At 35.6% G+C, this 72089-nt stretch overlaps 5 protein-coding genes across 6 annotated transcripts; 2 read left to right on the top strand and 3 right to left on the bottom strand.

The window, feature by feature from the left end:
• Window positions 1–17799: 17799 nt before the first annotated feature.
• LOC145812788 (uncharacterized) lies at window positions 17800–21785 on the bottom strand. The gene is made up of 2 exons (XM_082908010.1): window positions 21140–21785; window positions 17800–17939 (listed from the first exon to the last, which is right to left on the bottom strand). The coding sequence occupies exons 1-2, from the start codon at window positions 21783–21785 to the stop codon at window positions 17800–17802; spliced, it is 786 nt and encodes a 261-aa protein (XP_082764136.1).
• A 24403-nt stretch (window positions 21786–46188) lies between these two features.
• LOC114317477 (D-3-phosphoglycerate dehydrogenase 1, chloroplastic) lies at window positions 46189–50388 on the top strand. The gene is made up of 5 exons (XM_082914060.1): window positions 46189–46832; window positions 48131–48507; window positions 48583–48693; window positions 48785–48880; window positions 49530–50388. The coding sequence occupies exons 1-5, from the start codon at window positions 46289–46291 to the stop codon at window positions 50199–50201; spliced, it is 1800 nt and encodes a 599-aa protein (XP_082770186.1). The 5' UTR covers window positions 46189–46288; the 3' UTR covers window positions 50202–50388.
• Window positions 50389–51121: 733 nt separating this feature from the next.
• NHD1 (sodium:hydrogen antiporter 1) lies at window positions 51122–62779 on the bottom strand. 2 transcript variants are annotated; one of them, XM_028215154.2, is made up of 10 exons: window positions 62546–62779; window positions 61069–61245; window positions 60829–60957; window positions 60427–60603; window positions 59067–59173; window positions 53161–53281; window positions 52996–53057; window positions 52555–52857; window positions 51545–51839; window positions 51122–51456 (listed from the first exon to the last, which is right to left on the bottom strand). In XM_028215154.2, exons 1-10 carry the CDS (start codon window positions 62777–62779, stop codon window positions 51337–51339), a joined length of 1725 nt encoding a protein of 574 aa, XP_028070955.2. In that variant the 3' UTR covers window positions 51122–51336. The 2 variants fall into 2 exon arrangements, with proteins under 2 accessions (XP_028070955.2, XP_082770187.1); XM_082914061.1 differs by having other exon boundaries at window positions 60553–60603.
• Window positions 62780–63000: 221 nt separating this feature from the next.
• LOC114273383 (stress enhanced protein 1, chloroplastic) lies at window positions 63001–65593 on the top strand. The gene is made up of 4 exons (XM_028215156.2): window positions 63001–63126; window positions 63204–63302; window positions 64526–64701; window positions 65297–65593. Exons 1-4 carry the CDS (start codon window positions 63081–63083, stop codon window positions 65399–65401), a joined length of 426 nt encoding a protein of 141 aa, XP_028070957.1. The 5' UTR covers window positions 63001–63080; the 3' UTR covers window positions 65402–65593.
• A 578-nt stretch (window positions 65594–66171) lies between these two features.
• On the bottom strand, window positions 66172–69364 carry LOC114273381 (ribosome biogenesis protein). The gene is made up of 5 exons (XM_028215155.2): window positions 69196–69364; window positions 69022–69080; window positions 68201–68250; window positions 66856–66998; window positions 66172–66746 (listed from the first exon to the last, which is right to left on the bottom strand). The coding sequence occupies exons 1-5, from the start codon at window positions 69213–69215 to the stop codon at window positions 66539–66541; spliced, it is 480 nt and encodes a 159-aa protein (XP_028070956.1). The 5' UTR covers window positions 69216–69364; the 3' UTR covers window positions 66172–66538.
• Window positions 69365–72089: the final 2725 nt, after the last annotated feature.

The following is a 72089-nucleotide window of genomic DNA, read 5'->3' as shown; positions in this document are numbered from 1 at the left end:
TCTTGTTTTATACTTGAATAAGAAATTTCTTTTCTTACTTGTGATTTTCGAAAATAATTCTATTTCAAAACAAAATAATTTTTCTGTTTCCAAAAAAACAATTTTCATTTTGAAATTATTTTTAGACTTTTATTAGTCATTATTTTATTTTAAATACACACAATTTGCTAGTTTAATAAATAGTTTTTTTACAATTTTATAGTAATTTTTGGATCTATATTGTATGTTTGATCGCAAGACAAAATAGGGAGAAGGGAAGGGAGAGGATGGCCAAGTCTACTTTAAGGTTTCCTTTGGCATTGGCTTTTGGATTAAAAAAATAGAAAAAGATAAAATAAGCTAAATAAATTAATAAGACAAAATGTCACATCCAATCCAAACCATAATCATTTTACTTTTTCTCTCACAAAAATCAAAAAATCATAAAAAGCCAAGCCAAACGACCTTTTTAATCCCAAGCTAAAAGTTCCAATTCAAAAAAGTTAACTAAAAAAACTATAGCCAAACAATAACTAAAGTTAGGCTTCGTTTGGGAACAGACTATTTTAGTAATTTTTTAATTTTTTATGAAAAGATGTGTAGAAAAGTAGAGAGAGTGATGTAACAACTTATAGTGACATCTTGACTTTTTGACTAAAACTGAAAATTGCCAATATTTGATGTGCAAGAATAAAGAGATAAGGTAAAGAAAATAATTGGATCTTGCATGCTTTTTAGTTTGATATTCGATAGTAATGAGATAAAATAAAATAAAAAATACAATTACTGTGATATGAAAATTTTAAAGTACTATGATAGTGTTAAAAGCGATAATAAAAAAACAAAAAATTTAAAAATCCTACAACTTGGGCATATGATTTATTTATGCAAGAATATATTGGAGTTGGAGGGAACACTCATATTTTTAGCCCACGCTTGCTTGATGTAGATAGGAGTTTTGGTAACTAATGTTTTTAGGGGGATTGGGTGATAGACTTCTCAGTGTCTAACTTAGTCCTTGAAAAGAATAAAAATTATATAGATCCTTTCAAGATCCCTTAGTATTTTAAAAATTATTTCTTTTATTATATACCCTCACACATATATATATACAAAAGACACAAAAGCAGGAAGAAGGAAACAACACTAAAATAACACAGTTTAAATAATAATAAAACAGTTTTAAATAAACATAAATAATAAACTTACAATTGTTTACTGGAATAAAACAAACAGTTCTTCAAATACATAACTTGAAAACGAACTTGAAAATAAAATTATAGAGATAGCTATTTTTCTTGAAGAATGAGTTCTCTCAATTTTTTCTAACTCTGCCTTATTCTTGACTGAAGAGGCCCTTTTATAATCAAAAGAGACTACTGTTAGCCTTGTGAGTGAATACTGTTAGCCTTGTGAGTGAATAATCTTAACTTGAAAGGAGCATCAGGAGCACATGGGAGCTGTATGCTGCTTTCGGTGAGTGACTAAAGTTGATGGCTGCCTTTTACTGTGCTGAATTTGTCGGTAGGATAAATGTGGAATAGTAATGTTGACTTTTTGATGAATAGTGAACAGTAAAGTTGATTGAGGGAAACAATATAGGTATATATATCCGCAACTTTTCTCAAAAACGAGTATTGATTGAAGCTGATAATTATAGCTATATAGAATCCAATGTTGATAAGTTGAACAAGTGACTAGGCATATGGATCCTGAGCATCTTGAAATTCGGGTCCATATGGATTTTGAGTAGTTAAACATTCAGAAGAGTTTGAACTGTCTGAACTTTCTTCTGAATCACTATTATCCAAATTTGACTTGGCTTGGGCCATAAGGAGACGAGCCATTTGGAGAAGCTCATCCTTGGATGACTTGGATTTAGGCTTAACCTTGGACTTGGATTTTTCCTTTGATTTGGGCTGATCAGTGATGGGCTTTGCTGACTTGGACTTATTCTTTGACTTGGATGACTTGGGCTTGGAAGAATTGGATGTTAGGCTTCTAAGATTGACTGGAGGAAGTTGACTTCCTTGTGTTAATGGAGCAGTTGGGATCTGCTGAGCTTTAACCATAGCAGGAGTTGGAGCATGTATGTTGATTGGGAATTCAGTTTGAACGATTTCAATGATGCGTGGAATTTTGAAATTATCCCACCATTTAACCATGTGTTAACGGTAAATAACATCATCAGAAATACCATATTGCCATTTGAATATCCAAGGGATTTTGTATTTGGATAAAAAAATAAGCAATGGAGGGAATTTCCGTTGCTAAGGAGTGAATGAGAAAACAGTGGAGAAGTAATTGACTTGTTCCATAATTACAGATGGGAAGATTTCTGAAATGGTGCCATACTGAGTCCACCATCGCAGAAACCAGGTAGGTAACTCAGATTTGAACTTTTGATCAAATTGAAGAAACCAAGAGTGACTGTTTGACCCATTTTGATACAAGAGGACTTTGAACCAAGCATCAATGTAATCATAGTAACTGTATTGAATTGAATGACTAGGCAAATCTCGTAGTTGATAAGGAGAACCTCAATCAACCAGAGAAACAAAGTTGTGAATATAGAGTGAATGGTACACAATTTTACTTATGTAAGTGCGATCATAAATGGGTTTAATCACAATTGATTGATAGTTGAACATGATGTCTTTATAGAAAGTAATTGTTTTTTCTGGATAGAGAGGAATAAAATGCCATCCAGGAGGGAAATAAGATTTAACCAGATCATGAACAGTATGACTCTTTGGGTGACTAGTTTCTTTGAAAAAGAGATTAGTAGTGGTGGATTTAACATAATCAGATCGGGCTGATTTAATAGGATTAGGAGGGTATGGAGTAACTGCTTGACTTGATGAAGCAAAATGATCAGTAGCCAAAGTAGATGTATAACTAGGTTTAGGAATGTTACCAAGAATTTAGTAACGGTTAACCAATTCAGCAGGATGGTATTTGGTGACTAACTCCAATGGAGGCGGAACAAAAGGTTGACTAGATGAGACCAAGGCTTTGGAAGGAGGCCGTGGACGAGACATCTGTGAAATAGAGGAGATAAATTAGCATCCACTGAGGATATCTAATTGATCAGTATGTTCATGTAAACAGTTAATATAGTGAGCAAGTTGTTATTTCTGAGCTTTAATCCGATGAAATTGTATGTACTGCGCTCTTTTAGTAGGTAAATGGGCTGATTTGAGAATGGCAAGGCGACGAGCAGTATGTTTGACTAAGGTTTTATAGTGTCTAATCTGGTGTTTATGGTAAAGAATAGAGGGAATTGTCATGATGTATCTCACTATCCACCCTGTAAAAATTCTCGGGTAAGAAAATCAGGAATAGAATTTTGACAACCAAGTATATGTTCAATTTCAAAATAAAAAGTACTTAAAATAGATTGCCAACGAGCAAAAATTTACTTACTAGCAAGACTTTGAACATCTTTTTCTAAAACATATTTAGCAGATTCGCAATCAACACGAAGTAAAAAATTTTGATTTAAAATATCATCTTGAAATTTACTAATACATAAAACAGTAGATAAAATTTATTGTTTAATAGTACTACAATTCTTTTGTGTTTTATTCCAGACACCAGAATGATAATGAACAATTTGTTCAGATGACTGAGAAGTAATTTTCTGGAGATAGATGCCACCATAACCAATATCAGAGACATCAGTTTGAATAATTTTGAATGAATTTTCAGTAGGAATACCAAGACAAGGAAGAGACTTGACATATTATTTGACTTGTTTAACAATAGCAGTATGAGTAGAAGACCAAGGAGGAGGATTGTCTTTTAACCGATCAAACAGAGGTTGACAAGTTTTCCTAAGGTCTTTGTAAAATTCAGCAATATAATTCAGTGATCCTAAAAAACGTTGTAACTGGGTTTTATCTAAGATTTCATCAGGAAATTTAGACGCAAATTCAATGGAACGACTAATAGGTAAAATAATATTCTGGTGAATATCATAACCTAAAAATCTGACTTTGGTTTGAAATAATTTAATCTTAGGAGCAGAAATGACTAGACCATGACTTTTAATGGTATAAAAGAATGCAATAAGGTGTTTCCAGTATTCACTAATTGATTTTGAAAAAATAAGAATATCATCTATATAAATGATGGAAAAATGACTAAATGGATTGAAAATATCATTCATTATATTTTGAAATTCACTAGGTGCATTTTTTAATCCAAAAGGCATAACATTCCATTCATAATGACCAAAAGGTGTAGTGAATGCAGTTTTATATCTATCTTTAGGATGAATTTGTATTTGCCAAAAATTATTTTTTAAATCAAATTTACTAAAAATAACAGCTTGACTAAGTCTTTTGATTAAGTCTTTTTTATTAGGAATAGGATAGCGAGCCCATTCTAAAACTTTATTTAATAGTTTATAATTGATGACTAAGCGAGGGACACCTCGTTCTAATTCAGCATTTTTATTAATATAAAAACAGGACAAGACCATGGTGATTTACTAGGACTAATAATTCAATTTTTTAATAGTTCATTGATTTCTTTTTTACACATTTCAACTAATTCATGATTCATTTGAATAGGTCGAGATTTAGTAGGAATTTATCTTTCATTGAAATTGTTAATGTATGGTAAAGTGACTATATATTTTTTCCTATGCCAAAAGGCAGTTGGTAAAGTAGAACAAACAACTTTTTCTAATTTTAATTTAAATTCTTCAATCTGAGATATAACAACAAGATTAGTTAATTGTTGTTCAATGCGTTTATAATTGACTTCTTCTTTGAGAAAACGTAACTCACGAGTTAATCGATTAATAGATTGAGAAATAGAACAGTCTTTTAATTGATTTAATTCCAATTCTTCAGGTGGTGATAAGAATTTAAAAGTAACTGTTTGACCAAAAGCTTGAGTTGTTATTCCTTCACTAGATGTAGTAAATGGATATAATAAGAATATAAATGGTGTGCCTAAAATAGCTTTATCAGTCATATTTCTAACTAAAACAAATGAGGTTTTGAAACAGACATTATGTTGACATATATGGACTTTAGGTAATTTATATTTAATACGCATTTTACTACCATTAGCAGAAGTTAATTTTCACTTGTTTTTTCATAATATTTTGTAGGAAGTAAACCTTCTTGAATACAATTAAGATCAGCACCAGTATCAATGAGAGCAATAATATTTAATTCAAAATCATCAATAACGAGTTTAACTTTTGAATACCATTTTTGAATATGAATTTTATTGATCAGATTTAATCTTTTATCTTCATGATTATGAGATTGATGTGATCGATTATCAAATAAAAGATTATCAGGATTAGTATGTTCAGATTCATTAGGCAATTCAGCATTGTTTTCTTGGAAATTCTCTAGACTTTTATTAAGTTTTAATGTAAGAATTTCATCTTCTAAAGCTGTATCTTTATTTTGTAAATCTTTAATAGTTTGTTTAATTTGATTGATTTCATGTTGTAAATCTTGAACAGTAATTTCTTTTTGTTTATTTTTAAATCTTTCTAAAGTTTTAGATAAACTAATAATGGGTTTATCATACTTTGGTTTATGATCACTGTTAGTAAGTAAAGATTTTAATTTGTCAGTATACTTTTGTTTTAACTGGGGATCATCTAATCGACCAATTAATTCAATAAGGGCAGTTTCTTCTTGATATTGTTTAGTAAAAACAGTGATTTGTTTAACAGGTTTGCAACAAATATCATTATATCCTAGTTCAATGTTATTCGTATAATCATCACTAGGTGAATGGTAATCAGATGAGGTATGAGGATTATCAGAAGAAGAATTATTATCAGATTGGTTTAATTAGAAGATTTCAAATAATTGGTGTTTGGATTCATCATTAATTTGAAGTTGATTAACTTTATCTTTTAATTTTTGTTTTTCTTTACATTTGTTAGAATAATGGCCTTTTTTACCACAGTTATAACAAGTAATATCTTTATTAGATTTAGATTTTGGATGAGATTTTTTATAATATTTCTTTTTGGGTTTCGTATAAAATTTATCATTTGATTTTGAAGGTGAATAATTCTTTTTATACTTATGAGAATATTTGTAAGATGATTTATGTTTATTGTACTTGTGTTTTTTACGATGAGAAGGTGCTACAGGAGGTAAACCGTATTGTTCACAGAAATTACCTAATTCATATTTAGCTTTATGTTTAGCTTTAGCAGCTTTTTGACTAAGTTTAAGATCAATACACATTCTTAATCCTTCTTTTTGAATAGTACAAATGATATCACCATAAGTTAAATTATCATATTCAATAACACCAGTAGGTTGACTAAGGACATCTCTAATTTTGTGAGTAAAGAGACTAGGTAAGCCATTAATAAATTTTTCTTTCCAACAGGATTTAGTACAATCTTCTCTTAACATAACTCTAGAAGTAAATACATCTTTATACCATCTAAAAGCGCTTAATGTTGGACAAGTAAGGTTACTAAGTTGATCATGTATGCGAGAATATATATTAGTAGGGATACCTATGAAATGTCTGACGATGGTATAGATTAATGTATTAATACCATCGGGTTTATAATCGCCAATAGTTTCATCAAATATAAGTAAATCATTTTCATCTTTTTGATTAGCATGTAAAATTGATTCGTGTTGATCTTCATTAAGATATTTTTTCCACCAAGATTTGAGCATACCAATAAAGCTAGAAGTAATTACGGAAAAAATTTCAGGTTGAGTATAATCAGGGTAGTTACTATGATAACTATTTGCAACCATAGATAAATGATTTAATTATATATATATATATATATATTGTGTGTGTGTGTGTATCAACTTGTAATCACTCTCTTTCATCTCAATCTTTCTTCTCTCTGTCTCGCACTTATCACTATTCTCTTCATCGATGCCATCGCTGCTCTCTATCAGCACCACCACCACTCACCATGGAACTCTTTCTTTACTGTCTTCCTCACCACCATCGTTTGTAATATCCACAACTTCAGATCTGAGATCATTTACTATTGTCATCACCGAAAAATGATGATTTACGACCGGTTCGTAAACCTCAAATCTGAGATCCTTCACTTCACTCTCTCTCTCTCTCTCTCTCTCTCTCTCTTATTCTTCTTCTTCTCTTGATCCTCCGTTTTCGAACTTTGTCTCTCTATCTCTCATTTTTTTTTCTCATGATGCTTTGTTCTTTCAATAGTAAAATTTTACTCTGGTTTATGACACAAAACTCTTCTGTAAAACCATCATTGTAGCTTGTTTCAGAGTAAAATTTTATTTTGAATTATAATACACTTTACTTTGATTCAGAGTAAAATTTTACTCTGTAATTAAAAAATTCAAAATAAAATTTTATTGTCATTAAGCAGATCAGTATGTTGTTAACCAGAGTAAAATTTTACTATTATGAAAATAGAGTACATATTAAATGAATGAACCAGAGTCAAATTTTACTTTTAGATCTATAAACAAACAAACAAAAAATTCTTAATTTTTCATTACAATATCTCGATTTCTCATTTTTTTGTCAAATCTAAGTTTTTGTTTTTATTTTTATTTTTGATCTGAAGTTATTAATCTCAAATATGAGTTCGTAAATATCAAATCTAAGATGGTGGTCGTTTAATGGTAAAAATGGGGGTTGTCAGCCGATGATAAGGATGAGCGACGTTGATAGTCGATGAAGATGGTGGAGATGATAAACAACCATCGAGTTGGTGAAAAGAGAGAGAGAGAGAGAGAGAGAGAGAGAGAGAGAGCTGTAAAAGAAATGAAAGAAAGAAAGGGTATAATGATCAAATAAAATATTCAAATAACAAATTTTGTCCTTTATACAAAATTTTATAATTATAAGGGGCTTTGAAAATACTAAATTTTTTTTTCTGTCCTTTTAATAAGAAAAGGAAGCTAAGAGGGGCTTATGGACAAATTTCCCATGTTTTTAGGACACATAAAAATAGAGTAAATTATAAGTGTAAATTTCATTTTTATTCCTATATTTTTTTCTCGATTTTTAATTCAGACTTTGAATAATTTTACTTCAAATGTTTTTGAAATTGTATCATTTTTACCCCTACCGTCATATTTGTAACGGAAAAAGTTTAAAAAAAATTATATTTTGGCCTCAAATTAAAAAAAAAAAAAGATTCAAACACACCATCTCTTACCCAAATTCACCATCTCTCATCTTTTTCCAATTTTCTCTCTCCTCCGCCCTTACAAGCGCTGCCACCACCACCAATCACCACTTCAATCACTCAATTCTCCAAATTCACTCACTTAATATATATACATGCATACATACACACATACGCCTCATGTATATAATATAACAAAAATAAATCTTCTTATTCTTCTTTTTCTTCTTCTATACTAAAGATGGAAAACAATTCCAAATCCATCACTTGTGAGATATTGTCCCCCCTATGTGATTTTTGGAATAAGAAAACAATTGTCTTGTATTGCAAAGCCAATTCGGCTAAGCTCTGTTTGTTCTGTGACCAACGCGTACACTTGGCCAATTCTCTCTTACTCAAATACCTTCATTCCCAGATCTATGACAATTGCAGATCTGCCACCGTGTTGAATTTTCAAGATTTGATGGTGATAAACGAGGACGGCTCTAGCTCTATTTGCGTTCTGAGTTTTGAAATCCCGAATTTGAAGAGTTGGAAAAGTTGTGGCAAATATAACAATGTGATGTATAAGTAGTTAATGGAATTGGCTAAGAGGGAAATGGAGAAGGTAGACGAAGATGTGGATGAACAACAGCGACCTAGGACACCTAATCAATGTGTATGTGGTGGTCAAAAGCAACAGGGAAATCTGGAGCTTGATGGTATAAAATTTGATAATTGGAGGGGATGATGAGGATATATTCTTGCATCACTATACAATGTTTTTCTCTCTGTTTATGTTGCCAATAACAACAACTACAACTGTAGATCCAAGAGAGAATGCTTGCATTGTGGAAGTTAACAAGATATGGAATTGTAACCTCCCATATTAGGCCCTAGTTTTGACCTAAAACTTTTTGTTTGTTTGTTTGTTTGTTATATTATAGAGATAAACAATATACCATGCAATATATGTATGTATATATATTGAGTGAGTTAATTTGGATTTGAGAGAAGTTGGGTTGGAGAACTAGGGATGGCAATGGGGGCTAATGGGTGGATAGTAATTCCCCATCCCCATTCCCCTATAATTATTTTTTCCCATTCCTCATTCCCCATTCCTCATGGGTACTACCCTCCCCATCTCCTAATGGGTTTGGATTTTCCCCAACCCAACTTGACCATTTTTTTTAAAGATTCACAACCAAAGCTAAATATACATTCTATCTTATTTTATTTTATTTGACTCACAACAAAATCAAATACACATTAACATTGTCACATTATTCTTGTCAAATTTTATATATATTTAGAATTTTTTAAATTTATTTAGAAAAATTCTATTCCTACAAAAAAATTCCATTTTCTTTTTTAATCTTTTTTTTAAATTTTTTAAAGTTTATGTATCTCCTTTGCCTCTCTATTAATTGATCTTCGATAATCTGAAGGTGAGTTGTTACTCTCGTTTCCATCTTCTTCTTCTTCTTCTTCTTCTTTTTTTAAATTTTTATTTGCATTTATAGAATGAATTTTCTTGTTTCAACACCTCCTGCAATTATTTTATTGAATTTCTTTCTGATTTGATGGTAACCTTAAATTGAATTTCCTAGTTTTCATCTTAACTAGTGATCATCACCTTAATTGAAATTTTGTACATTTTTTTCTTCAATGTCCATATTTTGGTTATAATTAATTGTGCGTTTTTGATCGATAGTCACAATCTTGTCGTCGCTAGATTGTCGCCATCGCAAATCGTCATTGCTGTAGTGAGAGGATGAGAGAGAGTGAGAATTAGAACTCTAATTGTAAATAAAAAAGTGAAAACTAGGGATGTCAATGGATAACCTACCATGTTGGTATCTATGGAGACCCAACCCAAATACATCGATTTTCTCCTTTTTTCTTGTCCGTCAGGTAAGGTAAGTGGTGTTCTTTAAATCTCCACTGGGGATGAGTACCCACTAATTTCCCCATCTTTTTTTAGGTACATCGAAAAATAATTTCTCCATATGTTTTCACTATTCTATTCACAATTAGAGTTCTAATTCTCACACTCTCTCATCCTCTCACTACAGCAATGGTGATTTGCGATGGCGACAATCTAGCGGCGACAAGATTGTGACTATCGATCAAAAATGCGCAATTAATCATAACCAAAACATGGAAATTGAAGACAAAAATGTATAAAATTTCAACTAAGGTGATCACTAGTTAAGATGAAAATTAGGAAATTCAATTTAAGGTTACCTTCAAATAAGAGAAAAATCCAATAAAATAATTGCAGGAGATATTGAAACAAGAAAATTCATTCTATAAATGCAAATAAAAATTTAAAAACAAAAGAAGAAGAAGATGGAAACGAGAGCAACAACTTACCTTCAGATTATCGAATATCAATTAATAGAGAGAAGAATAAGATACATAAAAAAATTTTAAAAAAAAATTAAAATTAAAAAAGAAGATGAATTTTTTTTGTAGGAATATAATTTTTCTAAATAAATTTTAAAATTTGTAAATATACATAAAATTTGACAAGAATAATGTGACAATGTTAATTAATGTGTATTTGATTTTGTTGTTGAGCCAAATAAAATAAAATAAGATTGAATGTATATTTAGCTTTGGTTGTGAATCTTAAAAAAAAAAAAAAAAAAGGGTAATGTTAGGTTGGGGAAAATCCAAGCCCATTAGGAGATGGGGAGGGTAGTACCTATGGGGTATGGGGAATAGAGAAAAATAATTATAGGGGAATGGGGACAGGAATTAATATCCACCCCCATCAACCCTCATTGCCATCCCTAGTGAAAACATATGAAGAAATTATTTTTCATTGTACCTTAAAAAATAAAAAATAAATAAGAAATATGGGGAAATTAGTGGGTACCCATCCCCACCTCATCCCCAATGAAGATTTAAAGAATATCACTTATCCTACTCGACAGACAAGAAAAAAAAGGGAAAAACCCATGTACTTGGGTTGGGTCTCCATGGATACCCACATGGTAGGTTATCCATTGTCATTGCTATGGGGAATTGAGTGATTGTGGTTAGGGGTGTGCGCGGTGCGGTTCGGATGGTTTGAGAGTAAAATTACAAATCGAATGGTGGGTTAGCAGATTAGCGGATTGACAAATTACGGTTTGAACGATTTTTGGCGGATTGAAGATTATTCTAACTAATTATCATACATTTGCATAATATATAACACTAATTTGTATAATATTTTTTAGATATATAACACAAAGTAATTTTACATAATATGTTTCATAGATATAACCACTAATTTGTAATAAATTTATTATCTTAAATATCCCTTACACTCATTTTTACGTTGATTTTTCATTAGAAGTTAAAAAATATACACGTATTAACTATAGCGGAGTGGAGTGGAGCGGTTCGGTTGGCGGATTATAAATTTTAAAGTTTAAACCGCGATTAGCGGTTAGAGCGGTGCGGATTGATGCGGATCGGTGCGGTTTTAGCGGATTAGACGGTATTTTGCACAACCCTAATTGTGGTGGTGGTGGCAGCGCTTGTATGGGCGAAGGAAAGGGAAAAATTTGAAGAAGATGAGAGACAGTAAGTTTGGGAAGGAGCTGGTGAGTTTGCATTTTTCTTTTAAAATTTGAGCCCAAAATATAACTTTTTTAACTTTTTCCGTTACAAATGTGACGGCGGGGTAAAAATGATACGATTTCAAAACCTTTGGGAATAAAATTGAAATTATTCGAAGTCTGGCAGTGCCATTGAAAATCGAGGAAAAATATAGGGGTAAAAATGAAATCTTCTCAAATTACAAACACATCTCCTTAGATTTGTTTGAAATAAGAATTTTTTCTGTGATTTTGAAAATTATATCATACTCTTTTGAGTTTCTAATCACATAACAAATGATTCATTTCATTAATACATTATCAAGTCAATTAATAATTTTTAATGATATTAGAAATATATTTCAATTAACAATTTAGGTAATTTTATTGTTACATAGGAGAATAGTTAGAAATTTTATTTATTTTTGCTAATTCTATTAAATAAAAATTTATAACAAAGAAATATTTATAATTTTCAAAACTATAAGAAGCAATTCGTATTTTTAAGTAAATTTTAAAGAGTATATATATATATATATAATTTATCCTCATAACAACATAGACAAAATAGAGAAAGATCACAAAATATTTTCATAAATTTTTGTTTACTATTTTATACTTTTTTTAATGCACATTTTATTTCCATCTCAACATTAACAGTTGCTTTTGAGGGAATTTTTGTTTTTTTGTTTTAATAGGTAGAATATCTGGGAAATATTATGGTGCTGTTGTTTTTTTTGGCTTTCGAGAGTTAATAGTGTAAATTTAAGCGTGCCAGCAAAGATCAATTAGTCCTTACAGAATTTATAATTGCCAACCAATTATCAAGCGATTGTGTTGAAGTTTTTTTAGTCTCAATGAAGAGGACTTTTGCTAGTGACTTGTTTAGAAGAAAATTATGAATAGTAACAAGTAAATATAATTCAAAAATCGAATTTCATTAAGCAAATGAAAACTTACAATGAAGTTACAATGACCTAGCCTCGACGAGGTTTACAACAACAAACTACTAAAAAACTAATCCTAGGGATTGGAGTGCAGTACAGGAATTGAAGTGCTGGAAATGTAAAGAATTGAAAATGTAAAACTGGAAAGAAAATGAAGTAAATAAACTGGTTTCTGGATCTAAGACTGGGTCTTTTGTTTTGGGGCCTTCCTTGCTATTTATACTTCCTAGTGGTAACTGTCGAAATGGGCTTCCAACTGTTGAAGCGTCCTCCCATGATTAATGAACATGCTCTCTCACAGTCAGTCCCACTACGCCACTCTTGTAGTTAGGCTACCCTCCTGATTTTGAATTTAAATTTACGAGTAACCGTTTGGGCACATCATCTTGTGTCTCTTGACTGTTCTAGTGCTACGCAGATCCATTATTACCAATACGAACTGCCACGTGTCCGACCTTGATTGGCAACTCATATTAACTCCCCAAATTGCCCTCCTTGTGTCACGTGTTAAGTTGTGATTGGCTTATACAAAATATGTAGCCAACATTACCACCCGCACTAATATACCTAATACTTGGTGATATTAGTGGACCAATGCACTTTGCCCACCTCTTAGGACGTGTATGGACTTGGTTGAAGTATAACCATTTTCTTAGAAACGAAGCACTGACCTTCATTCAATCTTTCCCTATGCTTTAAATATTCCCTCCATATTCTGCGAATACGAAGAGACTGGTACATCTTTAATAGCCAAACCAACCTTTTCTTACATTAATCGAGCATACGAGGAGGCATTTGACAATGATGACCGCCCTTAAAAGAATCTTCATGCATTTATTGGCCACATTTATCTGCCCCCATTCATACAAGTTATGGAAGTTTTTGCAACTTATCAACCTTTGGACCAAGAATCTACTAATTACAATTCTCTGGATTAAGAACTTGCAAAAATGGATATTGGAAGTTCCTCATCTGCCCCAAAACTTTCTACATGGGATGAAGCTGCTTCATCATCTTCTAAAAGTACTGGCTGGGACGCTTGGCCCACACCCACTAAACCTCAAACAAGAGAACGAATACACCATCGATTTCCTAAGTTTGATGATCGCACTGCAATTCACCCCTCCATGCGCAATTCTGTAGTATATCCATATATTCCCTTCGACTGTCTTCACAACCTTGAAGACAACCTGCTTTCGGCATGGTATACTTCTACCTTACCATCCAGAATGGTGCGAAGGACTTCACACCCTACTGAAGCCTTGGGAATTAGTCCTGCACTTTTAGCCAAAAAAGCAAAACTTTGCTCTTCTAATTGGCTAGAATATGTGAAGAAGCCTGAATTCTCACATTCATTTGGAGGGAACCCCACTGCTTGTCTCTTACCCTCTAATCCTAACTGGATTGAGGAACTGAAACTCATATTTTTCGAGAGCCTACATTTTGCTCCTTACTAGGCTTCGGTTCCTCCTACTCGTTACCAACAGTACAGAGCTCAGACTCTGCTTGCCGCTTTCTCCCATTTATCCTTCAAAGTCCTTCAAGATGACATCCCTCACAAGAACTTATTATGGTCTTATGATATTGTTTCTTGAAGCCACATCATCAATCCTGTGGCCCAAGCTGAACTTCATACTTTCTTGGATCAACTTCCCTTTTTACTTAACTGGCACACAAATGCTTCTATTACCAGTGAGTTATTGGGGAATACTTCTGCTGCTCGCATTCAAGTTCAGTATGAAGCAAAGAATCTTCTTAAAGAATGTGAAGACTTTAAAAACCAAGATCCAGAGTATTAGGAAAATGCCACTATGGATGATGCACCTGAAAAGGAAGAAATAAACGAGGTGGAGAAGACACTTAAACAAATATAATTTGAAATGAAGGCCCAGCAACTCTTTTTCCAACTAAGGGCTCATCAATTAGATAAACTAAATTTAGATAGGATAGAAGATAGGTTAGAAAAGAATATGTATTTATTGAATTTTGCTAGACAAAGTTCCATAATCTTGTGACTTTGTCTATTCCTTATTTTTACGAAATTAAGAATGTAGCCAAGTAGGTTTCCCAATGTAAACATTACTTCTCAATAAAACTGGGTTTCTCAAATTTCAATTGTTATGGTCTGGTGTTATGTTCCAATTGCATGGTTAACATAATCTATGTGAAAAACAGCTTTGAACTCACCAATCTTACTTCGAAACCAAGTTTAAATGCTTCGAAGTATGGAATTTTTTTTAGAAATTACACTGCTTACTCTTAAAAAGCTTTCCTAGATAGAAAATTCAAGGTGAAATTTCATGTAAAGGTAAGTCTTTTGGGTTTCTTCATTTTTTGACCAAGAACTGGTTTTGTAGTGCTTACTTATTTCAGAACCCAAAACTTAAAACAGGATAAGCATTCCAAAGATTCATTTGAAGGATATTACCTTATAAAGATGTCCTAGGAGTATGCTTATAATACCTTCAAAGAGAACAAGCTGTAACTAATGTCTTTCTAAGGCATAAACTCCAAAGATCTTGGAAGGAAACTGGCTTCGAAGCCAACTATAGGTTTTCGAAGCCAAGCTGAGCGTTTAAAATATACTTCCCTCCCAAAACTTACTCTTAAAAGAGACTTTCTATGATGTGGTTTTGAGACCCCTTGTGTTTTGACACTAGAGTTTTAATTCCTCATGAGTCAAAACCTTCAAATTATTTATTTTGGGTATACTTGACCCATTAGGTCAACTTGGTAATTTTTTGGATGGAAAGGTTTAAAACCCTTTTCCTTCATGCTTTATTTATTCACTTGCCCAAAATTTCCCTTCTCATCCCTATTGCTCTTGTCTACAACTTTTCACTCTTTATCCACCTTCTTCTTTTAACTCCTCGATAATGGCTTCTTCTCCTCTAAAAGTACTAGTTGTTGAGCGCGTGAGCCCCATCTGTGGCTTTAAGGAGACTCATTAATGGGAAATGTGACAAATACAGAGCCAGTGAACGGTGTGCTGTCGATAGACACATCCTCATTCACCGTCACCATGCTCAAGGAGAATACGTGCTTGGACCCATTTGTAGGGAAGCCCTTGCTCAGCTCCCTGCTTTATACCCGTGTCTAGAGGATCATTGCCTCCTTTATGAGGGTGGCCTTGACTGGGGGAGCTGGAGGTTGAACCGACTCCACTGTTACTGGCCCACCCTGAGGCCTGAATGAGAGGAATGGTACGATCGAGTTGTTCTTGCTAGGATATTAGACCTTCAAGAACTCTGTCTCCTTAACGCCCTTCGATTAGCCATGTTTTCTATTTTTGAAGACCCTCTCCTCATACTCGTTGCACTCTATTTTTGGAATCCATCTTTCAATTTTTTCCAATTTCGATGTGGTATGATGGCTCCTACTGTTCTTGATCCATCTCTTAGGGTTATTTCCCATTGGTACTCTTTTTGGCCCTGATTACCCTGACCTTAATGTGCCTTTTTCCATTCCCCCTCTTAACTCCTCCTTTAGTGATTTCGCAAATTTTGAAAATCAAAGGGAGGGCCCTGTAACAGACCGAGAATTCTTCTATTTTCTTTTATACTGGCTTTGCAAATTCTTATTTTGCACTTCTTTTCAGAGGATTATGCCTGAGTTTGCTTCTCTTGCCAAGGCTCTTGCTTTGGGAAAGAAGATAGCTCTAGCTTCATATGTTTTAGGCCACATATATAAAGCCTGCTCCCAGTTTTGTGCAAAACCTTTGGATGCCAACTAAAGGAGGTTATTCTGGATATTGTAACTTTGGCTCTTTACCTACTTTACCGATTTACACTCCAGATGTCTGAGGTTTTTGGTACCAAACCCTACTACTTATGGAGAAAAATACGCTAGAGTTTCACTCTACCCTTCTAACTTTTCTTACTACTTCACATTTTTCCACCAACTTCCAGCTTCCTCTCCTTCTCACACCTTTTTCTGTCCCTTCGAAGCCAATGTTGACCTAGCATGGTTAAAGACCTTCTCAGCTAACAGAAACAACTCCCAACCTCAACACAATGACATGTGGGCTTCTATCTTAACTCCAAGGGAGCTTTTTATTGGCACTTTACACCCTCGAGCTTACAAATGCATAGCAGAAACCTATTGCCCTACTCAATTTGCTATGCAATTTGGGCATACCCAGGGGATCCCTATCCCTCTATGTAGCATACTTCGAAGTATTCCCCGCTGCTGCTTCCATTTCTCCTGCTATCCCAACTCCTACTCTTGCTGTGTCAGTCCCTCTTCCTAGAGTCACCAAGGCTGCTTCGAAGAAAGGTACTCATTTCTTCTTTTCCTTCTCCTTTCATTTTATAATATTCTGTTTATTTGCTTATGGCCTTTATTTGATGCAGGAACCTCTCAGAAAAACTTTCCTCAGAGAGCATAAGCCTTAACCATTCTCAGGAGCAAGTAACAACAATAAAAGAAGAGAAAGCTCCTACTTGACCCTAAAGAATAAGAAGTATCTGCAGCTCATACGGATAAGGAGGAGGCAGAGGAGGAGAAAGAATTGCCATTAAAAATAAAAATAAAAGATGTGACAGTCTCTCTTTCTGATTTTACTAAGGACCCTACTCACAAGGTAGCTACAATGACAGTGGAGAGAGAACAATCCAAGGAAATAATTGTCTTCCAAAGGTCTGAGAAAAGGAGACAGCAACAGATACTAAGGAATGGAACTGCTGCTGTTGATGCAATCCAAAGGGAAACTGCAAGGAGGCAACAAACTGCTGGGCACTACACTCTTCGTAGTTCTCCAACCATCACTACCATTTCTAAGGCTGGTAATTTCTCTTAATCCCTGTGGTAATTTCCTTTCTCAAGATTTCAGCATAAAAACTCACCATTGCTTCTTATTTTTTGATTCGCAATAACAGTTATTCCACCTCCATATCCTTCAATACTGGCTTCTTCTGTTTTGCTTGAAGATGAAAGGTCATTAGAGACAGCCTCAAAAATGAGAAAGAAAAACAACACCGAAATGCCTTTAAGTGTAGAGCCCATTCAAATAGTACTTCCACTTCCTAGCCCTACACTTTTCATACTTTCTTTGAGGCCAAGCATCCATATTTCTTATGCCCGGGCTTAACTCCATATTTGTCTCATCTAACCTTTGTCTTAGCCCAATTTACTCTTCTTATAGTCCTAGCTGCTCCTTCATCACCTAAGAAGGCCCAGTTGTCACCTCATCGTCAGTGATAGCTGGTGCTTTCAAAGAAAATACTGGTAGCTCACCAATTTCTTGTCCACCATCCAACTCCAATCCCTCTTCCTTTGATCTGCTGGTGGCCAAGACTATAGACACTGCTGGAAGACCTCACACTCATTTTCCAGTCCGCATGTAACCATCTTTTCCTTTCACTAGTGATTCATTTGTACTTTCAATGTCAGAAGAGGAGATGGATACTTTTGAAGCCTGGCTAGCTAGCCTATTTGACATGCCTTCCTTAGTTCAATTAACCAGCAGTGAAGCTGAACCATTGGTCCTTGCTGACTTCCTCCTAGAAATTTTTTAGAGTTCCTCTACTATCAGCAGAGTTCCTTCGCCTCTACTAGACTTGGGCCCCGGTTTAGAATTGTTGACATTATTCTCAAGGATTCCATTCAAAGCCTTACAAAGACCTATCATTAAGAATGGTTTCCTCCAATGCTGCAAAGTTATTGAGCAATGCAACATGGCTATTTCAAGCCACTTATCCCAGGCAACAACTACCATGGTTTTCTATGTCAATATCTGCCATATTGCTAAAGCTACAAAAGAGAAACTACTGAAGGATAAGGAATTTGTTTCCCATATACATACTGAGATATTTGAATTAAAGGGACAACATTCTTCTGCTTCTCAGTTTCGAACTCAACTCTTGGAGAAAAAGGCCCAATTAGAGGAAGGGTTAGCAGTAGTTAACCTAGCTTTGGATCGTACTGCTAAAAAGCTACAAATTACCAATCAATGGCTAGTTGACCGTAGGCAGGACATGGCTACTGTCACGACCCAAAACTGCCCTTATAGGTTTAGCATCGTGACCAACCAGTAATCCTTGGATTACCAAAGGCCTCTTAACAGGATAACATATAGTTAGGGACTGCGGAAGAAAATATATAAAAAATACATTGTCCATTGAGCTGTGAAAACGTACATGGAACAGATAATTTTAAATCTTAAAACTAAAATACAGTATTTATATGCCACTCCATGTACATATAACAAAAAAACCTTTTTGTAAATCAAAAGAAATAAAGTCTTATACATCCACAAAAACACAACCTCTAAACATGACTTGACCGGGAACTTCCTCGGGAGGCACAAAGGCTAGCTGACCAAAAACTAAGTCATCAGGTCCTCAACTCTGAGCCTGGTCACATGCATGATCACCTACATATATAAAAAAAATAATGAGCGGGAGCCTAGTGAATAATAACAGAGTAAAAGGTTAAATGAATGATGTCCCGTAATTAAGTCCGTGTGTAGAACTGATTCATATTCGTGATCTCATTCAATGCATATATATATATATATATATATTTCAGGAATCATGCTTGATAATTCATAGTTCATCCATTAGCGCTAACAAATCATATACAGAACATCATAGATCATACTTGTCAGTTCCATAGAGGAACCTCCGGCCAGGTACGGATAACTTACCAGTTCCATAAATGAACCTCTAGCCGGGTAAGAATAACGTGCCAGTTCTATTAAGGAACCTCCGGTCCGGGTACAGATAGCATACTTGAATCATAACATTAATGTCACACACACACACACACATATATATATATATATATATATCAGAGATGAACAATCATTCATAGTGCATAAACATAGTATTCATAGGACAAATCTTATTCCATATATAGAAAATAATTTAACTTGAACATAGCTTTACTAAGTTATTACTTACAGATAACCGGTGGCTCCAAATAGACGAGTAAAGTAGGCAATTCACTTAACTTGAGGCACGTGACCTACATAACATGACAGATACATATATTAAAACACACGCTCGAATTATACGTAACTTATTTCATTTGTCCTTAGTGTGTTTCTAGCCCTTATCCTCATTATAGTGTTTTAACCTTGGCCTAGGAATGCCTAGGATGGAATGAGGATGCTAAAATGTATTTGAAAATATTTTCCAAAACTTGCTGAAAACAGGGTCCACGCTCGAGCGTGGCTTTCCTCGCTCGAGCGAACATGTAAAATGTGAGGGTTCGCTCGAGGGTAACTTCCTTTGCTCGAGCGGTCTGCAAACTTTGAAAAAGTACTAGTTGCTCGATTTTCTCGCACGACGGACGCTTGATCCCCGCTCGAGCTTGAGTCTCAGACCTTCACTCGAGTGTAACTTTCGTCGCTCGACCGATCTGCAAAAACACATGAACTTCTGGGAGCATGCATTTCACGCTCGAGCGGACTTCTGGTCACTCGAGCGAAAGTGTAAGATTACAGGGTCATCGCTAGAGCGTAGAATCCAACGCTCGAGCGGAAGTGCAAAATCTGGAATTTCCAGGTTGCACTCTCCAGTTTTAAGCTCGAATTCTACACCCCAAAACTCATCTTCTTGGGCCAAAATTCTGGAGAACATCTAAGAACTTGTAAAATATCATGGTTTGAAGATCATTTCATGAAATCAAGGCCTAAAAGTATGTCAAACATGCAACAATTCAACTTGAAATGTAAAAACATGGTATGAACATGACATGCATGTGTTCACTTGAGTTCATGGCTTCTAAAACATGATCAAATGTGATCCATTGATGAGAAATGTTATGAATTCTTCAACTTATGCTAGAATTACAACATGTATGGGAAAAATCTTTGAAAACAACTTCAAAATGCTATAAATATGCATGCATATATGGAATGACTTATCTTTCTTCAATTCTAGCTCAATCCTTACATGAATTCATCTAATTCACTTGTTTTCATACATTATTCAACTACATTGCAAGGCCAAAGACTAAAACTCTTACCTAGAGTATCTCCAATAATTCCTATCAATTCTCCCATATCTCAACTTTTGATCCCAATTTTCTTCTATCTCACTCTCTCTCTCCCACGTTTATTTTTTGCTTGTGTGTGTGTGAGCTCAAATGTATTGAAATGAAGAAAATAAAGGGTGAAGGCATATAAGAAGCCTTATGTAGGCTCATTTAATGATAATTAATTAAGGCTAATTAAGTGGGCATTAATTTAATCGTTCCAAATCAAATTTTGATTAAACCTACCATAATGTTCTAAAAATTCCAAATAGCATATAAATCAAGTCAATTTTTGAATCGGACACTGATAAGGCCTTTAATTCGCAAACCGAATAAAAACATGAACAGATCTTTCTACGTTAAACAGATATAAACATAAAATAATGCAATGAACATGTAATTAACTCAAGATTTCTTCTTAATTACTTGTTAGGCATACTTAAGCATGAATTAGCGCTAATCATGGGTTGAGGTTATTACAGTCTTCCCCCCTTAAAGAGTTTGGTCCTCCAAACTCGAATTACCTTCATTCTGGAAGAACATTAGATTCAAAGGAAACAACTTAGGATATCTTCTCATCATGTCTTCTTCTGTCTCCCAAGTTATATAAGTTCCTCCATGATTCTGCCAATCAACCTTCACTAACAGAATTTTCTTGTTCCTCAATCTTTTGATTCGACAGTTCATAATTTGCATCAGCCTCTCCTCGTATGTATAATCATCTTTTTGAAGTACATGAATCGACTCAATCACATGTAGCGGATCTCTCAAATAATCCCGAAGCATAGAGACATGAAAGACATTGTGCATGTTTTCTATCACCGGAGGTAAGGCTACTCGGTATGTTACTGAATTAATCTTCTCGAGAATCTCATATGACCTAACATATCTTGGCGTCAGCTTGCCTTTAACGCCAAACCGAGTTTGCCCTTTCATAGGGGTCACTTTCATGAACACATAATCACCAACTTCATACTCCCTATCTCTTCTCCGGACATCCGCATAACTCTTTTGTCGGCTTTGTGCGGTTCTTAGGCGTTGTTGAATTAGTTTCACTTTCTTAGTTGTTTCTTGCACCAGGTCTGGTCCCAATAACGGTCTATCACCTACTTCGGCCCAACAGATTAGAGATCGGTATTTTCTACCATACAGAACTTCGTAAGGAGCCATACTGATACTTGAATGGTAGCTGTTATTATACACAAACTCGGCCAATGGTAAGTAGGTTTCCCAACTGCCTTGAAAGTCTAGAGCACACATTCGTAACAAGTCTTCTAACGTTTGAATGGTCCGTTCAAATTGGCTATCTGTCTATAGGTGATAAGCACTACTTAGCCTCAATTCAGTTCCCAGAGCTTGTTGTAGACTCTACCAGAATCTTGAAATGAACTTAGGATCTCTGTCAGACACCATAGATACTGGCACGCCATGTAATCTCACATTCTGATTAACATATAAGGTAGCCAACTTATCCGCATTATACAATGATTTAATAGGTAAGAAATGTGCGGATTTAGTTTAACGATCAACAATTACCCAGATAGAATCCATACCTCGAGATGAGCGAGGTAATCCCACACTGAAGTCCATGGTGATATGCTCCAATTTCCATTCTAGTATTGGAAGCAGTTGTAGCAAACCAGCGGGTCATTGATGTTCAGCTTTGACTTGTTGGCAATGCAAACATCGGGCCACAAAATCTGCAATGCTCTTCTTCATTCTAGGCCACCAGAAATTCTGTTTCAAATCATGATACATCTTTGTATTTCCCGAATAGATAGCAAATTTCGAACTATGAGCCTCAGTCATTGTGACAACCCTCACCACTGATTAGTGCTAATCTATGATTAAGCGTGCTAATCTATGATTAAGCATGTTAAGTGACTGATTGACTGAAATTCTGACTGATTGATTGAGTGTATTAGTTTGAATGCATGTCTATCTGTTTGACTGCTAATGATCTGTTCATGTTTTATGTTTTAAACTGCAAATTGAAGGCCTTATCGGCGGCCGAATCCGGAACTAATTAGTGTTTTGTGTTAATTAGAATTAATGTGATTTTATGATATATTTAATTGAAATGTGATTTAGAATGATTAAATTAGATTAAATAATGGTAAATTACATTAGTTGGCTTATTTACCAAAATGCCATAGAAGTGGGCCACTTTGTTAAGTTTTGTTAGAGCTTATGTGTTGCATCATTTTGTTCATTCTTGAGACCAAAACCGACTAGAGAGAGAGAGTTAGGAGAGAACTTGAGTTCATCAAAGAATTGCTTGGAGAATTAGAAGATTTGAAGAGTAGATTGCATATTGAGCTTCCATTCTTGAAATTGAGGACCTAACGTAGGAGAATCATCTTCTTGAACTTGTATTTAAGTTGTAACTTGCATGTTTCATGGAAGTTTGGTGATTAGAGTCTAGAATTGGTTCAAAATGTTGAATTGAAGCTTAAATCATGCATGCATGTACATGTTCTAGCATTTTGAGGTTGTTTTCATGGAAATTGCTACATGCATATCCATATCTTGATTATAGTTCATGAATTCATCATGTTTTTGGAAGTTTTGACTCATTTGATTACGTATTGGAAGCTTTGATTTCAATTGAACACATGCATGTTACATACACTTTATGTTCTTGAAGTTTATTTGAAATTGTGTTTAATTGACTCACCTTTGGGCTTTGATTTTGCAAATTGATCTTCAAAACATGTCATATTATGAGTTTTAAAGTGTTTTCCAAAAAATTGGCCCAAAGGAATTGAATTTGATGCTTTAAATGTTAAGTTTCATGCTTGGAGACAAATCTAGAAATTTCACATTTTGGATCTACGTTCGAGCGGGGAACTCCACGCTCGAGCGTACACTCTGAGTTCATGCAGTCTACTCAAGCGGGGAAAATAACGCTCGAGCGTGAAATGCGTGTATCCAGTACTTTGCACGTGTTTATAGTTCACTCGAGCGAGGGAATGCACGCTCGAGTGAGGACTTGTGTCTCACGCTCGAGCGGGGGTCGAGCGCCCATCGAGCGTGAATTTCATGCATCTAGTACTTTTGCAGTCCCCTCGAGCGAGGAAAGTCACGCTCGAGCGTATCTCTTTTGTCTGCATGTCCGCTCGAGCGGAGAAACCCACGCTCGAGAGGGACCCCTGTTTTAGCAAAAATTTGAAAAGTGTTTTAAAGTGCATCTTTGCATCCTCATTCCATCCTAGGCATTCCTAGGCCTAGTTTAAGGCATCTTAATGAGGATAATGCTATAGAACCACACCAAGTCAAGATAGGGACTAAGTTATTGTTTCCCAAACGTGCAACTTAGTGTGTGTTCATCCTGTAACAGTGTAGGGTTGGCATCCGAGGACGCTCACTAGCCTATCTGTAGCCCAGAACTTTGTGAGTAACAATGTTGTAAAGATATATTCAATCATGAATATTTTCTGAATGACCAACTGTACTACTTTCTGAAATGATATTTCTTACTGAATGAATGTTTGTCCTATTTGCGAACTATATTCGTGGCATCCATAGCAATTTACTGTTACTGTACTGTTACTGCTACTGTTACAGAGATCTCTGTCGGCTCCCATGTTAGAACCACTACTGTTTACTGATATGATGGCCATCAACTAACTGTTCGGTCTGTTAAGACCTATTGTACTGTTTTGCTATGGGATGTACCACATATGACTGCTATGACTGAATGACTGATATACTGTTATAACTGACTGTTTTAAATACTGAAAGGACATTCATTCTTAACCTCTTTACGCATATGTTATTCACTGGGCTTTAGCTCACTGTTTATATATATATGTAGGTGTCCAGGCATCGGATCGAAGCTAGGAGCGTTGGGTTTAACTCCCTTTTTATCAAGCCAACCATTGTGCCTCACTGAGAGGTTCCAAGTCCTTTAAGCTAGGGCTTTTTGGGGTGTTTTAGATTCATCCATTCTGTCTCTGTTTTTGTACAGACTGACTGTACCTGTTCTGTACTATTCTAATAGGGATTAGGTCCCTGTCCTGGATGATTGTATATGTATGTATATACTGTTTTGGTTCTGAATGTGAATATGTATGAAAAGTCTTTTTTGCATACAGACTATCATAGCTCATTGGACATCTTTTATTACTGTTTTGGGTTTCGCCAGCCCCTGTACTCTGTATTACTGTTATTACTATTAAGCAGGCCTTCGGTAGTCACGGATTACTGGCCGGTTACGGTACTAAACCTATAGGGGCGAGTTTGGGTCATGATAGTCATGATGCGTTTTCTCAAGTCAAAACAATCCGACACACAAAGACGACTCTGAAATTTCAACACATTGTTTTCAAATACAAACCTAGGCCTCAGTTTTGAGTTAATTTCATTCACGATCTTGTTCAAGAACTCGTCTTGTAGTTGCTTCTCTTTAATTTCTTCGATGATTGTAGGCTAGGCAGAGATAATAGCTAAGATTTAACCTTGTCCTTGCAATACAACTTCAATCTCACCCTTTTCCAAGTCACACATCAATTCTTTCTAACCGGTAAGTAAACATGACAAATTTCCTATTGACTTTTGGCTCAAGGTATCTGCTACAGTATTAGCTTTTTCGGGATGATATAAAATTTGCAGATCATAGTCTTTGATCAGTTCCAGCCATCTTCTCTGTCTCATGTTCAGTTTTTTTTTGGGTAAAAAAGTATTTCAAACTTTTGTGATCGGTGTATACTTCACAAGTCACACCATACAGATAATGTCGTCAAATTTTCAAGGCAAACACCACAACTGCTAGTTCAAGGTCATGTGTCGGATAATTCTTTTCATGTGGTTGGAGTTGCCGAGAAACATAAGCAATCACCTAACCATTTTACATTAATACACAATCCAAACCTTTATAGGATGCATCGCTGTAAATCTGAAACCTATCAGTTCCATTAGGCAAAGTCAAAATCGGTGTGGTTACCAATCTGGTCTTCAACTCTTGTAAGGCAGATTCTCTTTGATCGTTCCAATCAAATAAGATATTTTTCTGGGTTAACTGAGTCAATGGCATAGCAAGTTTTGAAAAGTTTTTCATAAGCCTTCTGTAATATCCTGCAAGTCCTAGAAAATTTCTAACTTTTAACACATTTGTCGGGTTGGGCCAGTCCACAATAGCTTCAATTTTCTGCGGATCCACTAATATGCCATCCTTGTCGATCACATGTCCCAGAAATGCTACGCTGTCAAGCCAAAACTCGCACTTGGAAAATTTTGCATATAACTTCTTTTCTCTCAAAATGTGTAAGGTAGTTTTCAGATGATTCTCATGTTCTTCCTTGCTTTTAGAATAGATTAGTAGATCATCAATGAATACAACAATAAACTCACCAAGAAATTGTTTGAACACCTTATTCATCAAGTCCATGAAAACTGCAGGTGCATTTGTTACCCCAAATGGCATGACTAAAAATTTATAATGTCCATATCTGGTTCAAAAAGCAATTTTCTCCAGATCTTCTGCCTTGACCTTCAATTGGTGGTACCCATGTAACGACCCCCAAAATGCATATCAGAAATTACCTTTATTTAATTATGGGATAATGTGCTTTAATTTAATGATATCTGTTTGAATTAAAACATTATCTGTTGAGTTACGACTTCGAAACTGAAATTGACGACCTTCGTGGGTTCAGAAATCGAAAATGAGTATATGGATATGCTAATGGAAATTTTTAGAGCTATTTGGGAAAGTTAATTAGAAATTTATTTCGTTTGATTCGTTAAGGTGTGTTTGGGTGGTTAACTTTGCATTGCGAATTAAAGGCCTTAGAAGCTTCAGAAACCAGAACGGAGTACATAGTTATGATCAGCATAATTTTTAGAGTCACTTGGAAAGTTTAATTGAAATTTAATTTTGTACGATTCGTAAGGGTGTATTTGGCTCTCCCTATTGTGATAAGCTTATGTATGTAATATATATATATATATGTGTGTGTGTGTGTGTGTGTGATATGAGTGAACTCATCACTTTGAGCCAAAATATCTAAGGGAGAGGGAGAGAACCGTGACTGAGAAAGAGAGAGAAAGCTTCTCTAAGAGAGAGCTCTTAACATTCATGGGGGTTTGAAGATAAATTGAGGAGATTGAAGAGAGAGGAAAAAGACCAACCATAGAAGCTTGAGAAATTGAAGAGAGCTAAGAGAAAGGAAAAGATTGAACCAAGGTATGGAAGCCTATCTTGAATCCTTTTGATTAATGCATCAATTTCATGAAATCATAATGATATTGGAAGATTTGAAACCCATTTGGGTTAGGGTTTTATGTATGTATTTAATTGAGCTCAATTTAAGAAATTAGAACTTGGGTCCTATGATTTTGTTTATAATTGGAGCTCAACCTTATGAATACCATATGAAATGAACTCTAGATTGTCCATAGAATAAGATTATGCAAGGATCAAGTGTGTTTGTGGGTTGTGTTTTGGGAACCTTCAAGATTATGAAAGATAAAGCATTGATCTTGAACTTGAGGTAAAGATTGATTTGTTTGAAATGAAATTACTCTTGAATGATGTTAGTTTATCATGTGGTAGGGTAATTTTACATGTTTTTGGGTGATTAGGGTTGAAACCAAGCTTAGAAAATGAAAAAAACAAGTGTTAGAGCAAACAAGAATTTCGGACAACAGAATTGGCCCAGAGTTGCACGTGCGACGGGGCTTCCCGCATGTGTGGCAGTCCATTCCAGCACCCAAAAATGATTCTGAAATAAAATCACCTTGTCCCGCACGTGCGGCTCAATTCCCGTACGTGCAGCCCTGTTTCCCGCTAGTGCGGAACAGTCCTATTCAGCCAACTTCAAATAAGCATATCTCTTGTATTCGGGCTCTGTTCTAAGTGGTTCTTGAGCCTAAATTCAAGCCCCGGGAGTTTAGTTTCCAATGGTGGTGGTCTCACTCCGAAATTCTTAGTACACAAATAGATATGCCCAAATTAGTAAAGATTGTTCATTTTTAGTCTATCGGTTTCATGCTAATTCTTCATCTAACTTAGTTTCCTTTCGTTTCCTCCTATTTTTCTAGACACAGAGTATGACCTATTGAGGAATAATGAGTTTAGAACCCATATAAATAATTGATTAAAGAGAAAATAAAGTTATCAGTTATATTCATATATTGTGCTATGTAATTGTGATTGTAGGTCACTTGGAGACAGAGACCGCTGCTCACCTAAACCACTGTGATTAATAATATTGTAACGACATGTTCTTTTATATTTACTCTAATATGTAAATGTTGCGATGTTATGGAATTATGTTTTATGCGAATGAATGAGTAATAAGACCTATGATATGGAATACGGATATGAAATGTGAATTATTTATAATATGATATATGATTGGGCCCAAGGCTATTTTATGCGAATGAATGAGTTATAAGACCTATGATATGGAATACGGATATGAAATGTGAATTATTTATAATATGATATATGATTGGGCGCAAGGCCATTTTGATATATGATTGGGCCCGAGGCCGTTTTGATATATGATTGGGCCCAAGGCCGTTTTGTTATATAGTGGGCCTAAGGCCGTTTTGCAAATATGACTATGATTAATGTTGCAAATGGTGTACAGGCCGTATTGTAAATATGATTATGGTTAATGCTGTGAATTGTGTAAATGTGGAAGAGTATTGTGTTATGCTTCTTTTGAATCTAGATTATTTACTTGATTCATTTCACTTTATTATTACTCATTGAGCTTCGCTCACTCCGTATTTCATCTGTATGTAGGTGATTAATCCGGAGACCATCCTTAGGTCAACCTCAGAAGTTTCTTTGTGAACCTGCTAAGTCAAGCCACCTAAGATGTGCCTCCGTGTTGAGGCTTTAACCTTGCATTGTTAGTATTTTGTATTTACTTAAGTTTATGTATATTAGTGTGTTTACATTGTTTTAATTATTTCAGTTATCATGTATGCACAAGCTCAATGGACATTTCTATTTGATTTGCTTCCGCTTTAAGCCCTATGTCATTTAAATATTTTGAAATTTTGTCTTTAAGGCCTAAGTATAGGTCAGTCATGGCCTAAACTTTTAGGGGCAGGTTTGGGTCGTGACAACCCAGATCTAAGGTCAATTTTAGAAAATACTTGGGCTCCCTGTTGTTGGTCAAACAAGTCATCTATTCGGGGTAGTGGGTATTTGTTCTTCACGGTTACTTTATTCAATTCACGGAAGTCTATACATAACCTCAAAGACCCATCCTTCTTTTTCACAAATAAGACTGGAGCACCCCAAGGTGATATGCTTGGACGGATAAATTTCTTGTCTAAGAGTTCCTGGAGTTGAACTTTCAACTCTTTGAGTTCCGAAGTTGACATTCTATAAGAGGTCTTGGAGATAGGTTGTGTTCCAGGTACTACATCAACTGTAAACTCAATCTCCTTATCAATCAAGTCCCCGGGCAGGTCATTAGGAAACACATCAGGAAAGTCACAAACTATAGGAATAGTCTCCACACTGGTACCATTCGAAGATGCAGTCATTACACAGCACAAGTAACCCCGACAACCTTTTCTCAACAATTTCCTAGCTTTCATAATTGAAATCAAGTATGGTGGAGGAACCACCCCATTTCCAGTAAAAACAATTTCGGGCACATCAGGTGGTCTAAGCACAACAGATTTACTTGCACAGTCAATGGTGGCACAGTATTTAGTCAGCCAATCCATACCCAGAATACAATCAAAGTGATCAATGCTCAAGGGCAATAAATCAACATACAATGTCATTTCACCAATTACAATATCACATGCTGGATAAACATAAGCACACATCATAGAGCCCCCAGTTTGTGTAGACACAGATAATAAATAATTCATAGGTTCTAACAGTCTAGTTAATTTCTGAGAAAAGCATGCAATACAAATAAATGCGTAGAACCAGAATAAATCGGCACATAAGCATTCTGAGCACAAATATAAATTGTACCTGACACCACAGATTCGGTGTTCTGTACATCACCAGGGACCAAAGCAAATACCCTTCATTGTCTTAGTGTTTCATTCCCGGTGTTACCCCTGGCATTAGTTCTTGTATTGGTTCTTGCTACGGGAACAGATCTGGCTGAACTTGTTGCTGGATGGTTTGCATTATCGAACCTCATTGGGCAATCTCTAAGTATGTAGTCGGTCTTGCCACACCGGAAGCATGCACCCGACGCATGATGGCACACGCTTGTATGCTTTCTTCCGCATTCAGTACAGGTTGGCTTAGACCCACTACTTTGGCTCGAACTACTAGAAGTTCCAGTATTTTGCTTTTTGTTCACAAAGAATGAACGACCCTTCCAAAAATTGGATCCGGATCTTTTGCTTCGTCATTCAGTTGTTGGTGTCTTAGCTTGGTTTTTTGCCGCCAAAATGGCCTCTGTCATTGATGCCCTGTTGAGCACATTCACATACGTAGGTAGGTTGAGGAATCCTACCTGATCTAATATCTCCAAATCCACACTACTTTCAAATTTTCGTGCTTTCTTGTAGTCAGTATCCACCATATGTGGAGCAAACCAAGCCAATTCAGTAAACTTGGTTCATACTCAGCTACTAACATTTGCCTTGTTTGAGTTCTTGAAATTCAGATACTTTTTGATCTCTGAAGCATTGGGGAAAATACTCTCATAAAAGATCTCATGGAATTGAGCCCACGTCATGTTTTCATTGGCATTCCGAATCAGTAACCACCACCTTTGGGCTTTATCTTTTAATGTATAAGTGGCCAAGAGAACTTTTTGCGTTTCAAAGTAAGGAAATACTTTGAACAGTTTTTCCATTTCCAGTAGCCATGTTTCTGCCTTCAACAGTTCAATACCACCCACGAAAGTTGGTGGTTTTATCTTCATGAACTTCTGAGTCAGGTTGATTATATCATCGTTATCTGGCTCATGTTGCACTGGTAGAGGTGGGGGAGGCATGGGTTGCTGCCTCTGTTGTTGTGTCATAGCTTTGGTCAATGCTGGAAGCATCTGTTTCATTCGGCTCATGCGAGCCTCTGAGGATTCACTCGTATCATTACTTCTTGCGTTCTCAATAGTGCTATAGGGAACAAGGTAAAAATAAATGGAGGAATAATCTTATTCAGTTCTTTCAAGTTCATTTATTCAGGTTCAACTTCACTTTTTATGTTTATAGAGATTATCACACACTCACACATGCAGATAAAATGTCCCTAACTTCTTACTAGGACACCCAAAGCTCATATGGATTCATGTGTGCGGTAGAACACGTGCTCTGATACCATTATGTCACGACCCAAACCTGCCCCTATAGGTTTAGCGTCGTAACCGGCCAATAATTCTTGGATTACCAAAGGCCTCTTAACAGGATAACATACAGTTAGGGGTTGTGGAAGCAAATATATAAATTATACATTGTCCATTGAGCTGTGAAAACGTACATGGGACAGATAATTTTAAATCTTAAAACTAAAATGCAATATTTATATGCCACTCCATGTACATACAACAGAAAAACCTTTTTGTAAGTCAAAAGAAATTAAGTCTTATACATCCACAAAAACACAGCCTTTAAACATGACTTGACCAGGAACCTCCTCGGGAGGTACAAAGGCTGGTTGACCAAAAACTGAGTGGCCAGGTCCTCAACTTTGAACCTGGTCACGTGCCTGATCACCTACATATATAAAATAAATAGTGAGCGGGAGCCCAATGAATAATAACAAAGTAAAGGGTTAAATGAATGATGTCCCGTAATTAAGTCCGTGCGTAGAACCGATTCATATTCGTGATCTCATTCAATGCATATATATATAGTTCTGGAATCATGCTTGATCATTCATAGTTCATCTGTTAGCGTTAACAGATCATATACAGAACATCATAGATCATACTTGTTAGTTCTATAGAGGAACCTCCGACCGGGTATGGATAACTTGCTAGTTCCATAAAGGAACCTCCGGACTGGGTATGGATAACTTGCCAGTTCCATAAAGGAACCTCTAGCCGAGTACAGATAATGTGCCAGTTCCATTAAGGAACCTCCGGTCCGGGTATAGATAACATACTTGAATCATAACATTAATGTCATATATATATATATATATATATCAGAGATAAGCAATCATTCATAGTGCATAAACATAGCATTCATAGGACAAACCTTATTCCATATATAGAAAATAATTTAGCTTGAACATAGTTTTACTAAGTCATTACTCATAGATAACCGTTGGCTCCAAATAGACGAGTAGAGTAGGCAATTCACATAACTTGAGGTGCGTGACCTACATAACATGACAGATACATATATTAAAACACACGCTCAGATTATACGTAACTTATTTCATTTGTCCTTAGTGTGTTTCTAACCCTTATCCTCATTATAGTGTTTTAACCTTGGCTTAGGAATTCCTAGGATAGAATGATGATGCTAAAATGTATTTGCAAACATTTTCCAAAACTTGCTAAAAACAGGGTCCACGCTCGAGGGTGGCTTTCCTCGCTCAAGCGAACATGCAAAATGTGAGGGTCTGCTCAAGTGTAACTTCCATCGCTCGAGCGGTCTGTAAACTTTGAAAAAGTACTGGTTACTTGATTTTCTCGCTCGGCGGACACTGATCCCCGCTTGAGCGTGAGACTCAGACCTTTGCTCGAGCGTGACTTTCGTCGCTCCAGCGATCTACAAAAACACATGAACTTCTGGGAGCATGCATTTCACGCTCGAGCGGACTTCTCGTCGCTCGAGCGAAAGTGCAAGATTACAGGGTCGTCACTCGAGCGTAGAATCCGACGCTCGAGCGGAAGTGCAAAATCAGGAATTTCCAGGTTGCACTCCCCAACTCCAAGCTCGAATTCTACACCCTAAAACTCATATTCTTGGGGCAAAATTCTGGAGAACATCTAGGAACTAGTAAAATATCATGGTTTGAAGATCATTTCATGAAACCAAGGCGCAAAAGTATGTCAAACATACAACAATTCAACTTGAAATGTAAAAACATGGTATGAACATGACATACATGTGTTCACTTGAGTTCATGGCTTTTAAAACATGATCAAATGTGATCCATTTATGAGAAATGTTATGAATTCTTCAACTTATGCTAGAATTACAACATGCATAGGAAAAATCTTTGAAAACAACTTCAAAATGCTATAAATATGCATGCATGTATGGAATGACTAGTCTTTCTTCAATTCTAGCTCAATCCTTACATGAATTCATCTAATTCACTTGTTTTCATACATTATTCAACTACATTACAAGGCCAAAGACTAAAACTCTTACCTAGAGTCTAAGTTGCACAAGTGAGGAAGCTTCAATTCCCAAATTCTTTGCAAATCTCCAATAATTCCTAGCAATTCTCCCATATCCCAACTTTTGATCCCAATTTTCTTCTATCTCACTCTCTCTCCCACATTTTTTTTTTTTTTTGCTTATGTGTGTGTGAGCTCAAATGTATTGAAATGAAGAAAAGAAATGGTGAAGGCATATAAGAAGCCTTATATAGGCCCACTTAATGATAATTAATTAAGGTTAATTAAGTGGGCATTAATTTAATCGTTTCAAATCAAATTTTGATTAAACCTACCATAATGTTCTAAAAATTTCAAATAGCATATAAATCAAGTCAATTTTTGAATCGGATACTGATAAGGCCTTTAATTCGCAAACCGAATAAAAGCATGAACAAATCTTTCTACGTTAAACAGATATAAACACAAAATAATGCAATGCACATGTAATTAACTCAGGATTTCTTCTTAATTACTTGTTAGGCATACTTAAGTATGAATTATCACTAATCATGGGTTGAGATTGTTACAGTTATAGCCATTTAGTTATTCCAATCCCTTAGGAGTAGAGAATCAATTGTAAGGGAACAACTAAAGCATTGTACTGATTTCTGGGCCAATTTATGGCTACATATATTTATTCTTTATGAAATGAAAGCATTTTATTATCTATCTGAGTGTCTCATGCTCTCTCATTATTTTATTTAGCAGTCTCTACACTCTTTGTGTCTCTCACACAGTTGGATAATAAGGTTTCAGGTACCGGCCATTAATTTTCTTGGGATGCACATAACCATTTAGGTTCCTTAGATGGTAGCCTTCTCCAGGTAAGACTTTATGAACCTAATGTGGTCCTTTCCAATTAGGTGAGCATTTGCCAAATTTATGGCTCTTAATGCCTATTAGAAGTATTGTCTTTCACACCAAGTCACCTTCATCAAAGCTGATGTGCTTGACTTTCTTGTTATAACTTATGGCTGCCTTTTTCTTTTGGAAAAGGATATTGTTTAATGCCAAGATTCTAACCTCATCCACATGTTCTATTTTCAAGAACATGCTTTGATGATATTGCTCATAAGTTAATTGGTCTTGGCCTTTCACTTTTAAGGACTCAATGTTAACTTCCACAGGCAAAATTGCATTATGCCTATATACTAAGGCATAAGGAGTAACTCCTGTACTTGGCCTTGGAGAAGTCCTATAAGCCATAATACATCTAACAACAAGTTATGCCAATCCCTAGGATTGTCTTCCACAACTCTTTGTATTCTTTTTTTCAAAGACTTGTTGGATGATTCTGCCTGACCATTTGCTTGTGCATAATAAGGGGTGGAAATAATAAGGCTAATTCCAAATTCTGTTATGAAAGATTTTACCATATTTCCATCAAATACAGTTCCATTATCTATAGTTATGGTCTGTGGGATGCCAAATCTGTGAATCAGATCTTTAATAAATCCAATAACTTCAGTTTGATCCATAGTCTTATATTGTTTGAGTTTTAACCCACTTAGTGAAGTAATCTGTGGCCATTAGGATGAAACAATGGTGCTTCGAGGAGGGTGGATGTATTGTTATCATATCCATAGCCCAACCTCCAAATGACCAAGGCTTCACAATTGCATGCAAATCAGTTATTAGCACATGTCTTATTATGCCGTGCTTTTGGCATGCTTAACAACCTCTAGCATACTCTATACAGTCTTTAAGGATGGTTGGCTAATAATAGGAATGCCTTTGAAGTAACCATCTCATCTTCACACTAAACTGATGAGCACCACAAATGCCTTCATGTACTTCAGCCATAGCCGTCAATGCCTCATTTGGCCCTAAATATTCCAATAATAACCCATCTGCTCCCCTTTTGTACAGAGCATTACCATACACTATATACTGCATGGACTGTAATTTAATCTTTCTACTGGCCTTCGAAGATGGGCCAGTCAAGTATTGCATGATTGGATATCTCCAATCTTGATCTTGTAAGTCATTATGATTGACTTCCAATATAATGCCCTTTTTAACTAAATGTGGTATTAATTTTTGATACGTTGCTTGACTTATGTTCAATTGAGTGTCATCCATTCTTTTAAAATTCGAAGCTTTCTAAGCTACATCCTTTGCTTTGCTATTCATAAACCTTGGGATACAAGTGACATTTGCTATCTGAAATTAAAAAAGCAAATGTAATGCAACAATATAATATGGCAACATGTTTGCACTTTAACATTTGAAAATTCCTTTTTTTGGTTGACTACCAATTGAGAATCTACAAATATGTCAACTGCATAAACTTGTAATCCAATAAGTATTTCAAGTCCCATTATTAAAGCTGCATATTCAACTTGGTTATTGGAACAAGTAATTTCATCAACTCTGAAACCATGTATGGTTGCTACCCTCTGTGGTGACTTAATTACAACACCAATTCCAATCAGACCACTGGCCTTTGATCCATCGAACCACATTTGCCAAGGTTCAACATTGATCATGCCAAAATCCATTATCTCTTGGCTTTCTGTTTGACATGGATGATTTGCCAAAAAGTTAGCCAAGACTTACTATTTTACTGCCTTTTGGGGGACATATTCTAGATGAAACTTTGAAAGAGCCAACATCCATTTGCCAATTCTTCCTCCCAGCATAAGTCTAAATAACAGGTATTTAACCAAGTCTATGGTTGCACTAATCAAGACGACAGTAGGTAAAAGATAATATCTTAATTTCATTATTGCAAAGTACAATGCGAGGCACAACTTCTCTACAGCTGAGTATTTACATTTACAAGAATTTAAAAACCTACTAAGATAATAAATTGCTTGCTCCTTACCTTCTTCATTTTCCTGGGCTAGGAAAACTCTCAATGAATCTTCTACTGCAGCAATGTATAACATCAAGGGTTTATCTTTCCTTGGTGGCATCAACACTGGAGGTTTGGCTAAGTAGGCTTTAAGTCCTTCGAAAGCAGTTTGATGCTCAGCTGTCCACACAAATTCTTCTTCATTTCTCAGCTTTAACAAAGAAGAAAATACTTTAGTTTTCCATACAAATTAACCTGACCAAGGAACTTTTGTAATTCTTTCTTACTTGATGGAGGTTTAGCCTCAATGATGGCTTTGGCTTTATTACGATCAATCTAGATTCCCTTCTTGTGCACTACATACCCCAAGAAGTTTCCAGCTGATACACCAAAAGCACATTTGAGAGGATTAAGCTTCAACTTGAACTTTCTCATTCTTTCGAAAGCTGCTGTCAAGTGAGCCAGGTGCTTCTCCATAGACCGGGACTTCACAACAATATCATCAATGTAACACTCTATGTATCCTCTAATGAGATCACGGAAGATAGTATTCATTTCCCTCTGATATGTTGCCTCAATATTCTTTAAACCAAATGGCATTTTAACCCATTCAAAGGTGCCAATATTCCCAGGACACCTAAATACTGTCATATGGACATCTTCCTCTACAATGCAGATCTAGTTGTAACCAGAATGTCCATCCATCATAGACAAAATCTTGTGTCCTACTGAACTATCCACCAGTAAATCTACTATGGGCATGTGGTATTCATCTTTTAGGGTTGCTAAATTCAGATTTCTAAAATTGATGTATATCCTCAATTTACCATTCTTTTTTACCACAGGCACAATGTTTGACTGTTCTAATGAAGCCTACGTTAAAGAGCCTAAGAATCTCCTCTTTCACCTTCTGAACCACTTCAGGACTCATCCATCTTGGTTTCTGCTTGTATGACTTGAAATTAGGCTTCATAGGGAGCCTATGTTCCACTAGTGACTTGTCCAATCCAGGCAATTCATTGTACGACTAAGCAAAACAATCCTTATATTGTTTTAAGACAACCAATTGGTTCTTGTCACAAGGACTTAACCAAGCACCAATGTAAGTGGGTTGTTGTACTGAATCTTCGCCCAGATTGATTTCTTCTAAAAGGTCTTGTACTTGAGCACTCACTGATGCCCTCTCTTTATCTTCTTCCACCCTCAAAGCAACCCCTCTATCTTGTTTTGCTCCTAACTTTTCTGGTCCAACATCTTTACTTTCTTCTTCATAGGCAAATCTGTCCATAAAGCATCTTTTTGTATTTCCTGGACTTTATTTTCAATGTCCAATGCATAGTATTTACCAAGAGCCAAAGGTCTGGCCACTTGGTGTATCTGACTATAGCCAACTATTATGGCTTCTTGCTTTTTCCCTTATACTTTCTGGACTATTGCCTTTATGTCCAATGCTGAAAATTTGATTAAAGCCAATGGATTGGCTTGTTGGTCTTGATCTATCTACCTACAACCAGGCATAATCATCATCTTTGTTGACGAACTCTTCATCAATACTCTTCTGCACTAAGTGTTTCAGGTGTGCTACTTCCTTATCAGCCGTCGCTGTGGCTGCTCCATCAGGCTTCCTCAGCACACTGAGCGGTACAACCCCTTCAGTGTATAGCTTGGCCTCAGCAAAATCAGCACAAGCAATAAAAGGTTGCGGATCCACATTGATTTCCTCTGTTTTCCCATTGCATAGAGCTATCATCACCTTTTAATGTAAAGAGGAAGGTACACACTTGTTGGTGTGGATACAGTCCCTGCCAAGCAAAGCATTATACTTGGCATTACTGTCTATAACAAAGAATGCTGTCATGCAATCTCTGGTTCCCACACTCAGGTTAATAGGTAAAATACCCTGAGCCATTTGCTTGTCCCCAGCAAAACCAGTAATGGTTCTTTTTCAACTTCTTCAAAGAGGACTTCGGAAGCAGGTTTACTGCTGCGTCATTGTCCACTAACACCTTGTTCATCTCTATCTCAACGAAGTAAGCTCTGATATACAAGGGCTTAACGTGTTGGGTCATAAATATTGTGGGGTACTCGAAGGGATATAAGAGATTAATGGTCACCTCTTCACCTTCTTCTTCAGTTTCCATTGGCTTGGCCACTTCTGACTCATCTTGAATCATACTGACCTGTCAATCGTCACTAGAAACTGGAATGGAGTCATCTTCCTGACCTTCCTGGTCTTCTTCTTCGACTTGGAATTCCTGTGGCAACACATATACCATGTTCACTGGTATTGAAGGGAATAAGCCAAACTATACTACTAGTTGCAATTGCTCTTCTCCTGTTTGGACCTGTTTTGAAGCTTGGGAGGCATCCTCCATGCTACACTCTGGTACCTCAGTACTAGTGGTTTCCTTCGAATCAACTCGTTTGTGATCTACTCCTGTTAGATTTTTGACCAAAAAAGTCTATCCAGCCATGAAAACTTCAAACATCTCATTCTGTCTCACTGTCACTTTCCATCAAGGCCTTTTCAAGACCTGCTAAGTTAGATCTTTTCTTGGCTTTCAGTTTAGTGTGAACCTTAGCCAACTGCTCTCTGCTGATGCTTCTTTTGATCTGAGGAGCCAGCTTTGGACTTTTTTTTTTCTCTGTCTGGCCTTTTGACTAGGCCAATAAAGAACTCTCTCCATTTTCCTTCAGATCCCTTTGGTACTGAGTGTACCTTCACTGGATCTTCCTCCTTTGAGACTTAAAAATTACTAGAACTATATCTGGTTCCTTTGTCTTCAGGTGTTTGAGTAATGCCCAATTATTTGAAGCCATCAAGGGAGGTTTAATCATTCTGCCCTTATCTCCAAAAACATTTCTTTGGGCAGGTATTTCCTTAGGCTTGTTTTACATGGCAAACCAGTCTGGAACCCCAGATATCCATGAACTCACTAGCTTAGTTGCTGAACTTGCTTTCCCAGTCTTTAAAGCCACCTTCGAAGCTAACAGTTGAGGCCAATCACTGGCTCTAGCACCCTGTCTTGAGCCTAATTCAGGCATTCCTTAAGGGTAATTGCCTTTCATCTTGTTAGAAGTTGACTTTGGAGGCTAATCACTGGCTCTACTTTCCTGACTTGAGCGTAACTCATGCCTTCTCTTAGGATAATTGCCTTTCATCCTATAGTAATTGGGTGGTCTGAACTCATGTAGAGGTCTGTTACCCTTGGATTGCATTCTAGTGGCTGATGGTCTAGCCAAAAATGGCCACTGTCTGGGACCAGTTGGGTGTGGCCTTCTGTTGTAGATGTTGGTTGGCTTAGGACATCTCTATACATCCTTGTAATGCTGCTTCCCATCAATTTGGGAGTCTTCTCAACCATTTGTAATTTAACCTGCACTTGGGACATATTCTTTGCATAACAGCTGCCTCAAAAGAGTCACGATCCAGTGCTTCCTCACTAGAGTCATCCTTTTGATCTACAAATCTTTGTCCATTTGTTGGTGCATTCCTAGTATTCTTCTTGAAAGCAGTCTAGTTGGCAATATGCATCTGCACATTAACCTCCTCCAATTCCTTCAAGGATAGGTTTTGAAAATCTGGCATACCAACATTGGCTGCAGCCTCTCCAATCTCTGGAAACGGATTGGTGTCAATTCGCATAACTTTCTCTGCCTTGGTTGGAAACTTTAGCCTCCCTTTTCGAATCTGTTCTTGGATCTTGTCCCAAAAAACAATACAGTATTTAGTTGAATGAGACTAAGAATTGTGTCATTTACAGTACATTTTTCCTTTAAGTTCTTCTGGGGTAGGGATCTTAACTCCTTTTGGTAACTTTAGGATATTTGTATGATCAAAAATGTCATCTACTTTTGTTAAATCAAAAGAATACTTCATATGAAGGTCTTTTTTTTAAACTGCTGGTCTATTGTACTGTCCTTTTGAATTAATGTCTCACAAGTCATAGGTTCTTTTCCTACAATTTTTGCCGCATCGATTTCATAATTAGGGTCCCTATAATAGGTCTTATATGAAACATTACTTCGATCCTGTTCTTCCTCAAGTAAAGATTCATATTTAGACACCTTATAGGTTAATTCCACTAAGTCTCGAAACTCAGTTGAATAGAACTTCTTTCGAAGCCTAAACTCCAAACTATTTTGAGCCAATCTCACAAATTCAAGCTCTGGTAGAATGACCTTACACTTATTTCGTGCTCTTTTGAATCTGACAATGAATTGAGCAGCCTTCTTATCAGGCCTTTGGCTCAGCCTTGCCAAATCTGTCATGGAAACCTCTAGCTCTGTTTGGAAGAATTGGGCATGAAATGCCTCTTCCATTTGCTGTTAAGTTTGGACAGAGCCAGGTGTAAGATTAATATACCATGCAAAGGCTGCCCCAGATAAAGAATTTGGAAAGAATCTCAATTTCATATAATCATTATTGGTGAATTCACCACATTGGCCTGTAAATCTGGCAATGTGTTCTACCGTTGACTGATTTCCATTTCCATAAAAGAGAGCAAAATCTGGTATTCTAAACCCTCTTGGGTATTCATGTACCCTGTCCTTCCATTCTGGGTATGGATTTCTATATACAGAAGTTTGGACCCCTCGAGCCATGGGTCCACACGTCTCCCTGATAATATCAACAATTTGGTCCCTAGGAACCATATTTTGTGCTTGTTGGACTACTACTGGAGGAACAAACACAGGGTTTGGCGAAACTCCATATGCTTAAGGTCCTCTTGGTCCATAGAGAGGTATATTTAGGATTGGTTATCCCTGTGGTACTGGTTGTTGTTGAGGGTATGGTTGACCTCTCTGGTCCTGTCCTGCGAAAGGTGTTGCAAAAGGAGGAACATGTGTTGTTTCTCTTCTAGTTGTAGGAAACCCTTCCAATCCCCCGGGTGTGAATTCGAACAGAGGATTAGTGAACCCTTTTGGGCTAGGCATGGTTTCGAACATGGGATTTGGAAACATTCTCATGCCATTTTCTTGTGTTGGCCTAGATCCACCAATTTGTATGGCTTCGCTATTAGGTAATAGCATATTTTGATTTACCAAAGGCCTCGAAGGAGGCTCGTACCATGACTGAGATACAGGTGATGGTCTTTCATAATTTTGATTACTAGTCTGACCATTAGTGTGTTTATTAATTTGCATAGGCTGTTTATCTCTAGCCAATTTTTGCTGAAGAACATTTGAATTTTCCTCCATATGCCTTGTGATAATTGGTTGATGGGAATTCATTCGATCCATAAAGGATGTTGCCCATCTTTCTATTGTATATATTAACTGCTGTCTCATGGCATCTACTAAGCCTCCCCACGGAGTCATTGGCTAGGTAGACGGAATAGTAGATAGTCCATTTCCATGGCCTCGTCCAATATTCTGAACATGTGGTGCGTGTTCCGAGGTACTGGTCTGTTCGACCATAGGTTCTGATGAGATAGGTGCTTCCATAGGATGCGTTATTGCATTATCCTCTAAATCAGGTACTTCTATCTCTTCTTCCACACCTTCTTCCAGGTGTTCATTTTCTCCTTGTCTCCCATGTCTAGCCATTTTAGTGTCTCACCGGGCGTGCCAAAAATATATGTTGCCTTTTTTGGTTTTCAAGGGTTAATAGTGTAAATTTAAGCGTGCCGGCGAGGATCAATTAGTCCTTACAGAATTTGTAATTGCCAACCAATTATCAAGCGATTATGTTGAAGTTCTTTCAACCTCAATGAAGAGGACTTTTACTGGTGGTTTGTTTAGGAGAAAATTATAAATAGTAACAAGTAAATATAATTCAGAAATCGAATTTCATTAAGCAAATGAAAACTTACAATGAAGTTACAATGGCCCAGCCTCGACGAGGTTCACAGCAACAAACTACTAAAAAATTACTCCTAGAGATTGAAGTGCAGTACAAGAATTGAAGTGCTGGAAATATAAAGAACCGGAAATGTAAAACTGGAAAGAAAATGAAGTAAATAAACTGGTTTCTGGATCTGAGTTTGGGTCTTTCATTTTGGGGCCTTCCTTGCTATTTATACTTCCTAGTGGTAACCGTCGAAGTGGGCTTCCAACCGTCGAAGCATCCTCCCATGATTGCTGAACATGCTCTCTTACAATTAGTCTCACTACGCCACTTTTGCAATTAGGCTTTCCTCCTGATTTTGAATTTAAATTTATGAGTAACCGTTTGGCCACATCATCTTGTATCTCTCAAATGTTCCAGTGCTACGCAGATCCATTATTATCAATACGAACTGCCACGTGTCCGACCTGATTGGCAACTCATATTAACTCTCCAATTGCCCTCCTCGTGTCACGTGTTAAGTTGTGTTTGGCTTATATAAAATATGTAGTCAACAGGTGCACACTTTTTAAAGAGTGTATCATATATACTCTATAACTAAAAAAATCATATAATTTTAATTTTTTAAGCTATAATTAAAAAAATATCATAATTAAACACAATATGAGACATAACTAAATAATTTATTAGTCATAATTAAAATAATATCATAATTAAAAAAATAATATAACTAAGATGCATACAGTGGGGCTATTTGATACAACTTTTAAGAGGTGATTGTAATTTATTTTAGTTTGGGAGTCTGTACTAGACTGTTTAGTGCAACTTTTACTTATAATTTATTAGACAGAAATAACTTAAATAAAGTAAAAAAAATTGATTATTTAAAAATTAAAGAAGAAATATTTTTAATTTTTACTTTTTAATTATTAACTTTTAATTTAAGAAAAATTACACCAACAAAGTAGTGTGTCTTTTTTAAAGTAGTGTCTATTAAAATTTTGGCAAGACATATTAGCCTTTGCAGGTGGTATAGAATATCTATCAACTTCACATACAACTGGTGAAACTATCGATTGAGAAAATCCAGCCTGTTTTATTTAGTTAGAAAATTTAAAAATGAAAAAAAATAAAAAAATATATTTATATTTTATTTAATTTCATACTTTTTTTTGTTTTATTTTTGAAATTTTCTTTTCAGAACGTAAACAAAATTTGAGATCTTCAAACTTTCACCAACCGGGTTCGATCCTTCCGGCGTCATCCCACTCAAGCAACTTTTTTTTCTTTTTTTTTTATTTGAAAAAATTACAAGCAATTGGGACAATTGATCATAAAATAATGAGAATAACAAATAATTACACTATCCTTGGCAGTAATTATTAGGGATGTAATTGGTTTGGTATTATTTGTATTTAGGTAAATTTTTCCATTAAATCGATAATGTTAGTTTTATTATTTTAAGTATTAATATAGACTATTTTTCTCATTAAACCACACCAAACTAAACGAATTGAAATGGTTTGTTTTGGTACGACATAACCAGTTTAGGATCTTTCAAATTTGAATTACTTTTTTAATATAGGCCATCGTCTCGTAATGTCAATTGGGACTAAAATAGCTGCTAAAGACAAAATAGACTAAAAAGTTAATAAGACTAAAAAGTTAATAAGATAAAATGTCACATCTAAAGTAAAACTACTTGATTTTTTCTCTTACTAAAATAAAAAAAATAAATTCAAACGAACTTTTTAATCCCAAGCTATAAAAGTCTCAACTCAAAAAAGTTAACTAAAAAAGTTTGGACAAATTACACTAACGGTCCCTATAGTTTGGTTCTTGTGTCACTTTCGTTCCTGACTTTTCAATTGTAATACATTTGACCCTTAATTTTGAATCTTGTTTCAAATAAGGACAATTGAAAATCTATTACTCAATTTCAAGGGCAAAGTGGTCAATTTGATAAAATATAAATTAGTTTGACAAAAACAAATATTAAAAAATTATTTTTTAATGTTTAAAAATTATTTATACCCACCAAAGATAAAATTATATCAAATTGATAAATCTTTTACATATTTATTTATTTATTTTTAACAAATTAATTTTTAATATATGTTTGGATAATGATTATGTAATGAGTGGTTGTTTTTATTTTTATTAAATTAGTTTTTATTTTTTTAAAAGTCAAATGTGGCGACAACTTTGATATCATTATTAAACCAATCTATTAAATCAAAAAATTTAAAACTAAAAGTATTTCATATCACTACAAAAAATTAAGGTTTTAAAGATCAAAATTTAAAGACAAAATTATTTTTTAGGGACCAAATATTTTTTTTTGCGAAAAGTGCCATTATAATATTTTTAGTAACAAAAATTAGACATTAGTGATGAATTATTATCCTTTTGGGACCAAATTTTTTATCTAAAAAAAAAATCATTTTGAGACCAAATTATTTTGTCACTAAAAGTCTATTTATTAGTGACATTTTTAAAATTTTGTCGCTAAAAGCCTTGTTTTGGACTTTTCAAGACGACATTTTAGCTACTATCCTCATGACGATAGAAATTGGTCCCTAAATGTCTTTTATAACAAAATTTTCATTTTTAGAGACCAAAATATTTGGTCTCTAAAACTCTTATTTGTTATAGTGTATGTTCAATATATCGATTACACATTAAAAGCCCAATAACTATCCGTTGCAAGATAATCATCCAAAAATATCCGTTAACAACAAAGCCAACCATCTATTACATAATAACCATAAAAAAACATTAAAAAAAAAAAACTAACCATTACATGATCATCATCCAAACACATACTAATAAAAGTTAACTTGGTAAAAATAAATAAATAAATAAATAATATGTAAAAGATTTATCAATTTTATATAATTATTTTTGGTGAGTAAAAATAATTTTTTAAAATTCAAAAATATTTTTTTGACATTTATTTTTGACAAATTAGTTTATATTTTATCAAATTGACGACTTTGTTCTTGAAATTGAGCAATAGTATATTCAATTGTTCTTATTTGGAACAAGATTCAAAATTCAGGATCAAATGTATCACAATTGAAAAGTCAATGACCAAAGCGACACAAGTTCCAAACTTTAGGGATTATTAGCGTAATTTGTCCAAAAAGTTTTTGTCAAATGACAACATAGTTGCCAATTTACATAAAAACATTGAATTAATTATTTATCCACCACTTCAAAAATATACAATCCATCCATTTAATAAATACTTTCAAATTCTTAGATTAACAAAAATACAAACAAACAAACAAATTAATAAATATTCAAGAATAATGAGTTAAAATTAAAATTATATGTAATAAGAGTTTATTAACTTAGATTATAGAGATGATAAAGTTAATTAATTGAGGTTATTAATTTATTATATTTATTAATATCATTATAATATATATGTATATATATGTTGAAACGGTCAGTTTCGGTTTAGTTTCGTATACAAAGTGCTTGAATCGACGCCAAAGTCGAAAAAATTCAAATTAAAAAACTGTACAGACTGATTCTTGTTAAAAAATAAACCAAATATAATAATTTCGATCTAATTTAATTAATTTGATCAATTTTTTTTACATCTCTCATAATTAGGATGTCCTTTGAAATAATCCAAATTGTGAGCTTCTATTACCCAACAAAACCACCTTTTTACACCTATTTTTCAAGAGTACATTCCTTCAAAATTTTAATTTAATTTCTTTTGGTTTATATTTTTACAACGCTCTAAGGTCCAACTTATCATCATCATCTTTCAATTATCTCTTTACAAACTTCACACTTTTCAAATGCTAACTTACACATGTCGCATTACCGATTATCTTTAATTATCATATTCATTCGTTCAATCATCATTTCCTAACTCTTTTATCCGTCTCTCTTACTTTTTTTTTACCACGAATCTTCACCCTTCACAACCTTTTTATCATCATCAGCAACCACCTCCTATAAGTCTACTATTTAATTTATTTTTAAAATGTTACTTTTTGTATGACAAAAGAAACAGTAAACTAGTTTGAAAGAAATACAATAATGATGATTTTTTTAAAGAAATTATTTTATTTCACCAACATCTTTTTCAAAATATTATTACAAATATTCACATTCTAACAATCGGAAGTTATCTAATACGTCCAACCTATTACGTGATTATATAATTAGTTTCTCACATAGAGAAAAACATGAAAAAAAGAAACTAATTATGTGATCTCATATATTTAGCAGCGCAAGTCACATAAAATATAAAAAAAAATTCCACTTCAGTATAGGCTTCTAAAAAAATTACAAATAAATGATAAATTTTTGTATAGATTTATAATAATTTTATTGATTGTACCACTTATTCGTAATTCCCCTAAAATACAAATCGAATCCAGGGGATAATTTTTTATGCCTGAGGGGGCAACTCGTCGGATTTTAAACTTCGGCGCAAAAAAGTGTAAATAGGCAATATTGCAGGGGCTTAAACGCAACTTCCCCCAAAACGGTACTCACTCTCCCTCAACCTCCACTCACCCGAGCAAGGATCCTCTAGAGTTTTTTTTTTCATAAAGTTTCCTAGAGTGGTGTGTTGTATGGTTGAGATTTAATGACAAGTCACATCAATTTTTTAGCATTAAATCTCACACATACAACACACCACTTTAAGAAACTTTAGGAAAGAGGATCCTTGTGGACTCACCCACCCCCAAAACAGCTCCAGTTAGCAATATATAACAACCGAGAGCGAGCGAGAGAGAGACGAAGCAGAGATTCTCAAAAGAGCATATTGAAAATGGCGGCTTCTACTTCATCAAGCTTGCTCTCCGCCCCCTCTCTCAGGAAATCACCTCCCTCCTCTCTCTCATCGAGGCTCTCTCTCTCCTCCGCATTCGGCTTCTCCGTCTCCCTCCCCCGCCGCAGACCGCCGGCGCCGGTCTTCGTGGTGATGTCCATGGACGCCAAACCCACGATCCTCGTCGCCGAGAAGCTCGGCGAGGCTGGTCTCAAGCTCTTGAAAGACGTTGCGAATGTCGATTGCTCATACAACTTGAGTCCCGAAGAGCTCTGCACCAAGATCTCGCTCTGTGACGCTTTGATCGTTCGAAGCGGCACGAAAGTCACTCGCGATGTGTTCGAAGCGTCCTCTGGCCGGCTCAGGGTCGTCGGACGGGCCGGCGTCGGGATCGATAACGTGGATCTAGCGGCGGCGACTGAGCACGGTTGTCTTGTGGTTAACGCGCCGACGGCTAACACCGTCGCTGCGGCTGAGCATGGGATCGCGCTTCTCACCGCCATGGCTCGGAACATCGCTCAAGCCGATGCGTCTGTCAAAGCTGGTTAGCCACTTTGCTCACTCCATTTGTTCTATTTATTTATGATTCGAATTTTTGTTGTTGTGTTGTTTGTGTTGGGCGTTTCTTCGAACAGGTGGTGTGGTAGAGGTTTTTGATGTGGTAATGATTGATTTGGATCTGATTTACATGCGTGTAATTATATACTATTTTTATTCTCTTCTTTTGATTATTGATTTTTCTGTTTTGGAAAGCAAAAGGCCTAAACTTTCTGGTAGTTTAGATTCTGATTGAGTTGCAAATGGCCAAGACTTGCAAGATCTGATTCTTATCGGGATGTTAAGGTTTTCGAGATAGGATTTGCTTTTATTTATTTATTTACTAATTATTAAAGATTCTACGATTGTGTTGAAATGGTGAAAGAGTAGTTTTGTATTCAGAAGAATCAGAATCTTAAGTCATGCTTCACGTGCATGTGCTTGATTTCGTAATTAAATTGTGTACTACAAGTAGAAGAATTTACAAGCATGCATCCGGTTTTTGCTTTTCAGATGAGGTCTGAGAAAAAAAAACATAAAACCTATTTATTGTTGACTCTTCTTGTTGATCTTTCAACAACCCATAATTGTTTGTTGTATTTTGTATCATGGTGTTACAAAACTTTCCACTGTAAAATTTCTGGGTTAATGCAAGTGATTAGCAATTTGCCATCTGTTTGGGAATCCTGCAAGCTGCAGTGGTGGCGAAGTACTTGGAATACTATCACCTAGTGTTTAGATTGTATGATTTGATAACCCTATATTGTTTCTATTGATTATTTGGTGTGGTGCTAATAGGGGGTTTTCAATTGATCCTTTGAGTACTGACCTTGTTCCTTCTACATGTTAGAGGTTGGTCTAAGGTCATCATCAATGGTTCATCAAATAGATTATCAAATTTAAATTTGATGAAAAAGCTTACTTTTTGTTTCTCCAACCGTTCATCAAATAGATCATCAAATTCAAGATTTCTCAAATCTTTCATCAAATTGAGGACAGATGCACCTTTCATCAAATCATTATTCATTGCCGTTAGATTTTCACCACTAGATGTCTCCCTGGATGCCACCTCAAGGCAAAAATTTGCAAAAAATTTACACTAGCTAGTCGACCAGCCTTACACCCGCCCGGTCGACCAGTGGTTTGATGAAACTCCGTTGGACCACTTGATATCAAAAGAAGGTTTTACTTAAATTTTTACTCAAATTTGGTGAAACAAAAAAAAAAAAGATGAACCATTGGAGGCCTAAGTAACAGTCTAGAAGTATTATATCCTCTTAATATATCATATTTTGGCCAATACAGGGAAGTGGGAGCGGAACAAATATGTGGGTGTGTCCCTTGTTGGCAAAACACTTGCTGTGATGGGTTTTGGAAAGGTTGGATCAGAAGTTGCCAGGCGTGCCAAGGGGCTTGGTATGCAGGTGATTGCACATGATCCATATGCCCCAGCGGATCGTGCCCGTGCTATAGGTGTGGAGCTTGTGAGCTTTGATGAAGCCATAGCAACTGCTGATTTCATCTCACTTCATATGCCTCTCACTTCTGCTACATCAAAAATTCTCAATGACCAAACTTTTGCAAAGATGAAGAAAGGAGTTCGGATTGTCAATGTTGCTCGTGGGGGAGTAATTGATGAAGAAGCTTTAGTGAAGGCACTGGATGCGGGCATTGTTGCTCAGGTTCTTTCTTGCTCAAAAACCACTAAAATTCTGTTATTTGTGGAAGAAAGTGAATAACATTCCTCTTTCTTGCAGGCTGCACTTGATGTTTTCACTGAAGAGCCACCACCAAAAGACAGCAAATTGATACTACATGATAGAGTAACTGTAACCCCGCATCTTGGTGCCAGTACTATGGAAGCTCAGGTGTGTTAAAATGACAAAACTTGACACCTGTTCATGCTTTATATGTCTTTTGACATCATGTTATCATTTAATATTTGGGTTTGATGTGCAGGAAGGAGTGGCAATTGAAGTAGCTGAAGCTGTTGTTGGTGCCTTAAGAGGGGAGCTTGCTGCTACTGCAGTCAATGCGCCCATGGTTCCTGCTGAGGTATCAGGATTTTTCTTTTTTTAACATCTTTATTCCGAGTATTATCAGGCCTACGATATCTTCTCTAAACCAAATGCTGCATTTAATTTCCTCAGTTCATTTGTTTTACCGTACATTTTTACGGTGATGTGTGCTCTACACCTCTAATTTTTTTCTTTTTATTGATTTATTTGTTTTGATAAGTGAGTGTGTTTTCCATAGTGAGGTAGAATGTTATATCCAAGAAAATCTCAACATAATCAACCAACTATTTTTTTGATGCTTTGAGTTATTTATAATATTATCAACAATTTTTATCCAGTAATCTAACTAACTAGAATTTTTTTTTTATTTTTTATTGTGCAATGGAAGGACTTTTGACAATTTACTCCTGGATGAACAATTTGCTATTCTGCTTGTTTGTGTATGAAAATGATCGATTTTTTTGATGTCTGTATATGATTAAATTATTTCTGGTCTTATCATTTAGTAGCTACTTAATTTGGGGACTGCTGATCCAATGTAGTATGAATTTTCAAAACCAACCCTCTGTTTTACTCTGTTGAAAATTCCCGTCCCCCCAAAAGAAAAATATAATTCACATAGTCTCCCCCCTGTTCCACCATTAAAAACTCAATTTAATCTTATGATTTTTTCCTCACAACTGCAGGTGCTTACAGAGCTCAAACCATTTGTTGAACTTGCTGAGAAACTTGGTAGACTAGCTGTCCAATTAGTGGCAGGTGGGAGCGGTGTGAAATCTGTGAAAGTGACGTATGCTTCTGCTAGAGCTCCCGATGACCTTGACACAAGGCTGCTTCGAGCCATGACCACCAAGGGTCTGATTGAGCCCATATCCAGTGTTTTTGTAAACTTGGTGAATGCAGATTTCACTGCTAAACAGAGAGGTCTTCGGATATCCGAAGAACGTATAATTTTAGATGGTTCACCAGAAAGTCCACTCAAGTCCATCCAGGTCCAGATTGCAAACGTGGAATCAAAATTTGCCAGTGCAATTTCAGAGTCTGGGGATATTACAGTGGAGGGACGGGTCAAGGACGGGATTCCACATTTGACGAAAGTTGGATCTTTTGAAGTTGATGTGAGCTTGGAAGGTAGTATTATTTTCTGCAGGCAGGTTGATCAGCCGGGTATGATTGGCAAGGTGGGAACCATATTGGCCGAAGAGAATATCAACGTGAGCTTTATGAGCGTTGGTCGAATTGCTCCGCGAAAGCAAGCTGTGATGGCGATTGGAGTGGATGAGCAACCCAACAAGGAGTGTTTGAAGAGGATCGGGGAGATCTCGGCCATTGAAGAGTTTGTTTTCCTCAAGCTGTAGTGAGGTGTCTAATATCTATAGTCACTGCATGTTTGTTTTGTGCCCAATTTTGATTAATCTTCATTTCTGTTTTGTTGTAGTAGGCTGCTGTGCAATTGTGAGTGTACTTTATGGAGCTGTGATTGTCTATCCCGGGAACCAAAAAATGGGAAAGTTTTTTACTATATGATGGTTTTTATTTTTAGAACTCCATTTTGTTATTAGATGCCTGGCTGATTCTATTGGTTAAAATAAGGTGGTGATGGAAATGTATTTGATGCAGGAAACTGACTTTTTTTTAACTCGGTATTTGGTCCATTAGACTAACTAATTGGGGAGACTAATTCTATGTTCACTTGCAGGGTTCTATGTTCACTTGTAGGGTTCTAATTAAAGCTCAAGAAATTATTTACATTTAAAAGTTTCAAACATCAGACCTCTAGACCCAAGCCTTCATCACTGCAGCTTATCTATCTATGGATTTGGTGAACTGATATTTGACCTCTGAACAATAATTTTACCCTTACATTTTATAATTATTAGTAATAGAAATAGGACCAAAATTACAGCTTTTGTGAAAGTCATAATAAGCTGATTTTTTTTTTTTTGTTTTGTAGATTGTTTTCATTTTTAGTGATTATATATATATATATACATTTATGTCAATTTTTTGAAAAACTTTTTAGGCCCATCATAATTTGATGACCTAAATTTTTTTTTAAAATAAATAAATAAATTTTTTCTTTAAAGACTATTGAATTAACCTTTTTAAATTCTTCTCCCCAAAATTGACATATTTTTGTCTTTAATAGTTTTTTTTTTTCTTTTAGTTTCCAAGTTCATCTAGTAAAGACTGATCTATAAAGTAAAAGATTAAATATAATGTTTTTATAAAAAATTTCAGATGAAAATAAATAAAACTAAATAAGTCAAACAAAGCCTTAAACCATCAAAGTCATTATCTCTTACCAACCTCAACTTTTGCCACAACATCTATTCAAAACCTTTATCAATTATTCTCTCCATGCTTCCTTTACATGAACTTCTGCATACATATGATACTTTGTGTCCTGAACATTCTACTGATTCAGATATCACTTGATCAAGCCAATGTGAATATCCGTATTACATCAAATGCACTGCCCTCACTATTGATTTATGAACCCGAAAGGAAAGGGGCCTGAGCTAGAGATGTTGGGAGAGAGAGATGGAGATTATGAACTGCTAAATACGCAGCAATACCAGCGGCATAACCAGCAAAAGCAAAACCGCTTACCTGCAAAAAAATAGAGATCGGTTTCATCTTATTATGACATGAAAAACAGACTCTGAATCGACGGACGCGATTGAAAGGTGGCATATACCTTTCGCAAGTACCAAAAGAAATCCACCTTTTCCATTCCCATAAACGCAACTCCTGCTGCAGAGCCAATTACCAACATGGACCCACCAGTACCGGCACAATATGCAACCAACTGCCAGAACTTCGAATCTTGGGGGAAGGAAGTGAGATCGTACATTCCCATTGTCGCTGCGACCAATGGGACATTGTCTATGATTGCTGAAACGACACCTATTGTGCTTGCAATCAGTTCAACGTTTGGAATATGGGCATCAAGGTAATTTGCCAGTTCCCGAAGAATCCCTGCTGCCTCCAAGCTATATAGAAAAGGATTCAAAAGTCATGGAGAAAGAAATGGAATAATCTAAGAGGCTTCACTAGAATAACAATTAACAATGGTGACATACTTGCAATCCCTTCTAACTACAGATTTAGCCTTTTATTCATTCATGAATCTTAAAAATAAAAAACCGAAATACAAACAAAAAATAAAGCTTCCACTTACAAGAGTTCTAAAGATTTTGGGTTTCTGATGGGAATTTATTCATAGATTATTGAACTCAAACTAGCCAATTATTCAGTGGTACAACCACTTCTCCTAAACCAGAAGACATACCATCAGATATACAAACAAAAAATAACATAAATGAACATTTAAGATCCAGAGAATCAAGTAGTACGGTTTTCTTCCATTGTCATAAAAATCATATCTGTAGAACCAATTTGATCAATTCTTTATAACAGCAAGGACGATGCAAATGTGGAAATGGCAATTAAAGTACTTTTAAAATAGTACTACATATAATTTCCTATAAAGATGTTCAGATATTGTGCAAAGTATAAATATTTCTCTTCTGAAATAGAAATGAGAATGTATAGAGTAAGACATTACCAATTATGGTGATTTAAGAGGGAGAATGTGATGTATAGTTTCTCTATGTTGATCTCTTAAAATGCTAACCTTGATCTTCTACAATTGTTAAGCTAATGGGATGTAACAGTTGAGAACTTTAAATGGTGATGCCTGCATACCTGCCGACAGACAAAAGGATCCCAAGGAAGAATAGGATTCCTTGGGTGTCAATTCGTGATAAAGCTTGGGGTACTTTCAACTGTTGTCTTTCGGATTCACCATAATGGATAGCATCTGTTAGAATCCAAAGAATTCCGAGTCCAAGCAGCATACCCATGTAAGGAGGCAAACCTGTTACAGCCTTGAACACGGGGACAAAAACTAGTGCTCCAATTCCAACGGAGAAAACAAGCTGTCCTCGAGGTGCCATCTGTTCAGATGCCAAAACATTGGTTGAGTCCTGTCCCTTCCCATTCATTTCACTGAACGACAAATGAAAAGTTCATTTGATTTCATTTACAATCCACAAAGTTAAATTTAAGATTCTGTAACTTCACTTATGCAACACAGTACCTAGTCGTTCCCGAAAAAAGGAAAAAAAGAGAAGAGCAACGTTGTACCTAGCAAGTGACATAAGAGCGAGTGGGACAGCCAAAGAAACTGCAGAAGGTATAAATAAGTCCTGTAAGCAAAGAGAAATTATAAAAATTGTTCCATTCCGTGAAAGATGAATATATGGGAGCAAATTAATGATAATGATCAGAGCGTCGGAACAATAAGAAGACCTTCATTGTCTGCACTGTAGATATTTGACCATGTATCCACAGCATAGTAGTGGTAACATCACCAATTGGAGTCCATGCACCACCAGCATTTGCTGCTATCACAACAACAGCCCCTAGAAGCCTGTAAATGAAATATTAACACATTAAAAAAGCTTTGCCAAAGGAATTGATAGAAAATCTAATGCTGAAAATTTACTGCTGAATTACTAGTTCTGCAGACTTTATTTTACTTAGTTTGTACTACAGTTTAAAATTTAAAGATAAGAATTGTGTATTGAGGTTCATTTTTGCTTTGAGTGCATTCAACATTGAACGATAAGACAAGTCTCTGTGACTTAAAAATTTATACTATTTTTTGGTGAATTTTTAAAATTTTGAGTGGTACCGACTATGTATTCTCAACCAAAATTTTAAAAACAAAACCACTCAAAAGTTTCAAATTTCAAATACACTCAAAATAGGATTATGAAACAAACCCTTAGCAAACACTGGTTGACAAAGTTCAAGACAATACAATGAGGGTGTTTGGCAAAGGCTATTGTTTGGCTTTTTGGGCTAAAATTTACAAAAAGGCAAAATAGGTTAAAATATCTAATAAGACAAAATGTCACATCAAACCCATAATCATTTCATTTTTTCTCTCACAGACATCACATCCAATTACAAAAAAATTCAACTATCTTGTCAAATACACAAATTTTAACTTACTAAAATAGCCAAAAACTAAAATAGCCTACTAAAACAACAACTTCCTAGACACCCACAATATGCAACCAACAATTACAGTCAAAGCATGAACTTCTGGGAGCCACTCAAGTGCGTGATACAAATTTGGTAGAACTACCATCCAAAGACCAACGGTCTAGGTTTTAGACTACGGCATTTTTTTTTTCGTTTAATTTTTCAATTCTATTTAATCATTGTCTTCTTCCCTGGCTTCTTGAGAAATGGTTTTATGTTTCAATAAAAGTAAAATTATTTCTAGTAAAATACAGAAGTTTGAATGAGTTCAAGTTTAGAACTTGAAAATGGTGAATAGGATAAAACTCAAACTCAACAAAGCTTTGTCTGAACTACTTGGGGTTGACTACAAAAGGAATGAAAAGAATTATTTGGCTTACCAATCAATGAGGTAGAGGCTATGTATATATAATATATTCATGATACAATTTAGAAAACAAATATATACAAAGTAAGATTCCTATAATGGAAATAATATACACAAGATAAGATTCCTATAATTAAAATAATTCATATTCTAATTTCCATATTAAAACATAATATTTTGATTTTTATATTCAACACTCTCCCTCAAGCTGGTGTGAAGATATTTAACAAACGCAGCTTGTCAATAGAAGACTGGAACAAAGTTGGTCCCACAGATTTTGTGAATATATCTACCAACTGCTGAGAAGAAGAGACAAAGGAAGGATGGACGCACAATGCCAGTCCGAACCTTCTCTCGAATGAAATGTATGTCAACCTCGATATGCTTGGTATGCTCATGAAGTACAGAATCAGAGGATAACATAATGGCAGATTTGTTATCACAAAATAAAGAGGAAGGAACGGTCTCCTCAAAACCCAACTATGCTAGAATAAAGCGAATCCAAAGAATCTCACATGTCCCATGTGCCATAACCCGATACTCAGCTTCTGCAGAAGACCTAGAAACCACCGCTTGCTTCTTATTTTTCCATGAGATAAGATGATCACCATAGAAAGTACATAAGCCAAAAGTGGAACGCCGATCAATCCTAGATCCTGCATAGTTTGCATCAATGAAATAGGAGAACCCAGATTGGAGACCAGCAGTAAAGAACAATCCCAAGTTAGGAGAAGTTTTTAAATACCTCAAAATATGATAAATCGCGTCAAGGTTCTCTTTACGAGGTACATGCATGAACTGACTCACAACACTAACCGCAAATGTCAAATCAAGTCTAGTGTTGGTCAAATAAATGAAGCGTCCAACAAGACTTTGATACATGCCTAGGTCAACCAGCAACTCACTAGGCTTTGATGTGAGTTTGACATTAGAATACATAGGAATAGAAGCAGTTTTACACCCTAACGTACCAGTATTCTGAAGCAAGTTAACGGTATACTTTCTTTGAGATAAGGAGATCCACTCCCTTGAGCAAGCCACCTCAATTCTCAAAAAATATTTGACACATCCTAGATCCTTAATATCAAAAGTTTGGCCCAAGACCACCTTTACTTGACCAATGCCGACAGAGTCATCACCTGTGAGGATAATATCATCCACATAAACTAACAAGACTATACACTGACCTGTAGAATTCCGACTAATGAAACAAGTGTGATCGAAGTGGCACTGAACAAAGGCCATAGATATAATAACAGAACTAAAGCGACCAAACTATGCTTGTGGAGACTGTTTCAAACCATATAAGGATTTGCGTAACCGGCACACTTTCCTCGAATACTCCCCATCAGCCCGAAAACTGGGTGGAGGAGCCATATAAATCATCTCAAGAAGATCTCCATGGAGAAATGCATTCTTGACATCAAGTTGATGAAGAGGCCAAGAAGGAGATGCTGCAAGGGAGATGAGGAGACGTACAAAAGTAAGCTTGGCAACAGGAGCAAAAGTGGCACCAAAATCCTTGCCAGGAATCTATGTGAAACCTTTGGCCACCAAGTGGGCTTTGTAACGATCAACTGAGCCATCAGCAAGGTACTTTATAGTGAACACCTATTTGCAACCAACTGTGCTTTCCCTAGGAGGTAAAAGTACAAGATCCCAAGTGTGATTCTGTTTTAAGGCCGCCATCTCAGTTTGCATAGCCACTACCTATTTGGGATTCTGAAAGGCCTCAGACACAGAACAAGGAATGGACTCCGACTTAAGCTTGCCAAAAAAAGAATGGTAAGAAGGGGAAATCTTGTCATAAGAAAGATACTAGGAAATAGGATGATAAGTACTACTCAAATAACTCAAACGATTTGGAGGATGTTGATCCCGATGTGGGTTACGACAAGGAGGTGAAGAAGAAGCTAAAGGAGAAGAGTTACCTGACCCAGAGATCAAAGAGGCGGCAAAGGGGGTGAGTGTGTGGGTGACAGGAGTATACTTGCAATAAAGGAGGAGCCGAAGGTTGAGAAGGAGGAAGGGGGACAGCCTTATTCTTAACCTCATCCAAAATGGTCACCGGGCAAACAGTGGAAGTAACAAGAGGAGAATCCTGCAAAGAAGGGTTAGTACCAAAGAAAAGAAGATCCTCACAAAACGTAACATCCAAAGTGTAGTGAAAGTGACCAGACACAGGGTCATAACACCTGTACCCTTTGGACATGGAAGAGTACCCTAAGAAGATACAACGAATAGATTTGCCATCTAACTTTGTGCGAGCAGGACTCCGATTTTGAACAAAACAGGTACACCCAAAGACACAAGGTAAGAGTGGAAACAGAGTGGCGGTGGGCATAAGGGTATGAAACGGAGTGAGTCCATGCAACACACGACTAGGGGTCCTATTAATGAGGTAAACAGCAGTAAGGACAGTCATATGCCAATAAGACTTGGGAACACCCATACCTCGAAGAAGACACCGGACAATAGACATAATATGGCGATTTTTGCGTTCAGTAACACCATTTTGTTTAGGGGTCCGAGGACAAGTAAGTTGTTGAAGAATACCGGTTTGATTAAGATGGGAATCAAACGCATTAGAAATATATTTCCCACCATTATCAAAACAGATAGTCCTAACAACTGCATGAAACTGAGTTTTAACCATCTATAAAAATTGGACAAAAATGGAAAAGACATCAAACTTACGACAAATTAGATAAAGCCAAATGCACCTAGTGTGATCATCAATAAAAATCACATAATATCTATGACCAGAAAAAGCAGTGATAGGGGAAGACCCCCAGACATCAGAATGTATAAGATCAAAAGCACTAAGAGCACGAGTCATATGAGAGATATAGCTAGTACGGGTATACTTAGACAACTCACAAACCACACAATGAAACTTAGAATCTTTGCAAGCTTTATTAAATGAAGGAAAAAGTTTACATAAATACTGAAAATTAACATGACCCATATGAGTGTGCCATAATTCTAAAGTTTGAATATTAAAAACACAAGACATGGAAGCAGGCAAAACAGATGCCTGAAAACTAATTAAGGAAGAAGAGGAAGGCTCGTCCGGTGGATACCCAAAGTAGTACAGCCCATCACGTTCATAGCTCTTGCCAAAAATCCTCTTCGAAAAGGCAAGAGGAGGGTAAGAAAATGACAACACAATTAAATTGTTTGACAAGACGACTAACAGATAAGGGATTATATGCAAAATTTAGGACATGTAAAACATATGATAAAATAATGGTAGGAGATAAAAAACACTACATCTTTATGACGAACAGAGGATAATGAACCATCAACAAGACACACAGATTGGGAAATAGTAGTAGGGACTGGAAAAAAAAGAAAGGAAAACTCACCCGTCATATGATCATTAGCCTCAGAATCCAGAACCCATGAGGGACTAGCAGACCAAACATGAAAAGCAGTAGAAGTACTTGTTGTAAGGGTGGCAACAGTGGTAGATGATGGGCCAAGAGAATTGGCAGTAAGAGATCCAAGCTGAGCATGAAGCTAACCAATCTGAGTCTGTAACTCCTGTAAATTATGGAGATGAGGAGACCCAAGAGCAGGAGTAGCGTAACCCACTAGAGCCGCAGTGCGAGGGGTGCCAGCACCACGAGGGAGCGGCTCCCCGACCACAAAATTTTTCCCATTCAGCAGCACACTCGTAATACGATGAATAGAAGTGTGATGAGAGAGAGAAAAATCAAAACTACTTGGAACAAGCTTGGTGGGTATATCAGCAAAGGATGGATCAGTGCTAAAAAACACACAAAGACAGCAACACAGTCCAAAAAAAAAAAATAAGAAGCCGAAAAAAACTCAACGGCTTATCTAAATAGATACTACCGAATAAATTCAGTAATCCAAAAGAATAAAAGGACAGACAAAGGGGCTTAATACATCAGTCCAATCACCCAAAGAAGGGAAAACAACAGCCATGAACCACCTATAGAGGCAGCCGAAGCACGTAAGACCAAAACCAAGTCTAGTCGGCAGAAACCAGAGCCTCGACAAGGATAAAGAAGGCCTACCGAGGTGAAGACAAGGAAGGAGAGGAGCTGCGAAGGCTAGGTTGAGGCTGTCAGAGGGAGAAAAGGAGTTGGAAAGGGCTGTCGGAGGCTAGAGAGAACGAAAAAAGCAGTTGGTGGTGATGGGTGGTTGAGAGAAAGATGGCTAGGGAGGCTCTAATACCAAAAAGAATCAAAAGAATTATTTGGCTTACCAATCAATGAGGTAGAGGCCATGTATATATAATATATTCATGATACAATTTAGGAAACAATATACACAAGGTAAGATTCCTATAATTAAAATAATTCCTATTCTAATTTCCATATTTAAACATAATATTTTGGTTTCTATATTCAACACTACATGACTCTGATTTATCTATTCTACTTGATCAATGGCAGGCTAAAAGAACTTCCATAAACTACTCAACTATATACCACTTTTTGGATGATTTAGTCATTTTACCCTTCTATAAACTACTCAACTATATATCACTTTTTGGATGATTTAGTCAACTTTATGACCAGCTTTTAAGCTGGGGGTTGGAGTTCAAATTTATTCTTCAAGTTTTTCAAAATTTCTCAATTATTCATCTTAGTAGTGAAGACGTTGAACCCCCATTGGCCTAACTATTATGATATCCGCCATAGTTTCATCATATAAGAGACTAAACATGACAATGACTCCCAGCAATCAATATGCGAGAACTATATCATGCAACATTTATAGTGTTAATAAGATAAGAAATCATTGCACAATTCTGGGTACCTACTTGCGGTATTCTGATGGGGGTACTAGTTTACGCAGTAGGGAAACCATAATAATAGTGGATGTCAGGTTGTCAAGGACCGAACTGAGGGAAAAAGTTACAAAACCAACCTGCAATCATCATCAATAATTGTCAAACGCCAAAACCTAATGCTGAATTTAAGAGTAAATGTTAGGGGCTATAGTGTTCTCAAGCTACCATAGGAGAAATTAAAATGAATTGATCTTCTACAGCTAGCTTTTTTAAATTTTCCTTGTCACCCCCAGAAATTGCTTTCTCATTAGTCCATGAGTATTACAATTTCACTAGTAAACGAAAATGTTGTTAGCATCTGACGATTTTCCTAGTTACAAGATGCTTATGCTAAACTAAATACTGGCACTTCAAGCTACCATTGATCATGAGCAATCTAAAACACATACAGCGAACTATAGTTTTAAAGAGTGCTTGTTCCAAAATGTCTCATAGTTACTTCTGGATGCCACATAGGATGAATTAGTTGCAATTTAGAATAGAATGCCATCATAGGAATCTAGCAGAAACTTTAAAAAATTAATCTCAGCAAGAGCTATGTTGGGGTCTTAAGGTTGCAGTACATTTTAAATTAGGCGCCAGGCTACATAACACACACAGAATTTGGTACAGATTTATAACAGAAACTAGGAATCAGTGATACTTCATCTAATTAACATTTTCATCAGCAAGGAAAAGCAAAAAGAAAAATAACATATATGGATTAAAAATTAGAAATACAAGCAAAATGGAACTTGGTCTCAAGGTTTAGAAAACTATCGTGGATAAAACAATACTTGATAAACTAAACAATGGTGCAATACTGATCATTTTTTTAACAAGAAGTGGTTTTTATATTTTGAACCAGTTTTTAAAATAATTTGATGACAAGATAGGTACCCTCCCCCTTCTAAAGGGAAAACACCGGTACATATTTAGGCTTTGAAGCTACTGAAAAAATGTTAAATTAATTTTATTTTTTAAACCTTGCCCAAGGATAAGTTTAAAACACATACTCCCTGCGTCCCAAAATATTAGTCCCTTATTCCATTTTTCATTGTCCCAAAATATTAGTCCCTTTTCAAAAATCAAGGGCAAAAATAATATGAATTTCCTATTTTGCCTTCTTTTAAATTTATTAACAAGATAAAAAGTACAATTATGACAATTGATATTCCCTAAAAAATGTACTATCAATGGGTAATTTTGGAAAATCAATTTTTTTAAAGTGCAATGATTGTACTACCAAAAAAAGTTAGGTTCCCCAAAAGAACTATTATTTTGGGACGGAGGGAGTATATCAAAAGAGGACCAATCAATGCCATTATAATGGCAGAAATAGAGCACTGACCACCCAAAGAAGAGTCTTCGGCTTTCGAGTTGTTATAATGTCAGTAACCAACTTAAATCCTTGATGAGCATCGACTATTTCCACGATGGTCATTGCTCCAAGCAAGAAAAATACTATTTCACTGACCTCAGCAGATACATGTGATAACTCTGAAATGGCTATATCAGTTGAAGGAGCCTGCACAACAAAGTGAGACAACTTAAATTAACTTGCACAATATTAACAGAGAATGAATATGCGAACGACAAAACCAATATCCGGCGATATATTATAAATAAAAAAATTCGGACGAGTAATCAATGAAGAAGCATTAAAGCATATATTGTTCTACAACAGCAGAAAATTTTATTATCTACAAAGCAGATATCATTGAATTGGTGAAGAAGTGTATCTAAAACTTACCCCAATACTACGTACAACCCACAAACTCACAGCCATACATAATCCAACTCCACTTTTATTGAAGGCAAAAGATTCTTCAAAAATTATGCCTGTATATCCTATTACAAATAACAGTGCCATAGCAACATCCTGTGGCATGAGAAACCAGCTGAAGGGTCATGCATTTTTTCTCCTGAATTTATTGAAGCCATCACCAAAAACTTGGAAGTGATGGTATCAAGGAATGGGATAAAGAAGGACCTGATTAGCAGCAACCCATGACTGATTAATTGCCACTGCCCCCATTGCAGCAGCTGCAAAAACCGCGAGAGCTTTCTGCAAATCAGTTTTTGGCTTGTAAGTGGCCTCAAAATCCATTGAGCTTGTTTCATCGGTTGAACACAAAGGATCACAACCTCCAGATGATGGTATCAGCTCCTGATGGTGTGTTAAAGATTAATGTTAAAGATTAACATGAAGTACAACTTTTAGCAGAAAGGATACAAGATGGTGAACGAGTGTGCATAGTGTTGCTATATGACATAATGGCAGTTCAATATAACAGACAACTTTTCAAGAGAAGTTGCTTGAATAAAACAAAGGCTTTAAAAGATCAGGAAAGTTCCCATTTGTAGCAAAAGTTAAAAGCACATGGAGCTAGGGTAATCAATAGGTCTTGTCAGTACTCTAGACTATCATTCAAATTAAAATCAAATACAACTAATCATTCAGTTTACATGCATAGCTCCTTTTCTTAGTTGTATCTTCTACAATTAACAATTGAGTAATGTAACAAAGCAGTATCGCAATTTCAATGATGATGACCATAGCATAATCGATCACATTTCCTTTCTCAAATGGTTTCCCACTAAAAAGAACCTGCCTTTAAACGATTTTTCATTTTCACAAAACAAAAAGACAGACTATATGTATTTCACAATGGTTGGAGAACTTTGCAGAACCCCTAAACAAGATTGACGAGACACGAAAACTAAAGAAAACAAATAAACAACAATTATAAATCACATGTGCACACAAAAACACACTATTTACGTGGTTCATCCTAAAACTAGGGTTACGTCAACAGTCTCTGCGGTTTCACTGTGATATACAGAATATGCCTTTAACATGGAAGACTAGAAGCAATGCCACGTTCACAAACGTCAGCAAAACCAAAACTTGACTCTTAAAAATAGTAGACTAGAATAAGCCCCAAACATGATATGAGCATCTCCAATCCTTTCATCAAAAGTTCATCAAATCAAGGGGGAGTGATTTTTTTTATCAAATTTGAATTTGATAAAAATTTAAAAAGATGAAGCATTGTAGATGATTTTTTTTTTTCATTAAATGTGATGAAAAGTGAAATTTGGGATGAGAATGTAATTTTTTAAAAGATTTTGATGGAAAGTTGATGAAAGGATTGGAGTAGATCAAATCAAGCCTTTTACTCAAATTTGAAATCAAATTAGATAAAAAATTTGGTGAATGATTGAAGATGGTCTGAGATGCTAAAGTATTTAAACAGTAATTAACTAAACATGCTTTAAATAATACTCTTTCCAAATTCAATCAAACCATTCAGCTGTTTCAGAATCAGTAAACCAAAAGCAAATTACACAATACTAACAAAAAGAGATATCGAAAAGAATCAATATCATGCCAAATTCACTACAATTCAATTCAAAGATTCATGTACAGAGACAAAACCAGAGATTGAGAATTTTGTGTTAAGGACCAGAATTTGAATCTCGGAGTTGAGTTGGGGCTGTTGCTGAGTCGACGAAGGAGATGATGACGATGAGTCTCGAGCCTTATCTTCGGCGCGAGCGAGAACGCCATTGCGGTGAAGCAGTCTTGGAGCTCTGAGCCTCAAGAAAGACGAACCCGAACAAGTCTGAGACAGAGAGCGTTGCTTGAATTGGTGCGCTGGGGACAGCTGGTGAGTCCTGATTGGCATTAGAGTCGACATCAGAGCTAGGGTTTCCAACACACCAGATCGTCGCGGCGGAGGCGATGGTGGTGGTGGTGGTGGTGGTGGCGATTTTGGCTTCGTTTACAGAGACAGTTGAGTGAGAGTCTTCTTGGCTAGTTTTGTTGGATAAAATGGGGATGGCTATTTCCACGCTGAGTTTGCATGGAAGAAGCAAAATTGGGAGTGGAATTAGGGAGTCGAATCTGGATACGGCCGTTTATTAGCGAACAGAAAACGTTCAAATGACCTAAGCAAGCACCTTCCCTCTCTCTCTCTCTCTCTCTCTCTCTCTCTCTCCATGGCAGTAAATCAAGTTTCTTCCTGTCTCTATACTTCCATCAATGGTACCTCTCTCTCTCTATATATATACATACATACAAGCACGAGCTTTAGATGTATTGAAAATTCATCGATTTTGCAGGTGTTTGTGCGTCTTCGAGATCATCAAGAACCAATTGGATTACTTTTCCGATCATACAAACACGAATTGGGACTGCTTTCGCCACTGGTTCTCCACTCTGTAAGCTGATTTCTAACTGCTCACAGTGAATTTTCTTCTCTCTTTCTTTCTCTCTCTACTTGTATGGAAGATTTGGCTACTTGTAGTTTTATTGCAAAATGGAGATCTAAATTCCAATTCATGCACTGTTAAATGTAGGAACCAAATTTATCTGGGGGTTTTCTTAGTAAATAATATCAAAATCATCATAAGTCTTGTAGGAACAACATGGAGGCTTTTCTTAGTAAACAACATCAAAACTTCAAAATTCTTTAGATAAACGACCCAAACAGCTCCTACTCAACTTGTGTTCGACTTCTTAAAAATTCGTTTGAGCTCTATTCGTTAATTAAACAAGCCAATCTTCAATACATTTTGTAATTCGTTAAAATTTACAAACCAAGCTTAAATAATTAATTGCTCATTCGGCTATGTTCAATAAACTTAAAACTATATAAAAATATCAAACTATTCCAGCTCGGCTTGACAAAAGCTTGTTTGAGATCGGCTAAAAAATTTAACAAACTAAGCTTAAACAAATATGAAACTTATTAAAGTTTTTAAACGAAGCTTGACCAGTTAAGTGGTCGACCCTATATGCGAGTTGTGTTCTTCATCATGAAGTAGAAGTATACAAGGAGATGAAGCACTATGAATGGAAAGACACTGCCAGAGTATAGAGATAATTGCATAAATCCATGAATAAATTAACTTTTGATTCGTGGAAATGAAATCAATATTAACATGCTACATTACAGTTTCTCTTAATCAAAAAAATCTATTTTATTAATGTTGCAAAACTTCAACAGCAGGAGATAAATCTCTTAACCCCAGAACACAGTATTAAATTGGTGTACTGCAGTTTTTTAAGCACTTTTAAGATTATAAACATTACAAATCTTTATATATTTCTAGGATTTATAGATTCAAACATTTAACATTCTGAGATTCTGATACTGCTGCGTAATTGGGCATGATTAACCAAAATCATATATAGACTCATGATCAGCAATGCAAAGTTCTTAAGTTTTTGTGATTTTCATTTTTTTTTTTGTGTGTGTGTGTGTGTGTGTGTGTGTGTATAGTTCCAAATCATAGCTTTAAATTTTTTGAAAGTTTGTTTCTTTCTCTAATTTCATTTCTCACTTTTTTCCTCTCCCTCATCAAAGCCTAGATCGAACATAGCATGAATATTCTTGCCAAAAGTCGTTTAGAATTATGGGTTCGTGTTTCTTTTTTTCCAGTGATATTGAGAAATACTCATCGAAGGAAGTTTGCATACAAAGCAACATCAGTTTCCATAAGGTGTGAGCAGAGTAGAAAGGGCAATAGTTTGGATGTATGGCTAGGGCGGATGGCAATGGTAGGCTTTGCAGCGGTTATTAGTGTTGAAATAGCAACAGGCAAAGGACTCCTAGAGGTATAGCACTAATAAACACATACCAATCAGGAGTAACAAAGTTTGGTTTTGAATGTATAACTTGGTTTTCATATTCTAATTTTCATATTTGTTCTTTTTCATCTCTAGTAGGACAATTTTGTGTAATTCTTCATGTGTCCTTGTTTGTGAAGAGATGACACAGAAATTAAATGACCACCCATCCTCTTGGATGAACCTTTTTCTACTCTGCTCCCTTCTCTTAATGGATTGTCGGGTTTCAAATTAATATCATTTGAATATGGTTAATTTGGAGAACTTGTACTGTAATTGGTACACTTCATTATTTCAATAGTAACTTCTCCATTAAAAATAATTACAAACCTGTGAAAGAGAGAAGAAAATTTACTGACGAAAATCTTCAACATGGAGGTGTAAATGCGGAAAAGAAAAAAATAAGTTTATTAATTGTTCAAGTAACACACTCAGGCATGATGGTTAGAATCTTACGATTCACGATTGGATTCAATACAAGTTTCAACCAAAACAATTCGATTTGTTTTATTGAATCTTAAATTTTGCGATTCACTTTAATTCATTTTCGATTTACTGTGTTGTATTCATTTTGATATTGCAGAATTTTGGGCTTACAGCTCCTTTACCAACACCAGCCCTGGCAATTACAGCATTAGTGGGCTCTTTGACAGCAATATTTATCTTCCAATCTGCCTCTGAGAATTGATCACTTCGAAGTTCTTGCTTGGTGCTAGTGGGAGCTTTTGATAGAGATATTCTTGCTTACATTCTTGTTGATTTGGGTAATTTTTTGTCTCAGTGCTAACAAAAATTACCACACTACAGAATGTACAACAACAATATTCATGTAATGCCATGCCACTATGGGGGAGTTCTGATGGAATTCACTGTTGGTCTAGATCAATGAGCATATATATCCACCTGAAGTATAATATTGAATGCTTCACAATTATGAGTGTTTTTAGAAAAATGGTAAACAAGAAAGATTGGATCTTTCAATATACTGGTTGGGCACACTCATCTGGTAGCTATCAGCATATGCTAGAAGGATAGTCTATATCCAGTCTTTATTGGGGGCCTTGCAGTTTATGATGCCAGTAGTGGACAGGTGATTCGATGTCTTTTAAAAAGTGTTTGAGTTGTCCTGTATTTTACTGTATACTCAAAATATTGCAAGGGAAAAAGGGTTGCATTGAGAGTCTTACTGTGATCCTTATTATTGAATATAATGAATTTGTTCTCTCCGCAGGGAAAGTAGGCTAATTAACAATTTAGGAGAACAAAGTAGCACAAGCAGAATAGCTATCAGCATATGCTATTCCTGTATTTTACTGTATACTCAAAATATTGCAAGGGAAAAAGGGTTGCATTGAGAGTCTTCCTGTGATCCTTATTATTGAATATAATGAATTTGTTCTCTCCGCAGGGAAAGTAGGCTAATTAACAATTTAGGAGAACAAAGTAGCACAAGCAGAATAGCTAAGAAGGCAAACATTCTATTAGCATGATCCTTCTTACATTAACCACGATCCATAATGGCCACCTTACATCACATTCGTACTCTTAAGATGCTAACCCCGGGTTCAAATATCTGACTTGTACAGCTTTGAGGACTTCCCAAATTTGTATAGCTTTGAGAACTTCCCAAAAACAGCCTATATGTTTTTGATGCATTGAATAAACCACCCAAAAAAAAAACTCCAAAAGTTGGGGCACACTGATTATCTACTATCAAGGCATCCTTGATGTCAAGATATGGGGCAGAAACATATTCAAAATCGAGTAATGAAATGGTTGAGGATCATCCATGGACCAGCATGGTTAATGAAAGCCACAAACAAAATCAGATCTCCATAGATTGAGGCCCAGCTGAAATTTTAGGCTTTTTCTTCTTCGCCTTCTTCTTCCTCTCACTTTTGACATTCTTTCTTCCTGGTGTCACGTCGGTAACAGGTTGAGTGCTCTGCAAGTGTTGATGAATGGCAGCCAATGGGTCCGATTGGAAGGCAGGATGGTCAAGAACTGTCTTTAACTGATTTGCTTCCTTCAGTCTGATAAAACAAAATAAAGATGGAATGATGATAATAATCATGATGATACTATAACAAGGAGAACTAAAGAGAGTAAGGGAATGAAGAGTGATGGAATTGAAGCACTCACACTAGATTCTGCCTGGATTTGCTATTCAGTTTAAACTCAGTTGGAGCCGGTTGCATTGGAGCCTTCAAGTCAGGAAGGAACTCAGAGAGAGTTGTAAGATCATATGCTTTCAATTTCTTTTTTCGGCTTCTGACTTTTTTCTTCTGGTAGAACAAGAAATTACTTTTTCAGCAGCAAAATATATGAGCATGTTTCAAACGGATAGCATAAATCCTAATAAAATGTTTATGTTTGCATATGTTTACGGAAGAAAAGCTACTGTATAAATCATTTGAATTTAGTGATGATAAACTACGGAAATAAGAATAACCACGACCTACCTTTACAAATCATTGAAATAAACTATTGGATAGTAATTATAAGATTCTTATCATCTCCAGGCTACACTACCACTAAGGCACAGTCCCTCCAAAACTTAAAGATGGTAAAAAATAACCATGCAAATTTGAATTTGGAAATTATAAGATGCATTCCATGTGATGACTACAAATAATTGTCAAGGAATATACATAAAAAAAAGTTTAAAAAAAATCCTTTGAAAACTTGTTTATATTAATCTTCACAAGAAAATGGATACAAATGACCAGAAAATGGATGCAATCTCAATATTTTATCATCACTAGAAATCAATTACTGAGTGATATCTCATTTTCTTCTACTTTGATTATTATTTATTTAATTTTGTTACTTAATAGTCCGCTGAAATGCCACAGGATTCGAAATGAAACAAATTCATTTCCATGTGATCCTCTGTCCACTAAGCATTTGAAGATGCATAGATAAAGCAACCATCTTGATTAGATTCAAAAGGAAAGTCATCATAGCATAGAATCCATCATATAGAACAAAACTACTCGAGGGAACATTGTTGCTATTAGAAACAAATGAAAGTAGACAACGGAAATCCTATAAATGCTACTTATGTGTTCAATGAATAAATCATTATAAGAAGACTAATAGCCCAATTAAATCCAGTTCAAGCAGTAAAGCAACAACTATTTGTACTGCGATTGACACTGTCCCTTGATAAAGAAGAAGTACCAGCAAACCACAACCACAATTTTTTGGAAAAAAATGTGAAGTATATATCAAAAGGAAAATTCTATTTATACATAAAATTCATACAAAAAATCCTACAAGAATGACGTAGCAATGCCATTATTGTAAATAAATGCATCTTCAATGGTATTTTGTTTTGAAGTGAATGGTCCACAATTAGCCCTATCATTATGTATGAAATTTTTATTTGTATAGCATTACTCGTATCAAAATTATCCAAACTAAAATGAGGTCAATCTAGTATTAGAGTTTCAAAATCAACAGATAAAATAGTAGAAGTTCTCACCTTGCCGATAGCCTTTTGGGCACCTAATGAAGCAACCGTATCTCTAACCTCTGTAAAAACAATTACCAATAAAAGAGTTATGGGAAGCTTTTGACTATAACCAAGAAAGGTGACATAAAGCACATATTTGAAGCACGGAAAATCAGCTGTAACGAAACTCATTCTTTGTTGACAATAATGAAATTATATCTGAAAATTTTATTCTAGGATGACATATGATCTTTAGATGCCTAGGTGAGCTTTAAAAATGTGCTTGCTTTCATAACACTTTCATTTATTTTACTTTGATCCATGTGTACCATGGAATTCAATTGGTCTGTTGTAATTAATAGAGTTCACCTTCGGAAAGTCTCCATTCTAAATTCTGGCATCCCTCGACCCAAAAGATTATTAGTATTGAACTTTATTTTGGATCTTCAAAGGCTCAATTTTGTTCTACTATCAAAAGGAAACTTCAAACTTCTTCATCTAAATTTCCATTGTGCCCCATTTTCTACACTAACCCCAATCACAACCATACATTCTACTATCAAATATTACGCCACATCTTGAATTTGTTCGGCATCCTAGTGATTAATCTCATATAAGCAAGCAACTAGCACTCATAAGGAAGAACTTCAATTACAACTACATTATGAATTAACCCTAGTTTTGAAACCTCTATATAAGCATTAAGAGCTTACAAGATTTTTGTATTCCCATAGAAGTGGATTTGAATTTGACAAAAACTAAACTTAAATTCAAATGTTGATAGAACAATTGCGAACGCTGGATTAAAAGAGTAGACAATACTGTCTTTGAATTCGATTTCATAAACTTACTAGCATAGAACTGGAGTTTCTTCTCAAATTTGCGATCCGCATGGGTCGACTGTTCCGATCTGCATCAAAAAAAATTTAAAAAAATAAACAGAAATTCGAAATCAACCAGTTTTTTCCATTTACGTGTTGAAAAAACAAAAACGTAGCAAATCTGTGATCGTATTGAAAATTTACAGTGAACTAGTCTTCCCCATTTGTGAATATCTGAGAATGGAAATTAGGGTTTTCAGAGAAAGAGAGAGAATGGCTTCGAAGCGGTGTCGTTTGGTCTCTTAGCAAAGAGGGATGGATATTAATAGTAGTGGCCTTGAGCTGGAACTATTGGGCCCGCACTCTCTGGGCCGTGGAAACTTTAGGCCTGGGCTTGGATTGTAGTTTGTTTGCTCCCCATTCCACCCCGTCTGAGTTTATTAAAAAATATTTAATATTTACTTTTAGGGTAAGGTACACTTACACTTCTTGAGATTTGAATTTAACACATATTATCCCTAACGTTTGAGAAATTACACTAACCCCCTCCGACATTGTAATTATTTAGACGAAATGAAGATATTAAACTCATGCACTATCTCTTTTTTTGCTTTGCTTTACTTTCTCTTTTTTTTTCCCTTTCCTTTACTTTTTTTTTTTAAAATGTAATTTCTTCTATTTTTCTATTGGGAGTTGTTACATTTTATATAAACAGAGGATTTGTGAAATGAGACTATTAACGACAAGGGTGTAAATATAATTTCCAAAATGTCAGGAGGTGAGTAGTAATAGGACCAAACCTCAAGGGGTGTCAATGTAATTTACCCTCACTTTTATAATTTTAAACAATATATAAACTACATTATTAAATTTTTGGGTTTGATGTCTTTTAGTGGTAATTTTGTTGTAATATTGAATTTATGCTTTTTATATTTTAAGACTTGAATTGTTTTATTATTATGCTTTACTAATGGTTTGTAACATTGATTAAAGTATGATTTGTACTATTTTAATGCGAATGGAATTAATTTTAAAATTATGATAAAAGGAAATAATTTGGTAACGTAGCCTAACCCAAGTTACCCGTCTTGGGAATAAATTTGTGTACAGGCGAGCGGGTACACAGGGTGAGTTTGGGTATTCATAGGATGAGGTGGATTAAAAAAATTCCAACCCAAAACAAGAATGACAAATGACAAATTATGAAAATACTCACTGCCTCGTTTGACAACAAGTCAATTTAGTCAAAAAGTTAAAAAGTTATTAAAAAAGTCAAAAAGTCAACAATCTATACTAAAAAGTCAAAGATTCTCTTTTTTTTCTATTTTTTACACATCTTTTCGTAAAAAGTCAAAAAGTCATCCCAAACATACTAATTTTTTTTAACTTATATTTCAGCCAAAAAACCAAAAAATTACTAAATTAACCTGTTTAAAAACCAGGCAAATCATCTGTCTCAATCTTTTTTGGTCTTCTTTTTATCACAAAATAAGAGTTAAAAAATATTTGGAACATAAGAAACAGGAAAAATAGTGAAACAGAGTATCATCAGCTCATTATCATCCTTATTAGTAATATATGTCCACTTGTTTAAATGTTTACACAAAATCTATATAAATATGTAGCACTTTCTTGTGGAATCTAAAAAAAAAATCAAAGCATGACAGAGGCAAATATTGGACAGACCCATGTGCTTTAGTGATCTAACAAGATATCTTTGCTTCAGTTTTGTAAGAAACCTCATACCTAATTACCAAAATCAATTGTTTTTATGATCACCTACCAAAAATAATTTTTAACCAACTTATTCGATTGTGCACCAATGTGGCAGTAACCACTTCAGAGATTCAAAATATCCTTGTCATGTATATTGGTCTGTCTGTCTAATACATATTTTTTAAAGTACGTTTTTTCATGTACCATGTATTATTGCAATGTCATATTGATCAACCTTCATATAGAGCCCTCTAAAAAAAATAAAAAAACTTCATATGGAGGTATATGATCATATAGTACTTAATACTTATATGTAGCTAGAGAGGTGTATGGTTTTTTATTTTTTATTTTTGCTACATTTTGAGCATTGGTACATCCAATTTATAAGGGACTTACGAGTAGTTAGTGGTAAGCCATTTTTTTTTTTTTTATTTCACTACTTTTTCAGTAATGTTATGTATTTAAAAATATATACAAAATATAAAATATTGTACGGGGAAGAAATAATTCTCCTCGTATAATCCTGTTGACCAAGTCCACGCTCCTCCGTACGACGTCGCTTTGTCGCCTGAAAACACAAACGTGAGCTAGCCGGCGGGTGTGTGCCGGAAACCTCTCCGATGCCTAAGTCAGAAAACTTGACAAATAGACAAAACTCTAAGTTCTCAGAAAAATTGTGTTCAATTACCTCCTCCAAGGTGATGTTTGTGAGCTTTTATAAGTTTCCAGTGGCACAATCCTAGTAGGACTTTTATTCCTCCATGCAGAGTCCTCCTAGGATTCATGCTCCTAAGGATAATGCTTATCCTTTTACACCCTCCCCCACTGCTTAAACCAAGTGGGATGGTTTTTACTTTGGCCGAACTACTCTATGACCGAAATAAGCTTGGCTATGCAAAGCCACTGAGTAAACCGAATTCATCCTTAGTTCGGTTCTTGTGTTATCCCTTTCTTATCTCGGCTTTCTATGTAGAACCCATAGTACGGTCTTAGACCGGACCAACAACTTTCGGCCGGTCTAACCCCAATATCGGTATAACTCCAAGTTGCCTTCGGACCGAAGTATCTTTACAGTCACTGTGCCGAAGTAAATTTGTCTCTCTTATGCCGGAGTAGCCTTGCCTCTCCTGGGCCGGAGTAATTATACCTCTCTTGGGCCGGAGTAACATTGCGGCCGTTTCACCAAGTCCTTGGCACTATGGGCCACAAAGCCCATCACATAACTCGGCCCAATTTTTACCAAAAATTACCCTCTCAATTGCTCCTTAATTCCATCTGCACAGCATGATTGGGATTACCAGTCCAACCGAGCTGAAGTTATTAAGCCTTTCCAGCCGAGCTAAAAATCTTTAGCCTCTCCAGCCGAGCTAATTTCACTTCGG

The sequence above is a fragment of the Camellia sinensis genome, chromosome 2 (assembly GCF_055761805.1).
Source record: "Camellia sinensis isolate YWXY chromosome 2, ASM5576180v1, whole genome shotgun sequence".
Lineage (NCBI taxonomy): Eukaryota > Viridiplantae > Streptophyta > Magnoliopsida > Ericales > Theaceae > Camellia > Camellia sinensis.
This window is presented reverse-complemented; position numbering and strand designations above follow the sequence as displayed.

What these genes read in the sequence shown, in the direction of transcription:
- LOC145812788 (XM_082908010.1), bottom strand. Translation starts at nt 21,785, where the DNA reads ATGGCTCCTTACGAAGTTCTGTATGGTAGAAAATACCGATCTCTAATC. An exon ending in AATGTTCTTCCAGAATGAAG is followed by an intron (nt 17,940 to 21,139) that starts GTAATTCGAGTT and finishes GTCTTCCAGCAG; the next exon opens with TGTCTATAGTCTTGGCCACC.
- LOC114317477 (XM_082914060.1), top strand. Translation starts at nt 46,289, where the DNA reads ATGGCGGCTTCTACTTCATCAAGCTTGCTCTCCGCCCCCTCTCTCAGG. An exon ending in CGATGCGTCTGTCAAAGCTG is followed by an intron (nt 46,833 to 48,130) that starts GTTAGCCACTTT and finishes TGGCCAATACAG; the next exon opens with GGAAGTGGGAGCGGAACAAA. An exon ending in CGCCCATGGTTCCTGCTGAG is followed by an intron (nt 48,881 to 49,529) that starts GTATCAGGATTT and finishes TCACAACTGCAG; the next exon opens with GTGCTTACAGAGCTCAAACC.
- NHD1 (XM_028215154.2), bottom strand. Translation starts at nt 62,779, where the DNA reads ATGTCGACTCTAATGCCAATCAGGACTCACCAGCTGTCCCCAGCGCAC. An exon ending in CATGGGTTGCTGCTAATCAG is followed by an intron (nt 60,958 to 61,068) that starts GTCCTTCTTTAT and finishes CTCATGCCACAG; the next exon opens with GATGTTGCTATGGCACTGTT. An exon ending in CGAAGACTCTTCTTTGGGTG is followed by an intron (nt 59,174 to 60,426) that starts GTCAGTGCTCTA and finishes TGATGATTGCAG; the next exon opens with GTTGGTTTTGTAACTTTTTC.
- LOC114273383 (XM_028215156.2), top strand. Translation starts at nt 63,081, where the DNA reads ATGGCAGTAAATCAAGTTTCTTCCTGTCTCTATACTTCCATCAATG. An exon ending in TCTCTATACTTCCATCAATG is followed by an intron (nt 63,127 to 63,203) that starts GTACCTCTCTCT and finishes TCGATTTTGCAG; the next exon opens with GTGTTTGTGCGTCTTCGAGA. An exon ending in CAGGCAAAGGACTCCTAGAG is followed by an intron (nt 64,702 to 65,296) that starts GTATAGCACTAA and finishes TTGATATTGCAG; the next exon opens with AATTTTGGGCTTACAGCTCC.
- LOC114273381 (XM_028215155.2), bottom strand. Translation starts at nt 69,215, where the DNA reads ATGGGGAAGACTAGTTCACT. An exon ending in ATGGGGAAGACTAGTTCACT is followed by an intron (nt 69,081 to 69,195) that starts GTAAATTTTCAA and finishes TTTTTGATGCAG; the next exon opens with ATCGGAACAGTCGACCCATG. An exon ending in CCCAAAAGGCTATCGGCAAG is followed by an intron (nt 66,999 to 68,200) that starts GTGAGAACTTCT and finishes TTGTTCTACCAG; the next exon opens with AAGAAAAAAGTCAGAAGCCG.